Genomic DNA, 70,584 nt, shown 5'->3' with positions numbered 1-70,584 from the left:
AAATGATGCTCAAGTGCAGAAGCCTATTGGTTTGGCTATTTTAACTATTCCCCTGATTATTTGAAAGAATTTTCCTTAGGGTTATCATGTCCACCCACCTCTTTGATAGGGAAATAAACTGGTATTATATCCATCAATGTAATAGAGAACATGAATACTGTCAAAAGTCTAGACTACGGAGACCAAGGTAACTATATTGGAAAAAAGCAAAATTCACCCCAATCCCACACCTCCATGACTGTGGGAGAAGATCCTATGTTGCCAGGCTTCTGGGAACAGTGGCTGGGCCAGTTCCTCAGTAGCTTTCACTTATAGACCAAAGAGAGGGGAGTGAGCCTGCCTACTCCCTGATAGAGCCCTCATGAACTCATAAGTGGCAAAAATTGCTATTCTGTAGCTCAGTCTCTTGCAGAATATGCTACATACAGTACGTAATGAGGAAAGGAAATGAGAATGAGGAAAGACAGCCCAGGGCTCTATAAAGTAGCCTAGAATACAGCTGACAAGTCCCTTTCCAGGGTAAAAGACCATCCCTTGAAAACTTGTGATCTATTTGGGAAAAAATCTGCCTGAGACTGCTTTGTAGAGATCCATGGTACATATTAGTTATGGGGGGCATGGGGAGGGTTATAATGAAATGACTATTAATAAATGGACACACCTGTTTAGCCTTTTTGTTGCTGTTGTTTTGATACTGGGGATTGAACCCAGGGACGCTGAGCTACAGCCCCAATCCATCCTTCCTTCCTTCCTTTCTTTCTTTCTTTCTTTTTTTTTTTAAATTTTTGAGATAGGGGCTTAGCTAAGTTTCAGAGTCTTCAACTACCAATCCTCCTGCCTCAGCCTCCCAAGTTGCTAGGATTTCAGGCATGCGACATGGCACTTGGCTTAACTTTGTTAAAAAAAAATGGTTTACAAGAATTTTTGTTCATATATTAGTGTGTTTTATTATTATATTGAATACTCACATTTATAAAACATTTTTTAAGAAAAGAGATGGGATTTAAATCTGTGAAATAGAGGAACATGACCCAAAACTGCCCCTTCCTGAGTTTTCCCTTTGTGCTCATCTTGGAAACTCTTTTCTTGGCCCCAGTCCCCACTGCAACCCTTTCTCCTTCCTCTCTTCCCTTCCAAGCACACAGCCCTACAAGGGCCACACAAGCTGCTTTCACTTCAGGACTCTCCACTCTGAAATCTGGCTTCCCTCCTGGCCTCCTGAATGAGGTCTCTGCTGATGCTGGCTTTGTCTCTTCTGACACATTTCTAAGTAGGAGGAAATCAGTCCTTGAAATTCTTCTCTTCCCAGCAAGATATCAGGGGCCTGTGCCTTCTACTTTCTAACCCCTTCCTGTATCATCCTTAAAGAAAAGGGGGGATAGTAAAATACCATGTTCTGAATATCCCTTTTTGTTTTCCCCAAACTAGCCAAGTTAAGGGAACAATGAGAGTAAGTGTGGTCCAAAAAGTCCAGATACATATTATCTTGAAGGACATGGCTTTCTCTTAGGAATGCTGGAAACTAGGGCCAGTTAGTGTTATCTGTAGAAAGTTACTTTCTTGGAGGAGCCTTGGGACAGTTGCTGGTCTTACAAGCAAAACAAGCAAGCTAATGCTGATGATGTCACTGCTTCTGCAGACTAGTATATAAAAATCTCTCAGTGGCAACTGGTGCCTCACTGAGAGCACTGTGGAAAGAATATGTGTCACTCAGCAAGCTGCCACTGGAAGAGACATCATGAGAGAGAGGAGGGGCTGCTTGGCAGAACACAGTGAGGGGCAGAGGTGTTATCTATCACCTGTCCTGTCACCACTGAAATCTCCTTGGAACAGCCACTAATCTCTTGCAAACTTTCCCCAATAAATCCTATGTATCGCATATTGTCTCCAGGTACTCTTTTAGGCATTTCAGAAACCTATCTCTTGCCCTGGCACAACTGGGCCCCAGCTACAAGGGGGCCAATCTCAATCTATATGCTGAAGAGGCTAAGAATCATTCACTATGTACACCCTTGAAAAAATTTTCCCTTTTAAACTTAACTCTCCCTCATTGTACAGTGAATTATTCCTAGTTTAAATACCCTTTTGCATTACAGAGAGGGGTAGTGAAGAATTGGACTCCTGGGATCCAGTGTCACAGTTAGTAGTGAGACCTGCAGTCTATGTCACTGTGTGCATGTGCACTTATCTGTGTGGCTCATGCATGTGTCTCATGGGTGTCATGGAGGACTGAGAGTAATGGAGAGTCTCTCAGAAGGATCTGACTTGGGTGAAAAGCTGCTGTTGGAGATTTCATTCTGAGAGAAAGTTGCCCAGGTGCCCTTCTAACTGGAGGGAGTTAAGAGGCTCAATGAAAGCTCCCCTGGGCGTAGTGGTTCACTCCTGAAATCCCATCAAAGTAGGAGGCTGAGGTGTGAATATCATAAGTTCAAGGTCAGCCTCAGCAATTTACCAAGATCCTGTCTCAAAATTGTAAAAATGGCTTGGTAGAGTATCCCTGGGTTCAATTCCCAGCACCAAAACATTAAAATAAAGAATGTCATTCAAAGATTTGTGGCAAAGTGCAGAGAGGCAGAACCAAAGTGGAGCAGAAAGTCCTGGATGTTGAACAGGAAACATTAAATTCTGGAGACTCATAGTCAGAACTTTTGCTTTGTAAAAACATGAGTGGAAAAGGGGATCCTAAATTGAGGCTAAGATATAACAATCACTGGAGTCAGACATATCTAGCCATACCTAACCAACACAGGAGACTGGTCCCCGGGGAACATGCTGCATGAGCCCAGGTTACCTCCTGGGAAGGGGTGTGCATAATAAGGGGAGAGGGAGCCCGGCACCCAAATTTGGCACAGTAACAAGACCCTGGTTGTGCAAGGGGATAAGTGTGAACAGAGCATGGTGCTTGGCGCTTCTGGTGCAGTGCTTGTCTGAGCCACGGGCTGTGGAGAATCTGGCTCCCAACCTGCTGACCACAAAGCAATGTGGTACTAACCTTCTCTTGGGCTTTGCTTGTTTGGAGAACCAGCCCAAAATGGGGAGAAATGATTGAAACTAATTGAATAGTAGCTTAAACCCCTGTCCACAATTAGATTTAGGTGATAAAAAATGGGAACTTGCAGTTCTCTGTGAACTCACTAAGGTGGTAAAATAATATGAACTTCTTCAGTGGTATCAGGGAAAAAGGGGCCTGGACTATTAGCAAGTGTATGTGTCTGGGTAATGAATATGAGAGAAAATACAAAACAATCAAAACGCACAAAGAAAAGACACTTAAGGGGGGCTAGGGTTGTGGCTCAGTAGTAGAGCTCTTGCCTAGCATGTGTGAGGCACTGGGCTCGATTCTCAGCACCACATATTAAAAAAAACATAGATAAATAAAGGTCCATCAATAACAAATAAAAATATATATAAAAAGAAAAGACACTTAGGGATGTTGCAAGAGCTGAAAGAGAAGCAGTAGCATTTGTACTTGGTTGATACAAAGCCCCTCCCCTCCTGTTCCAGCTCCCTGGGAAAATCTTTTCCCGGTGATCAGGCAAAATTGTGGAATAGGGAATCTGGGAAGCAATAGATCCTGAGAGAAGCCACCTGGCACTGAAGACAGGTGTTTGAGGAGCTGCAGTGCTCCAGATAAAAGCCTCGTGGCTAGGTTCTGGCCAGATTACAGCCAGTAGAGTGTTGCCAGGTGAGACAGTACCTGGAGCAGAGAGCAAAACTGGGTTCGGAAGTGGAGCAATTAGAGGGCCCTTTAACAACCGGAAAGAGATTTAATGATGGCGAGCATAGCCGGGACTGAGATGTACATTAAAGGGAAAGAGCTTTCTTGCAGGGGCTGAAGTGGAGGTGCTGTGGCCAAAGGTGGTAGGGACAAGGACAAGAGGATGGAGTTTCTCTAAGCAGCCTGAATGGGAGCAACCTGCAGCAGAGCTGCTTACAATGGAACTGTATTTGAGAACTCAGCACAAACAATGGAGGAGAGGTCTGATTTTTCGCCCAAATTCTTTTTTCTTGTTTGTTTGTTTTCTTTGGAGGTGCTGGGGATTAAACTCAGGGTCTTGCACATGCTAGACAAGTGCTCCACCACTGAGCTACATCCCAGTCCTGCTTTCCCAGTTCTTACTGATGGTAAATCAACAGAGTGGCATTAGAAGCTTATAGGGAAATAAATAAAACCCACCAAAGAGCTAGTTTAAGGCTCCGAGATTGGTGACAAGAGTGCAGAGGTGATCTAGGGAGGTAAATGAACAGTAGCTGCATTAAGGCCTCCTGTGAGTGGTGGCTGTGAACGGAAGAGCTAGAGGACAAATGGCCCCTGGACACACTCACATCTTTGCGACATATTTCGACCAAACCCCTGCCAAAAATAATTTTATTCTGGTGTGAGGAAGATGGCCATAAATAAGCCAGCTGTCACTGCTAGAAAAACGTTCTTTCCTACAAAGGAGAACTGCAGAAAGAGAGAGATCTAGGATTTGGATGCTCAGAGAAGTCAGAAGCCAGCTCTCCAGGGCAGTGGCCAGCAAGAGCTGGGAGAGTCACCAAACCAGCAAGTGCTCCTTCTAGATGGGAAGGAAGAGAATGCACACCCTGTAGCTGCTGTTGCAGGGGGAGCAGCTTGGGGGCTGGGGATGTGGCTCAAGCAGTAGCGCGCTCGCCTGGCATGCGTGTGGCCCGGGTTCGATCCTCAGCATCACATACAAACAAAGAAAAATGTTGTGTCTGCCGAAAAGCTAAAAAATAAATAAAATCCTCTCTCTCTCTCTCTCTAAAAGAAAGAAAGAAAGAAAGAAAGAAAGAAAGAAAGAAAGAAAGAAAGAAAGAAAGAAAGAAAGAAAGAAAGAAAAAAATGGCTTGAGTCTCCCAGGTCCTCAAATGATTCTTTCCATATTTTGGCCTCTCTCTGGCCCCATGCTTCCACAGATCACCTGCAAGGCAGTCATCTCAGGAACTTGTCCCACAGATTCCTGTCACCCTTTCCCACCTCTTCTCATCACCTCATCACTCCCTGAACAGGAGTCTCTGGGGCTGGGCCAGGAACCTTCATGGTGAATAACCTCCCCAGAGGACTCTCAGGAGCTCTAGTATGCATGGCACTGCCTGATGCTGAGGGACACCAGTCAGAGCATGCTAAAGCACCAGGATAGGAGTGCAGAACAGGAAAGACCAATCCCATCTAGGCCAGGCACCAGGGCCACCTGACAGCCTATGAGGTTGGTGGAGAATGGCTGTTGCTCATGTCCTCAATGGGACTCACAGTAAAGCCAGGGGCAGATGTAGGGACAATGTTGTTAACAGAGCACTTCTTCAGGTTCCTGGGGATAGAGAAACCAGCAGCAGAGTGAGAGTTTCAGAGCCTTGTTGAGGAATTTTCCTGCTTATCTGGGATGCTTGAGTCACCTGGGTTGGCTTTGGGGTCAATGGAAACTGCCCACTGCTGAAATAATAAGAAGCCTTAGAGGTTTCCCTAAAATCAGCAAGTGCTCTGGTACTTCTTCTGCAGAGATTCAGTCTAGGGCTGGAAGAGGCCCAGAGTGGGCAACTCAGTAATGGCCGTGCGTCAAGGCCAATGCACACATAGCATGAGGTCCCTAAAAGCTGGGCCCAGGAATGGCAGCAGCAGGACACATGTTGTAAAAATGTTATTCTGCTTCTTATTCTTCTTTCCCTACAATAGCTTTCATGGAGTTTGACCTTAATACTTTTCTAATGCTTATTTCTATTTGATGTCAGCTTTCCTGGAATTTAGGGACACATGAGTGCCCTGTTTAAAAATAGCATGGCTTAGCTGGAAGCACTGGTGCAGGCCTATAATCCAAGCAATTTTGAAGGCTGAGGTAGGAGGATCTCATGTTTAAGGCCAATCTCAGAAATTTAGTGAGACCCTATCTCAAAATAAAAATTAAAAAGGACTGGGGATGTAGCTCAGTGGTAGAACACCCTTAGGTTCCCAATAAACACACACACACACACACACACACACACAAGGATGGTTTGCTTTCTGTGACTTCCAAACATGGTTTATTTTCTCATTTTATGTGGACCTTTTTTTTCCTTGGCTCCGTAATCCCAATCTTCCATTTTTTATTCTACTTCCAAAAGCCTCTCCTCTGTGTGTGGTCATGTTCTGTGTGGGTTCCATCAGGAGGCTGGACCAGGGCAGGACAACCAGGGAGTCTCAGCAGGAGGCTTCGGGCTCTGCTCCAACTCAATGAATCACACTGAACTCTGGGCTCAGAGAAAATTTTATTTGCATAGACAATTATTTCAAAATACATTTAAATTTGATTTCAATCAGGTAAAGAAGATACACAGGCATGCACCTGCCAGCTCTATTTGGAAATCCCAGCTCCCTTTGTCCCTTTACATCTGTGCACTGTCTCTTTGGGCCCTGGAAGCCTGGGAGTGCATACCCTGGGACTAGGCAATTTTACAGACTGTTTCTCCTAGTGTGATCTGGGAAATTGTTAGATTGGGGATGTCTAGGCCACACACTAGGTGAACTTAGTCAGACTCTCACAGGGTCACCAGGAAGCAGCACTTTCATCTGCTCCCACTTTAATATGTGTTCTGTTGCCCACCAACATTTAAAAGCTCTTGCTAAGTCCAGGATATCATTCTGACAGAGGGAATAGTGGGGAGGAGAAGGAAGGATGGAAAAAGATGTTTATGTTCTGCACCTGCCTTGATTCTCGGAGGAAGGACACTTTGTTTGTTTGTTTGTTTTCCTTTCTATATAGGTTATTGGAGGCAAGGCCAAGCAGCTGTCCTGAAAGCAGGGCATTAGGACCTGGAAGGAACATGTGCAGAGGATCAGATCATCAAGACCAGGAGGGAAGATGTAGAGACCAAGGCAGCAGAAAGAGTGATAAGGCCATCCCCACTACTGTTATGAACTGGCACTCGTTGACCACCAGGTGCCAACCAGGGTGCTCAGGATGTCACAGGATCTCATTTGAGTTTTACAACAGCCTTGGCATACAGAAGGGAGCCAGTGGGTTCTATTCTAGGGAACCTGGATCTGTTGGGTCTCAGCCTTTGCACAAATTGGGCTGCAAAAAACACTGAACAGAGTCCATTCAGCAGGCAGTTTCTTAAAAGAGATGAGCAGCTTACTTAACTGTGCAATTCTTGTAAGTTTGTTATTATTGAATCGAGAAATGAAAGCTGCATTCAGAGTCTTATAAGAACTGATTTCCCTTAAAGTAGCTTCTTCCCTTCCACGTTTTATATAATGATACATCAATGATCTTCCTAAGAGGTTTTTAAAAGAGAGTTTGAGGTCCATCCCCAAATTTATTCATCAGTTTCTTGTGATAAAATCTGAGATTCTGTATCTGAAAAATTTCCCAAAGCATCCCACTGTGAGTTACTGGGAGTAGGGGATGACCTTCCTAATTGAAATGGGTCAGGGGGTTGATGGGAAGCCCCATCTGGCAGAAAGCCTGCTAACTATCTTCCTTAACCTTTCCCTCCTTCTGTTTTCCTGGCGTCCTCGCCAATCCCTTCTCATTCTTGCTGTCAGGCAGTTTTTCCCAGGCTTAACTGGCTGGACAGTGGTATTTCGAACAGCAGCGCCACATGGTGGAGAAAAACTCTACAGCTCTATGGAAAAGCACAGGCTAGAGTCCAGATAGATCGCTGGAGCTGCAGGAGCTTGTCCTACAGGGAGCAGCATGTCCGTGGTTCTTGCGTGCAGACATTCCTTCCCCTGATGCGGGGAGGCGGAGCATCAGTGCCAGATCAGAAATCAAAACCTCTAGGCTGTGCAATTCTTGTAAGGGTCAATTGAAAGAGATTAAGAGCAGAAGCTTGTGCTGAGGTTAAAGCCAATGTCTATCACTGTTTTTGTCAGGGTAAAAACATGGCAATCCTCAAGGCACTGTGTGACTTTACAAGTACATGTCTTTCTGGGATGGCACTCATTGTTTTGAAAAAAGTTTATATATATATGACACATGAGTCTCTTGTCCGGTGATTCATAGGTTTGCGTTGGTGGGCCAGGATTGGGTCCTTCTGGTGTTATACTATGTTTCTTTTCATTGATTCCCGTTTAATAGAGTTTCTCAGGTATCTAACTGTCCCTGTCTGAACTTCCCCCTTTTCATTACACACACAAAAACAAAACCTTTTCTGCTATTTGTACCTAGACACCTCTTTCAGTGACATGTTGAACAACCAGCTAAATTAATACAGCTAGAAAGAAGATGTACTAAAGTGTACAGAAATTCATCAAGTTACCTGGTTACTTTCTTTTTTCCCCTTAAGTTTGTTTTTGATTGATATCACAGTTTGTACATGTGTGTGCAGTACAATGTGATGTTTCAATTAATATATACATTGGATAATGATTCTATCAGGATAATGAGCATATGTTACCTTAAGTGTTATCATTTCATTGAGTACATTGACAATCTTCTCTTCTACCTATTTTGAGATGCACAATGAATTATGGTGAGCAATATTCATCCTACTGAGCCATAGAACTCCAAAACTCATTCCTCCTTATACTCATTGACCAATCTCTCTCCATCTACTACTATTCTATTCTCAAATTTAACTTTTTTTTTTTTTTTTTTTTTTTGGCTTTTTCACATGAGTGAGCTCATGCAGTGTTTGTTTTCCTGTCTCTACCTTACTTCACTTAACATAGACATCATTGTATTAAATGAAACTTGTTAACTTCTAGGTTCACTCATGCCATTACAAATGACTGGATTTTGCCCTTTTCATGGCTGAATAATACTATATATTCACTGTATATATATATGCCTCATTTTCTTTATCCACTTGTCCCTTGATGTATATTTAGGTGTATTTCAGATCTTGGCTAGTATGAATAGTGCTGTAATAAACACGGGAGTGCAGATGTTTCTTCAACATACTGATTTCATCCCTTTGGATATATACTTAGAGTAGAATTGCTGGATCATTCTGTGCCTCTATTTTTATTTTTTTGAGAAAACTTCATAGTGTATTCCATAATTTACATTATCATAAGCAATAATCTTATTTCCTGATAGCTACTCTTAGGCCCCAATAGCACTGAGGATATTATTCTGTGGATTTGCATAGTATTTCCTGTCAGATGGTGGCTTGGCTTTGTTACTGTGCTTTCACTCTTCTAGCTACTTGGAACTCTAGAGTTTCACTGATAGCCAAGATCATGTGGGTTAGTATAATGGTTTCCTTGTTGATTTATTTCCCCCGATATGTTCAGTATTTTCCCGACTAGATTCTAAACCCACAGACTACAAGCTCCAAACCAAGATCTCATATCTGGAACAGTGGCCACGCAGATTGTAAAACATGCACTATTTGCTCAATACAAATGTTAAAGTTGATAGGCTGACTAATGAGGACAGGTGTTTAGAAGAGTGAGAAGTAAAAGGAGAATTAGGAGAGAAAAAGGAATTAAAAAATAATGTTTCTACAAGGCTGGATCTTGAGATCTTGGTTTGGAGACTGCAGTCTGTGGGCTTAGAATCTAGTCAGGAAAATACTGAACATATCAGGGAAAGTAGATGAGAGAAATGGAAGAGAGGGTCTAATCTAAGGCATCATGAAGAGAGGGTGTTGGGGGACTAATGTTTTCACAAACCATAAATGCTAATGTGAACAATAACAACTCATGAGGAGACATTTATGGCCAAAGAAATGAGATTTTCTACTGACTTAAGGATATTGAAAAGTCTAAGGGGCATCCTGTGAAAGAAAGTTGTAATTTTGGAGAGTTCAAATTGATGAATGAGTCCACAAATTAATATGTAGGCTAAACTTGAAATTCTCCCTGAATGTTATAATAAAATATTGTATTGAAGACCAAAATCACTTTTAAATCTTGCTTCATTATTCTGTGGAGTTGAATCCATTTACTGTCCACTAAAATTTCAAAGAATTTGTTTTAGCTTTGGATTATTGGATACAGTGAATAAAAGAGACTTGGTCCTGAGACCCTCTATAGAAATTTTAATGATATATTTTAGAATTTATAAATAATTAAGATTGATTGAAATAAAAAAAATGCATGTTTCATTTCATATTTTGTTTGTTTTTCAAATCCACATATACATGATAGAATAAATCTAGAGTGGTTTGTTTGTTGGTATTTGGGACTGAACCCAGAGGTGCTTTACCACTGAGCTACATCCTCAGCCCTTTTTATTTTTTATTTTGAGACAGGATCTTGCTAACTTCTTTTGTGCCTTATAGAGTTGCTGAGGCTGGCCTGAACTTATGATCTTTCTGCCTCAGTCTCCTGAGTCAGTGGTATTGCAGGTGTGTTCCTCCACTCCTGACAAATCTAGAGTGTTTTAAAACAAAACTCAGAATTTTATTCTGCTTATGTCTATTTCTTCTGGAAATGATTGCTTTTCTCTCTGAAGTAATCATTATGTGGGAAGCATTTCATGTTGTTTGAGGGAGAAGGAATCCATTGATTTTCATGTATAAATGTGAAATGGCTTTTGGCTGTGGATCAGTGATTTGGTTATGGTTGTAAAGAAGAATAAATAAGTCTAAAAACAGTAAAATCTTGGAATAGAATATACTGGTTAATTGGGTTTCTGATTAACTATGGGTTAATGAGAAGACACTTTTTATCTGAAATCTCTCTAAATTGCCTCGATCCATTTTCATGCTTTAATAAGTAGTCTAATGAACATAATTAAATCTTCTCTTATTGATTCAGCACCCCGAGATGCCTCAGGATCATTATTCTTTTTTATTTATTTATTTATTTTAGTTTTATTGATTTTATTTTTTTTAAATACACGCCAGCAGAATGCATTACAGTTCTTATTACACATATAGAGTACAATTTTTCATATCTTTGTATATAGAGTATGTTCCCACCAATTCATGCCTTTATATAGTACTTTTTTTGCATTACAATTCTTATTACACATATAGAGTACAATTTTTCATATCTTTGTATATAGAGTATGTTCCCACCAATTCATGCCTTTATATAGTACTTTTTTTGCATTACAATTCTTATTACACATATATACCACAATTTTTCATATCTGTTTATATATAAAGTATGTTGACACCCAATTCAAGTCTTCATGCGTGTACTTTGGATAATGATGTCCATCACATTCCACTGCCCTTACTAATCCCCTGCTCCCTTCTTTTCCCTCCCACCCCTCTTCCCTGTCTAGAATTCATCTAATCCTCCCATGCTCCCCCTCCCTTACCCCACTATGAGTCAGCCTCCTTATATCAGAGAAAACATTCAGCATTTGTTTTTTTTGGGATTGGCTAACTTCGGTTAGCATTATGTTCTCCAACGCCATCCATTTACCTGTAAATGCCATGATTTTATTCTCTTTTAATGCTGAGTAAAATTCCATTGTGTGTGTGTGTATGTATGTATGTATGTGTGTGTGTGTGTGTGTGTGTGTGTGTGTATATCACATTTTTTTATCCATTCATCCACTGAAGGGCATCTAGGTTGGCTCCATAGTTTAGCTATTGTGAATTGTGCTGCTATAAACATTGATGTGGCTGTGTCCCTGTAGTATGCTGTTTTTAAGTCCTTTGAGTAGAGTCCAAGGAGAGGGATAGCTGGGTCAAATGGTGGTTCCATTCCCAGATTTTAAAGGAATCTCCATACCACTTTTTATATTGGCTGTACCAATTTGCAGTCCCACCCATGTATGAGTATACCTTTTTCCGAACATCCTCTCCAATACTTATTGTTGTTTGTCTTTATAATAGCTGCCATTCTGACTGGAATGATATGATATCTTAGAATAGTTTTAATTTGCATTTCTCTGATTGTTAGAGATGATGAGCATTTTTTCATATATTTGTTGATTGATTGTATTTGTTGATTGGGTTATTTGTTTTTTTGGTGCTTAGTTTTTTGAGTTCTTTATATATCCTAGAGATTAGTGCTCTATCTGATGTGTGAGGGGTAAAAATTTGCTCCCAGGATGTGGGCTGTTTGTTCACCTCACAGATTGTTTCTTTTTCTGAGAAGAAACTTTTTAGTTTGATTCCATCCCATTTATTCATGCTTGGTCTTAATTCTTGTGCTGTAGGAATCTTATTAAGAAAGTTGGGGCCTAATCCCACATGATGAAGATCAGGACCTACTTTTTCTTCTGTTAGACGCAGAGCTTCTGGTCTAATTCCTAGGTCCTTGATCCACTTTGAGATAAGTTTTGTGCATGGTGAGAGATAAGGGTTTAATTTCATTTTGTTGCATTTGAATTTTCAGTTTTCCCAGCACCCATTTGTTGAAGATGCTATCTTTTCTCCAGTACATGTTTTTGGCACCTTTGTCTAATGTAAGATAATTGTAATTTTATGTGTTAGTCTCTGTGTCCTCTATTCTGTACCATTGATCTACCAGTCTGTTTTGGTGCCAATACCATGCTATTTTTGTTACTATTGCTCTGTAGTATAGATTAAGGTCTGGTATAACAATGCCACCAGCTTTACTCTTCCTACTAATGATTGCTTTAGCTATTCTAGGTCTCTTATTTTTCCTGATGAATTTCATGATTGCTTTTTCTATTTCAATGGGGAATGCCATTAGGATTTTGATCAGAATTGCATTAAATCTGTATAGTGCTTTTGGTAGTATGGTCATTTGATAATATAAATTCTGCCTCTCCAAGAGCAAGGTAGATCTTTCCATCTTCTAAGGTCTTCTTTGATTTCTCTCTTTAGGGGTCTGTAGTTTTCATTGTATAGATCTTTCACCTCTTTCATTAAGTTGATTCCCAAGTATCTCTCTTTTTTTTTTTTTTTTTTGAGGTTATTGTGAATGGGGTAGTTTTCCTCATTTCCTTCTCAGAGGCTTTGTCACTGATATGCAGAAATGTCTTTGATTTATGGGTGTTGATTTTATATCCTGCTACTTTGCTGAATTCATTTACTAGTTCTAGAAGTTTTCTGGTAGAGTTTTGGGGTCTTCTAGGTATAGAATCATATTGTCAGCAAATAGTGCTAATTTAAGTTCTTATTTTCCTATACATATCCCTTTGATTTCTTTTGTCTGTCTAATTGCTCTGGCCAATGTTTCAAGAACTATGTTGAATAGAAGTGGTGAAAGAGGGCATCTCTGTCTTGTTCCAGATTTTAGAGGGAATGCTTTCAATTTTTCTCCATTTAGAATAATGTTGGCCTGAGGTTTAGTGTAGACAGCCTTTACAATGTTGAGATATGTATGCTTGTAATTTGAGTTCTCTCTCTCCTTCTCTTCATTAGTGTGGCTAAGGGTCTGTCAATTTTATTTATTTTTTCAAAGAACCAACTTTTTGTTTAGTTAATTTTTTCAATTATTTATTTTGTTTTGATTTCATCTCTAATTTTAATTATTTCTTGCCTTCTGCTGCTTTTGCTGTGATTTGTACTTCTTTTTCTAGGATTTTGAGATGTAGTGTGAGGTCATTTATTTGTTGATTTTTTCTTCTTTTAAGGAATAAACTCCGTGCAATGAATTTTCCTCTTAGTACTGCTTTCATAGTGTCCCAGAGATTTCAATATGTTGTGTCTATGTTCTCATTTACCTCTAAGAATTTTTTAATTTCCTTGTTGATGTCTTTTGTGACCTATTGTTCATTTAGTAGCAAATTGTTTAGTCTCCAGGTGATGGAGACATTTTTATTTTTTATTTTGTCATCGATTTCCAATTCCATTCCATTATGAACTGATAAAATGCATGGTAGTATCTCTACTTTTTTGTATTTGCTAAGAGTTTCTTTGTGGCATAGTATATGGTCTATTTTAGAGAAGGATCCATGTGCTGCTGAGAAGAAAGTGTATCCACTTGATGCAGGTTGAAATATTCTATATATGTCAGTTAAGTCTAAGTTATTGATTGTTTTATTGAGTTCTATAGTTTCTTTATTTAACTTTTGCTTGTAAGATCTATCCAGTGGTGAGAGAGGTGTATTAAAGTCACCCAAGATTATTGTGTTGTGGTCAATTTGACTCTTGAACTTGAGAAGAGTTTGTTTGATGAACATAGCTGCACCATTGCTTGAGGCTATATATTTATCATTGTTATGTCTTGTTAGTGTATGGTTCCCTTGAGCAGTATGTAATGTCCATCTTTATCCCTTTTGATTAACCTTGACTTGAAATCTACTTTATATGATATGAGTATGGAAACCCCAGCTTGCTTCCGCAGTCCATGTGATTGGTATGATTTTCCCCAACCTTTAACCTTCAGTCTGTGTATGTCTTCTCCTATCAGATGAGTCTCCTGGAGGCAGCATATTGTTGGGTATTTTTTTTTTTTTTGTGGGGTGGAGTCCTTTTTTAATCTAATCTGCTAGCCTATGTCTTTTGATTGGTGAATTTAAACAATTAACATTTAGGGTTACTATTATTGTTTGCATTTCCAGCCATATTTGTTTATTTTTGTTATTTTAATTGAATTGGTTTTCCTCTTTGATAAGTTTTTCCTTTGATGTACTTCCTTCCTCTGCTGATTTTCATTGCTGTTTTTCATTTCCTCTTCATGAATTATTTTGCCAAGAATGTTTTATAGTGCTGTTTTCTAGCTATAAATTCTTTTAACTTTTGTTTATTTTGGAAGGTTTTTATTTCATTTTCAAATCTAAAGCTTAATTTTGCTGGATACAAGATTCTTGGTTGGCACCCATTATCTTTTAGAGCTTGATATATGTTGTTTCAGGATCTTGTAGCTTTCAGGGTCTGTGTTAAAAATCTGCTGTTATCCTAATTGGTTTTCCCTTATATGTAATCTGATTCCTTTCTCTTGTGGCTTTTAAAATTCTCTCCTTTTTCTATATGTTGGACATTTTCATTATAATGTGCCTTGGTATGGGGATCTGTTGTGATTTAGTACATTCGGCATCCTGTAGGCTTCTTGAATTTGGGTTTTTGATTCATTCTTCATGTTTGGAAGTTTTCTGATATTATTTCATTGAATAGATTATTCATTCCTTTGGTTTAGATCCCTATGCCTTCCTCTATCCAAATAACTCTTAAATTTGGTCTTTTTATGCTATCCCATATTTCTTGAATGTTCTGCTTGTGGTTTCTTATCATTTTCACTGTGTGGTCTAAGTTCTTTTCAATATGACTTATTTTATCTTCATAAATTTATTTTATCTGATGTCCTATCTTCTAAGTGGTTTTCTAAGTGGTGATGCTTTCATTTGTGTTTTTAATCTGGTTTATTATTTTTTTCATTTCAAGGATTTCTCTTTCTTTCTTTCAGAACCTTTATCTCCCTGTTGAGGTGATCTTTTGCTTCTTGGATTTGTTTACATAGCTCATTGTGGAAGTGATATTTCACTGCCTATATTTGTTATCTTATGTCTTCTTTGAAATCCCAAAACATTTTAACCATGTATATCCTGAAATCTTTTTCTGTCATCTTTTTTGCTGTAGCTGCCAATGCTTGTAATGATGTGTTGTCTTGATTTGTTTGTGGTACTTTCTTCTCTTGTATTTTCGTGTTGCTTATGTGTCTTCCTTTCCAGCTCTGTGGATCTGATGTGTTGTTGTCTATACCCTATAGGTTTGTAGAGCTCTTGTAGGGTTCCAAGAGCTCTCCTTTGTGGGGAAGGACAATGTTAACAGATCCCAATATCAACAATAAATCACCTATGAACAATTGTTTTTTTTTTTTTTTTTTTTTAAGAGTGAGGGAGAGAGAGGGAGAGAGGGAGAGAGAGAGAGAGAGAATTTTGAATTTTTAATATTTATTTTTTAGTTCTCAGCGGACACAACTTCTTTGTTTGTATGTGGTGCTGAGGATCAAACCCGGGCCGCACGCATGCCAGGCGAGCTTGCTACAGCTTGAGCCACATCCCCAGCCCCCAATTGTTGTTATTAAGACATTTACAGTTTAGTCTTAATAACCAGAAATGTTGGATTCAATTATTATTTAAAATATAATCAGTAGTTTCATAAAAAGGTTTACAGTTTCTGTGGGTGGACAATGAACTGGGGGTCAGGTGTAGGGCGATATGCTGAGGGGAAAAGATGTGAGGGATAGAGTTAATATATAGGGAATGTGAAGGAGAAATCTAATGAACAGGGTTATAGCAAGGGAATAGACAGGAAGTAATTTAGGATAGACAATTACATGGGAATACAGTAGAGTACATAAAACAAACACACATATGTATTTATTAAAATACAGGATGTAAAAATAGTAAAATTTGGAGGATGAAGGAAGAATAAAGAGAAAAAAAGGGAAAGAAAGAAAGAAAGAAAGAAAAGAAAAAGAAAAAAAGGAAAAAAAGAACTTATGCAACTCCTCTATATTATATTATTCAGGTGACTCAGTCCTCAAAGTTCTTGGTTTTACATATGTTGGGGATGTGAGGGCCAGAGGATAGAAGGGTAGAAGAGAGGGCAGGGGATGTGGCTCAAGCGGTAGCAAGCTCGCCTGGCATGCGTGCGACCAGGGTTCAATCCTCAGCACCACATACAAACAAAGATGTTGTATCCGCCGAGAACTAAAAAATAAATATTAAAAAATTCTCTCTCTCTCTCTCTCTCTCTCTCTCTCTCTCTCTCTCTCTCTCTCTCTCTCTCCCCTCCCCTCTTTAAAAAAAAAACAAAAGGGTAGAAGAGAAAGAAGAAGAAAAAAAATACTCTTAGAATGAAATGAAAAATACTCATTTTTCATTTTTCTTTCTCTTCTCATCCAGTAGGTGGGGTTGTCTCATCCAGTAAGTGTCTCTGCCCTCAGGATGGTGTAGGTAACCAGCGTGTGAAGACTGGACCTAGTGTGGAGTGTCTGGAAGTGGGGAGTGCTGCCCACCAGTCCCAGCAGAAAAATTGCACCTCACGGGTCTTTTTTTTGTGACCACTTGTCTGACTTGAGCCCCCGGTATTGTGTCTCTCTCTTGCCTGGAGATTTCCCAGATCCTGGTCTAACTCTGTCATGCTCCAGACTTTAGTCCCCTCCCCTCTCTTACTTATCAGGACTCAACTGTGGGACCTCTCACTCCCAGGCTCAGACCAAGTGAGTGGCACCCTGTTTGCACTGCACTCCTGTCCAACTGAGAGCTGTTTTTGTGTTGGGTAGTCACTGTGCCGAGTTATTGCCGCTGGGAGAGGGGGATTGGAAATCAGGTACCTGCTCAGATGGCCTTCCCATCTGATAGCCACGCCCACCAAAAATGGTGAGGAAGGATTTCCAAGATGGAGTTGGTTTGTTTCCAGCCCCGGGGTGTCTGCTGAGGTCGGGGGAGCTGGACGGTGGCCTTGTGCTATGGATAGGTAGCAGCCAGTCATCTTCGTGGGAGCGGAGCACAGTCTGGAGTTCTGCAGAGGTGCTGATAGGTGTTTCTGCTGAGCCACTTGTGAGCCGTGCGTGGGCTAGAACTGCGGGCTTTGGGTCTGAAGTCTGGAGACTTACTGGAGCCCAGAGGCTCTGATTTCTGTGTGGGTGTTAGCAGAGCTGGTGATTTCTGTGAAAATCCGCTGTATAGGGTTCCTCTCACACTCTCTGAGATGTTGTATTCCATCTAGGCCAGACCTTGTGGAGAAGCTGCCTATCTGCTTTCTTAATTTCATGCCACAGAGCAGCCAGTAACAGGACCTCCTCTATTCCGTCATCTTGGATCTCTCCAGGATAATTATTCTTAATATATAATTCTATACTGTACTGAAGCTACTGAATGTATAAGAATTTAGGATGAATCATTCACATTTTCTAAGTTTAAAAAAATTTCTGTGATCTGTGTCTTTCATTCTATGAAAATTTATCTTAATTAAGAAAATGCCTCTCACAAATCAAACAGAGTATTTGATTATTCAATTCATAATTTTTGAAATTATAAAATTTAATGCTATTTCATAACAGATGTGAAAAATGAAAATTTAAAAATAGCAAGGAGGATTTGGTCAGCTGGGACAACAACCCTGTCTCCTGATTGCAAATCCATTGGTCTTTAACCATACCATGCCACAACTTTTCATTGACTTGAGAGTCTTGTCTCCATTCCCTCATAAAAAGAGAGTTCAGTAAAATGAATCCCCCTTTTATGTAGAATCATAATGCACCAATTTAAAAAAATAAATAGAAAGGAGACCAGTAGAGTAGAAGAAGGGGATCAAAGAAAGGGAGGAGGATAGGCAAAGGAGGACTACTGGGAAATTAAATGAAGCAAATTGTGACATGCATGTCTGAATGTCAAGCGCATCTGATATTATGCAGGGCTATCAGGATTCAAGATCACTTACAAAGTTAGTTTGAGACCTCACAGGTAGAGGTAATTTGAAGGTCTGGTTCTGGGTACTAAAGACTTGGAAAGGCATTTTTCATGCAAAGGTTTCCTGATCATATAATTCTAGAAGTTGGAGAGCAGGAAGAGAATCTATCCTTATTATTCCATTTTCCTTAGCAATGGGCTGAATGTATAACCCTGCAGTGGTAAATGGCCCTGTGTGTTAATGTTTAACATATCAATACTTAGGAAAGAAAGTATCACCCTGTTTTTTCATTGAGGTTAAGGTTATAAGCATCTCCCACAAATGGTTTTAATACTTCTCTCACCATCCCTATAACTAGATAAGGGGCCATAATGAGGACACATACCAATCACATCCCTGAGCCAAAAAAGAGCTGAGCTGTTCATTTCAATTTCTCAGCCAACAGAGGTTTTGTTATTATTTTGTTATTATTTTTGATATTATTTTGTTATTATTTTTCATGTGCTTGCTCTTCTCGCTGGATAGCTTCTTTATAAAAAGAGATTGCCAACCTTACAGAAATATGCTAAAATTTCTCAAGAGAGCTTTATCTTCTTGCTATTTGTGCAACAGTCTTACCAGGATCTGTGAGAGGTAGAATCCTGTTGGTGACTAAATACTGAGAATAAATTTTTTGACCTTCTTTGAAGGTGAGGATTAGGCTGAGCTGAGGCAAAATGATACAGTAAACAGAGTTATCTCTGGTACTCCTCCTGTCTTTCCCCTGAGTCTGTTCATCAAGGTCATGTTCTATCCTCTTCAACTCCTGGGACCGCAGGTATAGTTCCCTGGGTTTAATTCCCAACACCTAAATAAATAAACAAATAAAATATTCAGCTTCTTTACCTTATGCTCTCTGAATAAAGTCTTGAGAGATGGCAGGAGGCTCATCTGATCAATAAACGAATGAGCACCTTGTATTTACTAAAATAATTTCTCTCCTTTCCATTTTCACCAAATTCATTCTGGTTTTTGCTCACTGCTATAGAGAAACTGCTTAGCCATTCTCTCCCTTGTTTGAATTCTCAGAAACATTGGGCTCTGTTGACTTCTCATTCTTCTGTTAAATAACTATTTATTACAGTAGCTCATTATTTTGGGACAAATCTCCGGCACCAGGCTGCAACAGACCAGATGAAAAATCCAAAGGGAGCTACTCATGCTAAAGTTGCATCACCAAAATGAGACTAAGCTGTTTATCAGGACTGAAGAGACAGCAGCTAAATTTTCCAATTAGTTTGATGATGAGGGTTCTCCTATGATTAGTATGATGATGAGGGTTCTCCTGCCTTATTTCTTACACACACAAAAAAGTTAAACTGAAGTGATCAAGCAGTTATATTTCTATTTTTATGTCACCTCCTTACAAGAAAAGGAACTTTAAAATCATTGATCTACTTTTGTTCTTTCAGTTTTCTTCAGACTTTGTTAAAATTTTCTGCTCGGTTCATTGAAATACTTATTTATTTATTTTTTAATGAAAAGAGTGGTACTCAATTCTAGCATTGAAAATGAAGCCAATTAAAATCTTTAAACTTGTAATTTTGTCCTTTGACAGTCCTTGAACAATCTTTCCACATACCTCATGACTTGATTTTTTCCTGTTTTTTCTCCAACCCAGAACATTAGCCACTGCTTCTCAGTCTCCTGGGTCAGCTACTTCTCTGCATAACCCTTAATCTTTACTCCCTAAAGTGCTTTCTAAGGGTCTCTTTTCACACTTTCACTCTAGTTAACCAGGCAAATTTAGTAGAGACAAGATGGCCACAGAATTTACCCTGCAAACATTTTCTCCTAGCTCAGCAAATAACCATAGAAACTCGACCTAGAGAAACCCCTTTCTCTATTTTTCTATGTTAAATCAATTTCACAGTGTAAGCTTATTTATCTTACTAACGAGGAAAGAGAATAATAATTAAAGGTAAATAATTATAAACAGTTATTCCCTATAATTTTCTGATTCAAAAGAAGTATTTTATAATGTGAAATTAAGATTAATTCAGACTATCCTCATGCTTTATAATGAAGGTGAATCAATATTGCTCTTTCTCCTCCTCCTTCTACCTTTTTCACTTCCTTCTGCTGCTTCTCTCCTTTCCCTCAGCTACTCTCTCCTTCCATTCCCTTCTTTACCTTCATGAACAATTTCAACCAAAGCCATTAAATAAGCAGGATAGATGGTTGGTTAGGGGGGGGCAGAGGTGTCTAGAATGGGGTGCCAAATTTTTTCTAAGTAGGCCAGGAGGCCTCATGCAGGGGGCTTTGGCATGGGATGCTGGGGCCCCAGTTGGGTAGGGAGGGTACCCATGTGGAAGAGGCAACCTGATATGCAGTGCTGAGTCCCAATTGCAGTGAGAAAGACGTCCACGTAGTCAAAGTATCTAGGAAGAACTTTTTCGGAACCATTTGAAAATAAGTTGCCAGAGTGGGACCCACATCCCTCTGCCTCTGTTCTTTGCTCATTTCCAATAAGTAAGGGCATTCTCCTTAGTATCACTCCACAACTACTATTCCTCAGACCCAATGCTGTTGTGCAAGGAATTTTTTTTTTTAAGCAAAGAAATATAATCTGGAATTGTGCATTGTATATTATTATCATGTCTCTTCGTTTTCTTTCAGTGTAGAACTCTCCCTTCTTGACTTTCATGATCATAATACCTTTGGAGATTAAAAGATACTTCCTTTTCAGAATGTTTCTCAATTTGCACCTGTTTAATGTTTCCTCATAATGAGATTCAGATTATGCACCTTTGTCAGGAGCATCAGAAATGCTGATGCTATGTTCTGTTTGCATCCTACCAGGTAGCACATGATTTAGATTTGTCCCTAAATTGCTGGGCATTTTCAGAGCCTGTGCAGACTGCTTCCCAGGACCTGTTTTCCCAAGACATTACTGCACCCCATGTATACATCACCAGACATAAGGAAGTGTATGACCGGAATTTAGCATGAGGGCTACAGAGCTACATGTATGCACTTGAGAAACTTCCCATAATAGACAGCACTGGGGTAGGGAGAGAAGGGGCTAGAATCTAGGTTGAGGCCAGCTCTGCTTATCCTGCTACTTTTAACTATGGAATTCAGGGCAGTCTGAGAAATTTTAAATCCAAACCTAGCCTTCAGGACAGGAAGGCGTACTGAGTCAAGGTAAAAGGATTTGTCTTTCTCTTTATTTATTTACTTATTTATTTATTTTGCTTGTTTTATGAACCCATGTCAATAGGCCTTTCTTTGTTTTCTTATTTGGGCATTGTTCCAATAAGACAGTGCTGTTGAAAATCCTCCTGGTAACTTTGTTTTCCTTTTTGTTCTAAAAAGAGAAATTACAAAAGTGGCATTTAAAAAGCCCTCAGGGCCTGCCTGTGCCTTTTGTCACAATATCATTAATTGTTGGTAAATATTTCATAAGCCAAGTTGGCACAGGAATAATTCAGTTACAGGAACAACAAGCACATGACAAGCAGTCACTTCAGAGCCAGATGTCAATGACTGGAGATGACCTGACCTGGTTAGAGCAGCCTTAAGTCCCTTCCGCATCTCAGGATGAACATGTCACTATCTCAGCTCTATCCAGACTGACCCTCACTACTCTCAATGTACCTGATTTTCCAGGATGCACCTTTACAAAACCAAGATTCATATTCAATTTATAGATAATTCCAGTTTTCAAAATGACCAGAGTTTGAGTTTGGCTGAAAAGTAAATATGAAACCACTCTGATTCTCTTTCTCCTTTCATTCTTTCTTTTCTCCTCTCTGTGCTCCCTTCCTTCCTTATTCATAGGGTACATAGATATGTGTTCCCATAAAAAGAAAGTTAATGAGAATTTCTTCTGTCCTGGAAAGTAAACAAGCTTGTTATAGAAAAGAAGCAGACTAATGGTGCTGTGTTACCATTAGTCTGCTTCTTATCTACAACAATTGGTGTCTGTGTCTTTTACTTCTCATCCCATCACTAAGAGGGTCCCACCCTATAAGTTCAAAGAAAAATAAATGGAATATATTGCCGCAGTCTGGCTAGGCACAAAATCACGAGCCACTCAAGCAGGAACAAACTTTACTTTTTGAAAACTGCCGCCAATACCCGTACGCCCCCCCCCCCCCCCAAGAATCCCAATGGACCCACATGGCGTTCTCCCGGCACCCCAGAGGAAGTTCCTCCCCCGGAATTCCCTCCTACTGCACTTCCCCAACCAATGGGAACTCTCCAGGAGTCCCATAGCAGGCCAAGGTGAACAGCAGGAGTCCAATATCCATATGAATGCAAATCTTATCATCTCAATGGCTAGCTGGCATCACCTTTCAACCAAAAATGCCATGCATCATATTACTTGGCTGTGGCTCTTAGCAATATAAGAGAAAAAAGATTTTGGTAAATAAGGTTCCATCCTGGAGAATTGAGATAACAAATAAACTGTACAAAGATGAGGAAATCATCAATAAGTAGAAAAAGTAATAATAATTATTAGAGCTACAGAACAAGCATTTCTACATATTAAGGGCATTTGGATCTAGAATGTTCTCCAAAGTCTCTTGTATTGACGATTTGCTCCCCAAAGCAGCAATGTTGAATTGAGGCTTTTGGAAAGTGATTGGATCATGAGGGCTCTGACATCAACAATGGGTTAATCCATTGATATAGTCAAACAGAAGAACGCCTGGGAAGTGGTGGAAACTGTAGGCCATGGGTGGAGTGGAGAATATAGGTCACTGGAGGCATGATCTGGAAAGGTATATCTTGTTCCTAGCCTCCTGCCCTCTGCTTCCCAGTTGCCATGAGGTGAACAATTTTCCTCTGCCACATTCTTCCGTCATGATGTCTTTGCCTGGGAATCAGCTGACCTTGGATTGAAACCTCTGAAACCAAGACCCCAAATAAATCTTTCCTCCTTTTTCTTGTCAGGTGTTTTGGTCATAGTAATAAAAAAGCTGATTAACACAAAGGGTCTATGATAATTTATGGAAAAAAATACATACCAGTGGAAATGGAAACATACCAAGGCACATTGTCAAGAAAGTTTGGAAAACCGGAGACAGCGAATATCTTGGAAATATTCTATTTCTCAGGAAACTATGAGAATGTGCTTCTTCCAAACAATAAAGTAAGTCAAGAAAGAGATACAAAAAATCTAGGAACAGAGGATCGAATCCAAGGGAGAAGCAAAAGAAATCACTAGAATGATTGCCGGGTTTCTGTTCTCGAGACTCAGGGGTCACTCCAGGTAAACTGGGCTGACTGGGCTGCGCAAAATAACCACCCAAGAGACACAAATACCTTTTTCTTTGGGGTCGCTGTGACAGCTCCTCTGACTTTAAGGGTCCACATGAAGAGAGACAGAGAGCACGCACTGACCCCTTTTATTGAGGAGAAGCTATTCAAATGAGGTAAGGGGTCAGGTTTCAGGGGGCTGAGTCTATCTTCATGATGTCCACTGTCAGAAGGTTGACTGACATCTGGGTAGGCTACACCCAAAGGCATAATAAGAGAAGGGGACACACACAAGGCACTTCCATGGAAGATTCTATCCTAAACAGGGCAAGGGGTTATATTACAAAGGAACAGGTGAGCGTAGCTTCACCCATGGGGCTGTAGCAAGACACAACCATGCACAGAGACACCGACCCTTGAACCCAAGAAGGGTGGGGAAAGCTGTCACATTTCTGTGACTGAGTGCCTCAGTACCCAGCTGGGAAATGTGACTCAGTCACGTGCAAGGTTGGTCTCCCACAAATGATGCTGCTGAGAATTCCCAGAAGAGCCATGCAACAGACTGGCACCCAGTCCAGGAGCAGCAGGTGACAGACTCCAGGAGAGTTTGCTTCATGACAGTGAGATGGAAAGATTACCTGAAGTGACCAAATGTAGTGAGAAGAGATGTAGACAATGGAGAGTTTGTTGGAATGAAAACCCCAAAGGTCAGAAATAAGTTACTAGGTCCAGAGGAAACAAAAAGTTGTGCAAGAGAGAAAACATGGGTTTATGGCACAGCTACTCTGTGAACACTACTTACATAGCCATCATGCTCACTGTAATGTAAACACTATGGTTATACTTACATAAACAAAATTACGATACAAGTGTACTTAGAGGACTGAGAAAGTGAATAATGCAGGTGCCCACATGAATAAGTCAGTGATGGCTGTGGTAGTGGTGACGGGAAAAAGATGAGATTCTCTTCCAATCTGGCAAGAAATCAACAAGTAATGTAAGAGGGCTTAAATCTCTAAATGCCCTTATGCTTATATGTCACAATAGAGATATGGGAGGACTGCCAAAGAGTGAGTAAAGGAATTCAAAGGTTACCTCTGAGAAGCAGAATATGGTGAGGAGGAAGAGGTCTTGTTGTTTTCATAACAAGTCTTATGAAACATTCTTATTCATTAAGTCATGCACAAATTAACTTACACATAAAATAAGAAAAAAAAATGCAAGGTAACCACAGGAGACTTTTCAAATGAACATAGTTCATTAAGATACCCCTGTCTCAATCTCTTGTGACAACACTGTCTTGTTTCACATCTCACCTGCCTTTCCCCACCACACACCCACACCCTAACAAGGGCACTGAGGAGAGGGAAGGAAGACACTGGGTGACTCTGGGATCTGTTCTGCTAGGATCAAGTTAGAATCCCTCTGTTTTAATCCATTTTCATTTGACTTCTTCCTGGGCAACTTAAAACTTCAGTTATAAACTTCAAAACCAAGTTGATTCAATCCTTGAATGTTCCTTTTTCCTTACTCTCCAGTGAATTCTGAACCACTGATTTCTAAATGCACCTTTTCCCACTCCTTTCTCGATATTTTCTCCTCTCAAGACTGGGTGTCCCTAGGGCCCAGCCTCTATCATGGGACTCAGACTTGTCAAATCCTTAAGGCATCAATTACAGATTCTTTGTTAACTTTTGACCTTTCTGTGTGGCCTTCACCATGGAAAAAAGGCACACATAAAAACAGTGGTTATTTTCATACAGAATATTACTCTTTACCTACCACATTCTGGAATGTTTTCCCTTTTCTTCATTAGCTCTGACTGTAATACAATCCATGACACAAATAAAGGAACTATTTAGAGGGCACAGTTGGAATGATCCTGGTAGACAGGTATGCTCACCATTCATTACATGTTCTCAGGGAGAGGATTTCTCATTTTAGATTAGTTTAAAACAAACATTTAACTTTATTGCTGTTTGTGACATAAGCAAATCTCTTATCTATAATAGAGGACATGATTATCTTATTTTCTGTTAAACAAATCAAGATGAGATATTTAATATCTTGGAAGAAAGAACTTGGATTCAAAAGGGTCTCCAAAGATTCCAAAGTTAGGATAAATAAATAATAAATCAATTATGCTTATGTTCAAAGTATTCACTTCACCAACATCAAATGGAGAAGATGCTTACTGGTTCATAGGAAGAAAACAATGAGTCTTGGCTAAGTAACAATGAGTTCATAGCAGGAAGTGACCAGAGAGTGACTGCAAAACACCAGCACTGAAAGAAAAAATGTGTAATTTGGACATCTAAATCACCAACTTTTGCAATTCAAAAGAGACTATCAAGAAAGTGAAAAGACAATCCACAGAATAGGAGAAAATTATATATATATATACACACATACATACACATACATATATACTAATGTCCAGAATATAAAAAGAAGTATTACAATTTTTTTTTAAAGAGAGAGTGAGAGAGGAGAGAGAGAGAGAGAGAGAGAGAGAGAGAGAGAGAGAGAGAGAGAATTTTCAATATTTATTTTTTAGTTCTCGGCGGACACAACATCTTTGTTGGTATGTGGTGCTGAGGATCGAACCCGGGCCGCACGCATGCCAGGCGAGCGCGCTACCGCTTGAGCCACATCCCCAGCCCAAAAGAAGTATTACAATTTAATGATTTTTAAAACAACTCAATTTTTAGTTATTTCAGCCTCCTGGATACTCCAGGATACCCTCAGGGTACATGGGTCAAACATCAAAACAATTTATGTGAAATGCCTCTCCCAAAGTCATGCATCTAGTAAGTACTAGATCCAATACTTTAAATTAGGTCATATTGACTCTTATGTAATGATTTTTCCACTGTGTCATAGTATGCAAAGTGAGAGTGACACAGATGAGAGTATAATGAAATTCATATTAAAAACAATTAATTAAATTTCTACCAGTTGCCTAGTTAGACAGGCAATTAATGACTCTCAAACATTCTGATCACTTTAAGATCATCTTGTCTAGATCATAAAGACAGCTTAAACCATGAAGAAATAGGAATTGGCTAGACATCAAAAGAAACCAGGTTGACATTCATTTGATAGACTGAAAACAACAAACTCAACTATCACCTTGTGTTTGGTTCACATAAAATAAGAAAATTTCAGGACCAGGTGGAATCTATGAGGAAATCATAACTGTTCTCTCACCCCATGAGAAACCTCCCCACAGCATCTTGGACAGGTTGAATCCCATTTAGTGAGGAGCATTTTGCCCTCTCCCCCAAACATCCTAGAACAATTTATGTCCACTTGAATTTGTCTTTCCTCAGTCCCCTCTATAGCCACACTTTCATTGTTACACTGCTTCATTCAAAGGTCTAGAATAATCAGGAAAAGGCCCAGTTCTATGGCATGTTCTATGGCAAGTCATCTGCCAACTCCCCTCATAAAAGAACCTTCCCCTTTTCAGTCTAAAATGACTTAGTATCATCCACTATCTTTTTTATCTGGACCCCCTTCAGGTCATTTATTTGCTTGTGGCTTTGTTGTGAAGGGACGGCCAGGTGTGGTCTACTTGTTCTCCTAGTCTACCTCCTCCATGCAATAGTTCTAAAATCACCTCTTCTCAATTCATTGAGCCCTCCTGGTGTTCCAGGCACTGTGCTCTCTTCTGCCATTTATACCCCAGCACCAAACTATGAAGTAGGGCCATCAACAGTGTCCCTCCACTCCCGCCCCCCCCATACTGGAAATTGAACTTAGGTTGCTAAGCTACATTCTCAGCCCTTTTTATTTTCTTGAGACAAGGATTTGTTAAGTTTCCCAGGCTGTCCTGGAATTTTTAATCCTTTTGCCTCAGCCTCCCGAGTAGTTGAGATTTCAAGCATATACCACCACTCAGCAACAGCAGTCTCTTTAAAGAAGGCATTACAATTTGAGGCTTTGGGATTAATCTGTACAGCTATGTAATCACAATCTTAACTAAGACATAGAACCTGTCTCTCACCCTAAAAGTTCCCTGTCCCTTACCTGTCACATGTGATTTAGAAAAATAAGATGATCATATACATACTACTATTTATTTATTTATTTTAGAGAGAGAGAATTTTTAATATTTATTTTTCAGTTTTTGGCGGACACAACATCTTTCTTTGTATGTGGTGCTGAGGATCGAACCCAGGCCACAAGCATGCCAGGCGAGCACGCTACTGCTTGAGTCACATCCCCAGCCCCTACATACTACTATTTAATCTGAATGTTTTTCTTAAGATGCATAGAGCATTTTAATGGAAATTAATGTAGTTTCAGAATATAAATTTTTTGTGTGTTCTGGGCATCAAACCCAGGGCCTTGTGCATGCTAACCATATGTCCTACCACTGAGCTATAGACCTAAACCTACAATATAATTTTAATGGTTGTATAGTGTTCCTTCAAATGACTATTCAAAATTTAACCAAAGAAAGGGGTGGAGGATAGAAAAAGCAAACAAGGGGCTGGGTTGTGGCTCCGTAGTAGAGTTCTTGCCTAGCATGTGTGAGGCACTGGGTTCCATTCTCAGCATTACATAAACAAATAAATGAATAAAAGTCCATCAATAACTAAAAAAAACTCAAAAAAAAAGAAAGAAAGAAAGAAAGAAAGAAAGAAAGAAAGAAAGAAAGAAAGAAAGAAAGAAAAAGCAAACAAAACCCCCTAAAATTTATTTAGTCAAAGTGATTTTGGTGTATTTATTTTCCTGCTTCCTCTTGGTGGAATTATTTTTCAGTTATATTACACTATTCTAGTTGTTATTATTTTGGTTCGTGTTTTCTTTCTTTATTACCACTATGTCCTGTTTCTACCTGTTGTTTGGCTAGATCCCAATATCCTGTCCTTGAATCTTCTTAGTTTATAATTTCTTCTTAGGTTATTAACTTTCTCCCTAACTTCATATAAACTCATTTAGATTTTGAAAGACCCCAGCCCAACAACCTCAGGCCTAGTTGCAAAACCACCGAGGCATGTCACAAACCTACGCAGGCACCAGAGGTGTTTTTCAGACAATCAGTTAGGTGTAACCGGTTGAGAAAGCACAAAGGACCAGGTCCTAAGGCATGCCTGAATGAGCAGCAACAGGAGGACCAGAGTGCTAACATGTAACTTTTATGTGGCTTTTCCAGTAACATAAAGTGAAAAACAACTTTGCCCTTTAGGTAGCCTATATGCTGGGTTTAAGATTAACTATTAAGAAACCTATTGCTTCCCCCGCGTGAAAACTGCCCCTTTACCCTATAAAAATCTCTGTATCTCCAAGCCCGGTGTGCCAGCTCACCAAAGCTCCGGCTGAGGTTCTGCTGGGCACCCACAGGCGCCTGTGTCCCAATAAACAAACCTCTTGCTTTTTGCAGCCAGTGTTTCGTGTGATTCTCCTTGGACAGGGAAATGGGGGTCTTTTCAGATTTCATCTCTACTTTACTTCTAAAACTAGATCCTGATTCCCAAGAGCTTAATGGGTATTTCCAGCAACTCAATACATCAAAAATTGAACTATTCCTTTTCCAAATCTGTTTTTTATTTTTTTTCATGTGGTCCTGGAGATTAAACCCAGTACTTGCACATTTTAGGCAAGTGCGCTACCATCAAACTACACTTCTAGCCCTGGGTTTCTCTTCCTTTTTTTCTTTTTCTTAAAATTTTTTTTGACACCAGGCATCCCCAGCCCTTTTAATTTTTTATTGTGAGACAGGTTCTCACTAAATTGCTTAGTGTCTCTCTAAATTGCTGAGGCTGGTTTTGAACTCGTGATCCTCCTGCCTCAGCATCTGAGCTGCTGGGATTACACCCGCGCCCTGCTTTCTCCTTTTTAAACTACCTATGTCAGTTGGTGCAAATGCTTCCTTTGCAATAACTCTGACTAAAAACCTCAGTTATCTTCAATTCCTCTTCTCCATTACCTCACAGATCCGATCAATTGAGTGCTATTGATTCTGCTCCAAAATGTACCAGGTGTGTCCTTCCTTTCTATTCCCATCATTACTATTTCAAATTTGAAAGCCTCACAGCCTCCAACTGACCTTCCAACTCTAGTCTGGTACCCTTTGCTCTGCTGTTCCCATCAGAGTGAATTTATTTTTATTATTTTTTTGCGGTGCTGGGAGTTGAACTAATGGACTCATACATGCTAGGCAAGCTGAGTTATATCCCCTGCCCGAGATTTCCTGATGATTCCTCATATCTGATGGAATCACATCTGATGATTCCTCCTCAGGTAAAGAAAGGATTCGCTTCCTCCGTGCAGGCATTTACAGCTGCTTCTCCTCTTTCTCTTCCACCCTCCTCTCCACCCCTTATGGCCCAGTGACATCTACCTGTAATACTTTCTACTTCCCTGCTTTACCACCAACTCTCTCCCATCAATAATCTCTAATGTTTGGCAGACTGGTGGCGCCCCACCTCGTGTGTGCCAGGTGTTTGCACTACTGCAGACAGGAATCTAAATGCGCCCTGCCCATCGGCCCTGCCTGCTTAGCCAGGTCTCCCCAACCTCAAGGGCAGCTGGGGAACAGGCGCCCACACAGGACATAAGTCCCCCAGGGCGAGGGGCTGGCTGCCCAAGAGGCTAAAGTTCTTTATATTACTTTCCGGCAGGGAAGGAAGGCCTGTGCTGGGAAAGAGAGGCCTCCACAGCTCTGGAGGACTCAGAGCACAGGGATCCGGCTCTCCAGAGCGCGGCGAGTAAGGGTGAAAAACGCAAAACTCCGCGCTCGCAGCTGGGAAAGTAGAAAGGCGACGAAAGGCGGGGAGGCGCGCGGCGAGGGCTGGAACGGTTGCGACTCCTGATTGGCCGCAACCGACTCCTGACCAGCCGGTCGACCGCTGATTGGCTGTGCGGGCTCAGGCGCTGGGCGCTGCGTGAACGCGAATAACCCTGAAGGCCTGGTCTGTGAACGGCAGTAACCCCGGCGGGAGGTGAGTGTCGGGGTGTGGGGTTCGCCGCAGCGCTCTCTAGGCGTCGGCGCAGCCCCGCCCATACCCCACCCAGGTCCCGGGCCGGAGGTAGCGGGATGGGCTGCCGCACTTCCGGCTGAGAGCGCTGCGCGCGCTTCCTCGGCGGAAGCTCGATGGCCTCCCAGCAAAGCGGCCTCCTTCCGACCTCAGCTGGGCTGTTGAGTTTAGTGGGGTATAGAGGTGAGGACGGGGGCGTTGGAGTTACAAGGACAGCGGTTCTGTGGAATCACACGGATGGCCGCGGTGGCTCAGCGAGGTGGCAGCCTGTCTTCCCCGTCCCTACGCACTCTGCCCTGTTGGTTGGAAAAGGACTGGAGGCTTCGGCCTGACGCTGGTCTTGCTACAGCGGGTGCGGCTTCTCCCACCCTCACATCCGGGGCCAGGGAGTCCTGTGGGGACTGCCTTTCCTGAGGAAGGGAGGAAGAAGGAACGAAAGTGTATGTTAAGGATAAAGGGTGACGCGGTGGTGGGAATGTAAATGGTGCAGCTACTGTGGAAAACACTGGTGAGCCCACATGAAATACAATATGACTCCTGTACTCCATCCCTAGGTATATATGCAAGTAAATATGAAGGAGTTTTCAAATATTTGTCCACAAATGTTCATATGGGCACTGTTCAAACTAGTCAAAAGGTGGAGACAACCGAAGTGTTCATCAAAAGATGAGCTGATAAACCAGCTATGGTATACACATACAATGGAATATTAATCAACAATTACAAGAAATGAAGTACTGATTTCTGCTGTAGTGTGGGTGAATGTGAAAGCATTATGCTGAGATGGAAGTCAGATGCAAAGGTCACATGTTGTAGGATTCCATTTCTGTGACACACCTAGAACAAATTCATAGAGACTGCACGTTGGTTGTTGTAGAAGGTGGAGTAGGGGTGCGGAGAAGGAGTCACCTTTCAGTGCGTATGAGATTTTCTTTAGGGAGTTGAAAATATTTTGGAATTAGAGATGATGATTGCACAATATTGTGAATGCACTAAATGCCACATAATCATGTACTTTAAAATGGTTTTCATTTATATTGTGTTAATTCCATTTCAAATGTATTTATCTCTGAAATGAACAAAGAAAACCACTGAATGGGGAGTCCTTCTGTCAATCAAAATTCTTTAAGACAGGAGGAAAAATAGCAAGGCTGGGCTGCTGTACACATTCACTTTCCTCTTTTTCTTCATTGCCTGCAGTTGTTCACAAGGTTTTTCAAAGCCTGGCCTGACCCAGGCTACTACTCCCTGTTTCCTGTGAGAAATGACCCCTTTGGTCTCTCTGAGAAGGTCCTCACCCAGAAACACCATGAGTCAGCACAGCATACACAGCTCCTTTGTAAGCCCTGGGTGGCCTGAGTGGCCTATGGTGGGCAGACAATAGGGGAGGAGCCAACATGGGTTGCCAAAAGGGGAGGGTTCTGCCTCCAAAAACCCTAGTGTGGAATCTAAACTCCTTTGAGTCTGTGATTAGGGCTTGTGACATTTCTCCCAAATCAGTGTTCAAGAATCAGCTCTTTGTTTATGACATAGGAAGTTAACTATAGGTCACATAACAGGACTCCCACTCCCTCTGACATTTCTTCCAGCTTGTAGCAGAGATAGAACTTAAATGCAGGCATGAGATATCTCCACCATTTAATTGAATACCATCTGTTTAGGTTCAGGAAGATATTTCTAGAAGAGGAAGGTGCCCTTGAGGAGCTCAGAATTTCACAGAAGGGGGACTAGGATTGTAGCTCAGTTTGTAGAGTGTTTGCCTTGCATGTGTGAGGCACTGGGTTCAAACCTCAGCACCACATAAAAACAAATAAATAAGATAAAGGTATCATGTCTATCTAAAACTAAAAAAAAAAAAAAAAAAAAAATTAAAGGCTGGGGTTGTGGCTCAAGTGGTAGCGGCGCTCACCTGGCATGCGCGTGGCCCGGGTTCGATCCTCAGCACCACATACAAAGATGTTGTGTCTGCCAAAAACTAAAAAATAAATATTAAAAAATTGTCTCTCCCTCTCTGTCTCTCTCTCTCTTAAAAAAAAAAAAGAATTTCACAGAAGGGTAGAGTGTGGTTGGAAAAGTAGAGAGGAAAGGTCAGGTCTGTTTCTATGGTAGAGAGGAGGGCTTAAAACTCGGATGTGGTTCCATGTTCAGGAGGGTCAGGAGTTAGAGCTGGGTTCTTGCAGAACAGAGGAAGCTTGTGCAGTTTGTGCTTGGGTTCAGTGCCCTGCCATTGGCAGCCAGGGAGGAGGGCCCCACCACCAGGCTTTGCCTCTGAGTATAACTGGGTATCACTTGCAGACACATGAATATAAGAGTTGGAGGGCTGTCTTTTTGGACCTCAGGATAGCCAGGAGGTGAGACCTCAGTTCTGGAGCCAGACCACAGTGCCACTATCCACTCTATCACAGCTTCTCTCCAGATCTGACCCAGCTACCTCTTTAGTTGAATTCATGCAACAACAGTACCTGCTTCTGATAGAGTGAGGTGATGTCCTGATCAGCCTGCAGTGCAGTGCCTGTCTGTAGAAATGTGGATATTGCTATTGTCATTGCATCCACCAGTCTTGTGGACTGAGAACTTTGGATTTCCTACTCAAAAGAGGTTTGGATTTGTGTTTGTGAGGTGGTGTAAACTGCTTTCACTAATGCAGTACATGGTTCCTGACTTCGAACTGATGTAATTTGGTATAGCAAAATTACCATCTTAAGACTCCAATTTTTAACAACTATCTTTTGTCATGTGGATAGAATCTGCCTTCTTTTAAGTTGAGCCTGAAACCATATAATAGTATAATTAGTGGAATATAGAATGCTTCCTTTAATCAAATACTTCAATCAGTGCTTCCTTAGAATATTTGGGTTTGAATCTCAGGCATAACTAATAGTAAAAACATTAAAATAACAGATGTTTTCTCCCTTTTTCTTTTTGAGTGGGGCAGTAATGGGGATTGAACCCACCATTGAACATACCACTGAGCTACATCCCTAGCCTTTTTATTTTTTATTTTGTGATCTTCTTGACTCAACATCCTGTGTTGCTGGAATGAATTTCAAGCACTATTGCACCCAGCTTCTCATATAATTTTTGTAATTGAGATACAATTTATATATCACAGAATCATCCTTTACATTGTATAATTCAATTCTTCTTAGTATATTTTTATCATCATGCAAGAAACCTCACAATCTAATTTGAAAATTTTCACGCCACAAACTTAAGCCTATTAACATTACTCCCCAGTTTCCTCCCCCAGATCCTAACAACTTCCAGTCCATTTTCTTTCTATTTATTTACATTTTCTGACAGTTCATATAAATTAAGGCATATCATAGGGAATATGTTCTTTTGCATCTGACTGCTTGGTCTCAGAATGCTTTCAAGATCTATCTATATAGATAGATCTATCAATCTATATAGATCTATACTTATTTTTTATGGCTGAATAATACTCCATTGTATGAAATATGCTGGATCATTGTTTGTTTTTGCAGTACTAGGTATTGAACCCAGGACATTGCACAGGCTAGCTAGGCAAGAACTCTACCAGTGAGTTATATACCATGCCCTGACAAATTGCTTTTATCCATTCATTTATGATGGACACTTGGGTTGTTTGTACTTTTGGCTGTTATTTAAAGCAACTCTGAACATTCATGGAAAATTTTTGGGTAATATAAGTTTTTATTTCTCTTAGATATACTCACAAAAGTAGAATTGCTGAGTCATATTGAACCTGTATATTTTAAACCTTTTGCCAAACTCTTTTCCAAAGAGTTTACATTTTAAAGTACATTCTCACCAGTATCATGAAAATTCTTATTTCTTCATGTCTTCACCAATAGCTGTTCTTAACTGTTTTTTCTTTAATTATAGTTATTCTAGTTAGTATGAGGTGATATCTCATTATGGTTTTAATTAGTATTTCTATGATGGCTAACAATGGCTATTTATGTGCTTTTTGCCATCTGTGTATCTTCTTTTTTTGGACTGAAGATTGAACCCAGAGGTGCTTAACCATTGAACCACATCCTTGGCCCTTTTTTAAACTTTATTTAGAGACAGGATCTTACTGAGTTGCTAAGTGCCTTGCTAAGTTGCTGAGGCTGGCTTTGAACTCACAATCTTCCTGCCTCAGCCTTCCAAGCTGCTGGGATTACAGGCATGTCCCACCACACCTGGCCACTTGTATATCTTCTTTGTAGAAATGTGTATTCAAATACTTGATCTAATGGAGGACAGGAGAATAATGGGAGGTACTGGAGAGTGGAGTTGATTAAGTTATGTTGTATGCATATACAAATATGCCACAACTCTATACAATTACTATGCATCATTACAAAAGCTAACAAAAACACTTTGTCTCCTTTAAAATTAGTTTCTTTTTTGTTGCTGTTGAATTGTAAGGACTCCTTTTCTAATTTGAGTTCTAGTCTCTTATCTAATAAAAGATTTGCTAATATTTTCTCCCATTGAGTGGGTTACATTTTCAATGTTTTGGTAGCATCTCTTGAAGGGACAGTTATTAATTCTGATGAAGTCCAAATTATCTCTTTTTGTTTTTTGTCTTTTGATGTCATATCTGAGAGACCACAGTTTAATTCAAGGTGATAGGTATCTACATCTATGTTTTCTCCTCAGAGTTTTATAGTATTAGCTGATTCATTTGGGATTAATATTTAAATATGGTATGAGTTAGTGGGCCAGCATTCCTTTGCATATAGATATCTAGTTATCCCAGCAACACTTGTTAAAAAATGTTATTTTTTCCTTGTGGAATTGTCTGCATACTCTTATAAAAAATAACTGTAGGGTTTATACCTACACTCTTAATTCCATTCTACTGATTTATGTGTTCATATGCCAGTGATATATCACATTATCTTCACTATGGACCCTCAGAAGTAATTTTGAAATCAGAAAGTATCAGTCCTCTAACTTTGAGTTTGTATAGCAAGGTGATTTTTTTGTTTTTGTTTTTGTTTTTGTTTTTTTGTGGCTATTCTCAATACCACAAATTTCCCTATGACTTTTAGAATGAGCATGTCAAATTTTCTTTTTAAAAGTCAGAATTTGATGACAACTGAATCTGTAGATCAGCTTCAGGAATATTATTATCTTAACAATACTGAGTCTTTCAGTCTATTAACATGGACTTTCTTTGTATTTATTTAGGCCTCCTTCAATTTCTTTCAATACCATTTTGTAATTTTCAGTGTACCATACTGTTGATTTCTTTTGTTGAGTTTATTTCTATTTATTTTATTCTTTCTGATGCTGTTATAGAAGTCTTTCTTTAATTTCATTTTTAGTGTGTTCATTACTTGTTTAGAGAAATACAACTGATTTTTGCATATTGCTAATGTATCTTGCAACATTACTGAATTTATTAGCTTCAGTAAAAGTTGTGTGTATTCTTTTGGATTTTCCATGTGCATGTCATAACATCTTCAAAAAGAGATAGTTTTCCTTCTTTCTGTCCAATTTAGATGGTTCTTCTTTTCCTGTTCTGACGGACTTTTTTTTTTTTCCCCAATATCCTTGTTTTCCCTCTAGGGATGAGGGAAAAAATGGTGTTCGATTTAATAGGAACAGACATCTTCTTTTCTGCTGCCCAGAATTGCTGAACAGTTAACATAAATTACCCTTAGGAAGACAGGGCAGATTACTGGGGATGTGACTCTACTGTTTTTGTTTGTTTGTTTTGGGGTTTTTCCTCTTAAAGGTGCAGGACACATACATGATGATAGGCCACAGAGACAGGTCCCAGGAGACTACATGACAGCCAATAAGCTCCAAGACACAGTGCAATCAGATTCACTTCACTTTTATTAATAACAAACACAATCTCAGGTGAGTACCACTAGCTTTGGGGTTGATATTAAAAAAAATTATTCTTCGGTTACAAATAACTACATACATAAAAAGAAGAAAAACCCACCCAGGTAAGGAAAATGTATCCTGTGTATGTTTTCATGGCAATGATAATGCATTCTCAATTTTTGTCTGACTCATTATATACCCCTTCTCCAATAGATGCGTTCAATCTCTTGAGAGAACCATGTAGGCTAATGATGGTATCCAGGACATACGTGCATGTCAATTTCATACTGGATACTGCTACTATAAAAGTCTGCAGGGCTTGAGAATTTCTCTGTTGAGGATCTCAAAGGCTTAATAAAAAGTTTTAGTCAAACCTCTAAACTGCCTAAGAGGTAGGTCAGTATTATTACTCCATCTGAACAAAAGGAAATGTGAGGCACATTATAGTTACGTGACTTGCCCGGTGCAATGATTTCAGTGTGTCCCTTAAAGTTCATGTATTGGAAACTTAATCCCTAATGTAGCAGATTCAGAGATGGGACTTCTGAGAAGGTTCTGAATGGATTAATGACCTTATCTCATTAATAGGTTTAAAAGTGAAGCTCACATAGCAAGTTGGTAAAACAGGGACAAGAGAGGCTAAGATCTTAGCCACCAGTGTAACACAGTTGCCTTACTTCATTTACCCTTCAAACTAGCTTATTTGTACTATCTATTCAGAAACTACACACAGGATATTAATAAACCAAGGAGAAACTTTCTATTTTATGTGCTACCACCATTATTTCATTTAAAGAATAATAAATACATTCAAACTACTTCCACCCACCATCATATTTGAACACTTAATAAAACAGCCATAAATTTCCAAAATGAAGCCCAGAAAGGAATCCTGCAAATACCTGTGCTGATAACCTACCAGGCAGACTCTTATTGATACTAGCCACTTTATAGTCTCTCAAGGAGTAAAGGACTACTCAAAGAGCGTGAGGGCAGATTCACCTGCAACATGGGTTAGAAAAAGGATAAGGCACAGAAATCAGTTTTCAACATGTCCACAAGGTAAGGACCATTAGAAACTCACTCTTGCTAAGAGCAGAGTTTCTCATTATCGTGTTACTTGAATTGAGGCTTCAAACCTTAAGAAGTGTTGTTCACTATACTGGCATGCTTCTACCTACTACATACCCCCGTATATGCTGCAGTCCTCAACCTGGGGTCTGTACCATTTGTGTATGAACGAACATTGAATGGATCAGTTCCATGTTACAGGACTAGAAAAGAAAGTTGAGTTTGCTGTTCATGTATCATAAAGTAGGCATCTGATGTCCAGTAGAATAAAAATCAGCCAAGAGACATTTCCAGGGGTAGGTACAAGTCAGTAGATCTGATCTACAGTGATTTTCTATAAAGTTCTTTTCTACTTTAATGAACAGCTCAAAGACAAGGCTGCCTTAGTGCAGGCTGGCCCCTGTAGCTTCTATACAACTAACACAGGAAGGAAGGTCCTGCTCTCTCACACCACTAGGCCTCAACAGTTAACAGCATTTGGTATTGTATGCTGCCAATCCTAAAGAGCAGAGTTAGGCTTCTGCACTTATGACTGAGGAACAGGGACAGGAAAGGTCCCAGGTTCTGAAAATATATACAATGTTCAACAAAGATCCTGGCATCTCAGATCCCACGTCTTAGCCCAAGCTTTCCAGCAGATCCTGGTTCCAGGGCAGGGACTCCTTTCAATATGCTGCACTTGGGAACTGCCCCCCCCCCCCTTTGTACTTCCCAGAAGACTGTTTCCGCCTCTTCTTTTTGAAAGTATTGCACCATTAGCTGCATACACCAATTAGCCCAAGTTGCTTTGCTGAACACTCTCTGTTCTGACCCAGAGGAGACTGACAACAAGCCATTTTTTACTGTGGCCAGCTCAATGGAAAAATGTGAGCATTGGCCTTGGCTATGCCTCATGAAAGGGATCCTCTTCAAGACAAAGATGTTTCTAAAGTGTCTGCCAGCTTTACTTAGAGCAGTCAGAGTGGGGTACACTCACTGTGGTGGAGAAGAGGATCTGGAGGCCACAGGAAAGTGGCAGTCAACTCTACCTGCTGAAGAGACACAGGGCTGATGCCAATGAGCATTGTGTCTACAGGAGAAAGCCGCCTGGACAGCAAGTCCTCTCTGCCCTGAATATACACAGGAGGCTGCCTGTCCAGAGACAAGAAAATGTCAGGGAACAGACATCACTGGTAAGAGAAAAAAGACGGCTGAGGTAAAGCCAGGAATCCAGAATCAGGGTGGTTAAGAGATTTATTCCTACCTATCCCCCAGACAGTCCTGCATTTGTAGACTGGTCACAGAACAAGGAGTGAAGGGGTCAAATACTATGGGAAGAAGCCTAGTTTTCACTCAATCCTAAGAGAAACTGAGACTAATGAATGAAGCTAACATCAAACTTATTTCATGAGGACACTTAATAACTTACTATGTAACTTCTGACTCCCCTGGATGTGTCATTGGAGTCCTTCCTTTGGGAAGTGATCTCTTATAGCTGCCTACAAGAGCAGTCTGTCAACTTTTCCATCTCCTGTCCATCTGTGGAATGAACAGACCACCCAGAAAATTCTTTCTTTACTTCAAGTTTCTTTTTCAGAGGTAATACTCCAAGTGAAACATTTGCATGTTTCAATTAAAGATTTTATGTCAGTTTATTTTTAAGTTTGGCCCAATTGTATCTTCAAAACTCTGAGCTGCTGTAATGTTGTATTGAACGCATCCAACCTGAAATCTAATCCCATGAAGTAAGACATCTTCTTGTTATTAACAAAAAATAAAGTCCTTCTCCAGGAGAGACCACTCTTACAACTACACAAATGCTTCTTTATTCTTAGTTATTGATTTGCTGTTGTTTCCTATCATCAAACTCCATAACTGAGTCAGGAGAGACAGGAAAAATGCTGTGTGAAGGGGCTCAGTGTCTGTGCTAGGCAGGGTCTTATCCCTGTAAAAGCTTCCTTTTTTCTCTTTTCCCATATCAACACCATCCTTATAAATCATATTCTTCATACTATCTCTCTTCCTGATGATATAACTGCTCTTCAGCTGTATGCCAAATCAAGCTATCTCTCTATTCCATCTAGCAAAGACTAGACTGAAGATAATTAGCAGAGGATGTCTCAGAAGGTTTTATTGTATGTCTAGCTTGAGTTACCTACCTTGAGTCTGAGGACATATTGAGGAAAGAGTTATCTGGGGCAGTGATCATTATGTTTAGATGCCTGAAATTATGCCTAGGCTTGGAAGGTGACACAGACCAGTGGCCAAACATCTGTTGGTTAGGAGGCTATAAAAAGGAAGAGAAAGGAAGGTGACACAAACAAAGCAAAGAACAACAGAAAGAGTAGAGAGAAGAAATAAGTTTAGCAAAGTACTATCATAATAGTTGAGTTGTTTGTTTTAAATTCTCTCTTTCTTTTTTTAGAATTTATTTTTTTAGAATTTATTAATAATTTTTTAAATGACATGTAAAAATGTATGTATTTATAGTGTGCAACATGTTTGGAAGCATATGTATTGAGAAATGTTTATATCTTACTGATTAAAATATGCACTACCTAAAAAAGTTATCAAACCTTTTGCATTTTAAAAGAATACAATACTGGAATGAGTTAAGGTCATCAACTTTAGCATCTGGTAATACTTTTCAGTAGTTATTAACAGAACATTAAACTTCTGCCCAGATGGCTTTAGAAATGAAATCTGGACAACCCACAACTCAGGCACTCTTGTAGCTTCCATCTCCAGTTCTTTTAACCCTGGCCAAGATGGCAGCCTTGGACACTTTCTTCCGGTCATAAGCCAGACCAAGGGCAGCCATGCAGTCAATGAAGAATGTAGTAAAGTTGATGTGCCAGCGATACTCACTGGCAGAGTAGTCATAGGGAAAGGAGTGGTGGTAGTTGTGGAAGCCCTCACCTGGAACAAAACCAAGGAGAGAAGTTAGGGAGCTTGGCAGATTGCTGTTTTCCATATCTCTTGCATAGCAGAGTACCATGAACTTCAGAGAAACCCACTGATAAGTGGATGAGTGGATGAACACTGTGTCTTCTACTCTGAAGCAAACAGAAGCCCTCAGACTAAGCAATGAGTCAAGAGGGCCTGGTCACCCATGGTTTCCTTGGTGAGAAGTTTCCCTTAGGGGATAAGAGAAGTTATCCTAGGAAAGGATTTTACATTGGAAAATACAGAACTTTAGTAAATGCTGGCTCGAGACCCTTGAGCTCTTTGCTTTTGTGCATGTTAGGGTGGGGAGGGGAGGGTACAGAAGAAGAACCATTGCCGTGTTTTTTACAAAACTGAGTAAAAAACACAAGTTTTACTCTGTGCTAATGGTCCCTGTAAAGGTGGAAGGTTCTAATAGAATGATGGCAACAGGGAAAACCAGAAGAAAGCAGACCTAGCCAGGGTCAGGTATTCTCCTAGCCTCTGTTGGTTCAGTGGGCTACTCTGGCTCCCAGTTCTCTGAGGTAATCATGTGTTGGAGGAGGTACCAATAAAACAGAACCATTCTGAAAACCTCTCAATTTCTGAGATTCTGAGAACTCTTGGGAAGAGCATTTCACTGTACTGTAGTGGAAAATAAAGAAACTTAGGATCCTGGACAATTTCTGTAATTGGTAAAATGTTTGGCAACTCTTGGCAGGATTCTTCTTTCTCAACAACTTCCAACACTAACAACATTGGCTCTTATCAGGCCTGGGTAAAGATCAGCCATAATAATAGAGGTTGTTGGACCCTTTGTAGATAAAAGCATCCCCAGATATAGCAGTAATGATAAGAATAGCAAGCAATCAAAGGAGGTTCTGCCAAGCAAATGACTCCAACCTGGGCATCTCAAGGTGCCTATCCCTCTGTATACCAGGCTGTCCATGGTGTGCACTGGTAGGTGGAGGGATAACACTAAGGCTAAGGGTGACCCGGGATTGCCACTTCCACCTGTGGCTTCACAGCAAGACTCTGAGTGAGCACTCATCATGCCTGTAGGTATCAGATTTAAAATGAATCACACACACACAGAGACAAGGAATGGAAAAAGGGGAGAGAGTCAGTGGGAGCAACTGGGGAAAAGAGCTGAAGAAAGACTCTAGAGGAAGGTCAGCTTTGTCAGAGAGGATGAGCATGTGACTGTTGGGGTAAGTCAAGACCAACAAGGTGAGAATGGCAGGAGAGAGTGGAGGAGAGCAATGGGTGAGGGGACATGGACAAAAGAGCAGGTTTGCAGAAGCAAATGACAAATGGGAGAAAGTAAGATATTGGCAACTAGTTTGAACAGAGGGTCACAAAGAGCTGCAGATGTGGAAGCTCACTGGAGTTCCACTTACAACACAGGACACATCTCATTCTAGACTATTCTATTTCTATGAAAATTCCAGATTTGGACAGTGTGTAGGTGATTTATTTCAAAGATGAGTCAAAGTAAGAACAGGCAAGAATTTTCCTGAAAGGAGCAGAAAGCTGTATAGAAGTAAAAAAGAGATAGGAAAAAAATTTCATAACAAAGCTAGTGAATGTGGTCTGGGTTGAGAATATATCAGGAAAAAATTAATGAGGAAAAATGAGTTATGCAGTGATGAGCTTAGGCATGTGAGCAGGGTGACTGCCAAGATGCTACTGGATAAAGAACAGCTTTGATCCATGAGCAGAAAGGGGCACAGATTCTGCAGAAGGAAAACCAACTTCAGGTCTCAGTCAAAGTCTATATTAATTTGGAAAAAAGGACATCGAACCATGAAGGCAGATGGAAGAACTCCATTTTTCTTTATCTGGCAATTGGGAATGGAACTACAGAGACAAATAAGTTCAAGAGCAGTCAAGATTGGATCAAGAAGCAGGAACTTTGATGAAGGTTACCTGCCCTATCAGAGGATTCCCTAAGCAACTTCAGGGAAGGGGGAGTTTCTAGCACACAATAGAAGATTAACAATAAAGGACAAGAGGAGACAGGGTGACAGGTGATGGTAAAGGCCTGCAACCATTGCACTGATGCCCCTCATACTGGCATCACTAAACAATAAGGCATAGCCTACACATTAAAGTGTGGCATATTCATTTAAAAAGCAAAACACTATAAATGTGGCATATGGGAAGTTTATTGAACCCAATTATACTTGTTCTTCATATTTAAATATAAAGCACTAGGCTTACAAGCCATGAAGGTGACCCTATTTTTCTATCAAGCATTTTCCACACTAAAGACTACAGATCTGCTCAGAGTTGCCAAAAAAAGGAAAACTCATTACAGGCAGCATTTAGATACTGTTTTACAACTTCACATTGAAAATAGTATTAATTTTCACCCTTTCTATTTATATAAGAGTTGTTGCCTGATTCTCATAAGGGTTTTCCAATATATTGCCCCCACCCCAGTTTTATAGTTTAAAAAAAATGAGTTTTAAAGGTGTTATAAAAGCCAGGCATGCTTGTGTATGCCAAAAATCCCAGAGACTTGGGATGCTGAGACAGGAGTATCATAAGTTTGAGGCCAGCCCCAGCAAGAGAAACCCTACCTCAAAATAAAAAAATAAAAATGTAGAGCACACTTGAGTTTAATTTCCAATAAGGGGGAAAGGTAAAGTGGTCATAAAAGCACTTTATTCAGGTTTTTCTGACTCCTAGCCAAATACCCCCCAAAGCAGACCACTGGATGCGGTTATGTTAGGCTTTGGTGACTTACCCACAGCTCCCAGGGAAACCAGGACATTCTCTCCAGAGTTAATGTTCTTGTCATAGGGGCGATTTCCATAGAGGTGGGCAGCACTGTTCACCAGCCAGGTGGCATTGACCACTACAGTGTACCGCAGGAAAGTACCAATAAACAAACTGTGTAGGAAGGTTTCACCCCAACAAAACCAGGGCACCAGTGTGGGCAGGATGAAGCACATCATCAGAACAGCGGGCTTGTAGTACCTACATTGAGAGATCCCACAGTGAGTCTGCAGAGAGAGAACTCTCACACCTACCTGGGCTGTCTGCTCTCATGGCTGAGCTGTCATTCCTCCAAACCATGAGAACAGGGTGGCAAAAGCCAGCATAAGGAAATGGAGTGAAATACTTGAGTATATAATAGTACCTTCGACTTCAGATGGGGTAATGTGAATACCTTAAATGACTTTTCTAGGACCACCCCACTAGCAAGTGAAGTGAAGACTGGATTACCTGTCTCCTGATAAGAAGTTCTTTCATCTTTAATGGGACCATAAGGCCACGTTGATCAAACAAATGAGAGTCAAATCTCAAACTCATCAGCAGAGTTTTGCTGCTTGTGCTATTGTCCATTTGCCTTAGGATCTTTAGCTTGCCACCAAGACCTTTGGCACACAGTCTATATTAGGGGCCTTGACTCCATTTGCTGCTACCACTGCCTAATTCTTTGCTCTGCTTTTCCCTCAGGAGGCACACCAAGTGTCCTTGGCCACCTGCAGGTCTCTGTCCCTCCAGAGGCCCTGACCTATACTCTACTCCCAAAAACCAAGCCATTGACACTTCAAGGGAATGGATTGCCTACCTCCCTTTAGCAGTCACATCTATGACTTATATGTCACTGACATACCTACCTCTAACTCCTTTCTATTACTGCCACTGCTTCCCCACCATGGCCCCTCTTCTTGTCTAACCTGTGTCCCTGCCTCTCATCTCTCTCTGGCTCAGTAGTTACTTTCACTTGCACAAGAGCATCCTCTCTGAAGCACACTTCTGACTGTGTCACATTGCTGATGAGGAAACCATTCTGTTTGCTGAATAAAATTTTGAGTCTGTGTCTAGTCCTTTTTCTTGCCCTGCCCTACATGTTAGGCAGAAGGACGTTCTTCAAGAACATGCTTGAGACTTTGGCCTATTCCATTCTTTCTTTTTGTGCTGTCCCTGCTCACACATACTTGTGAAAGTCTCTCTCCATGGATGGATTCTGATACTACTTCATTTATAACCCTTTTTCTCGTGTCCACGCTGAGCATGCACCCTCACGCCATACCTCTCTTAGTGCAGACCATAAATTGCCTCCTATTATGGTGGTTTGGGTACTTGCCTTATCCCTCCATCCCAACAGACAACAAATTCTTAGAAGGGGAGGTCTTAACAACCTTCATTTTTGTGTCCGTGACTATTCCAGTCAGGAAAGATTTGTTGCATTTAACTGATTTCATCAAGATAGCTCAGAGATAAAGGCCATAAGTGATTTGAACTTACAAAACCAGTAAATTCTCAACTTTATTTTGTAAGAGTTAAGAGAAAAGGTTGGGTTCCCAAATCCCAGATGCCTAGGGCCACATCCCCAGCCCCATCTTCCCTTAGCTCACCTCCTCTGGAACATCACCAGCTTCTCAGCTTTTAGGTCAGACAGGTCCAGAGATCCCCCCTTCTCTTTGATAGCTGGGTGTTTGCGCACAAGCAGCCAACCCACGTGAGAGAAGAAGAAGCCGCGGCGGGAGTTGTGAGGGTCGGCATCTGTTTCTGAGAACTTGTGGTGGGTGCGGTGATCTCGGGCCCATTCATAAACATCATTCTAGAGGGACAGAGAAGAGGAACACAGGCCTGAGGAGAGATGCCCTCCTGGGAGAAGTCCAATGCCCAGATGTCTGCAAGGGCCCAAGGCTCTCAGCCTAACCTCACAGAGTCCCCAAGAGTCTGGCTCCAGAAGAGAAATGAAGGGACCTGCCCTCTTCTGCACTCTTCCCTGGAGCCTGAGCAGAAAAGCGACTTACAGTCCCAGACACAAGAACAGCACTGCTGCTTCCTGAATGTTATATGGTGGGGAGGATGTAGGTAAATCATAATGTTCATTTATTTCCTTAAGAAAGAACATTGCAATTCTTCTATCAAAGAATGAGGGACAAGGTCCTCAAGGGGTGCCCACACAAGGGGCATGGAGAAGTATGAAGCAGGTGGCCTCAGGTCCTATTCTGTAGATAAATTTCTGGAGAGCTCTGTCCTGATGCCTTCACAAGTCATAGCTCATTTAACCTAAGAGCAGCATGAAACTCATGACCATGACCACATTTCCAGAGGCCTTCTTGCTTGTGTGGGACTCTTTCTTTTTTTCCAGAATATACTAAATTCTCCTCCTTCCCTTGACCCCATAAGCATCATCAGGTAGGGTGCTAGGGCAAAGATGATTATGCAGATATAGTTAAGACCTCAGATATGGCCAAGACAAAGGGGCTTAACAGTTTTCTAGTTTCCTCTTATGACAAACTAAGCTCCATACCACCAGCTATCCTGTGCCCATTGCTATAACTTAATAGGTATAAAAGTCCCCTCCTTTCCATCCTGTTTGTTATAAATTTGTGCTACAATTGACCTTGCTAGTTGGCTCAGCTAGCATGGCAGCCCCAGATGGGACCAGAAGGTCAGTCCATCCAACCTCTCAATGACTCAGTTTCCTCATCTGCATATTTGGGATAAAAATAGGACCTACCCCTAAGGTGTGTAAGGACTTAATGAGTTAACCTATGTGAAGTGATTATCACAGTCAGGATATAGGGATGTTTGCTCTTATTACCTGAAACAACAGTGTTCCTGAGTCAATGAGACTAATTTTAATGAAATTGTAACAAGATTCTAAGATAATGCCCTTGAAGCATAAGTTTATTATCCAGTGTCTGGCCAGAAAACAAGGCTCAATGCCTGGCTTATGAGTTGTCATCCTTTATGATTGGCCACACTGTGTGAGAACACAGGGAACTTAGAGTGTATAATGACCCTATACCTTTACAGATTTATATAGTGATCCCCGCTATTTCCCTTCCTAGTGATTCTGAAGAGTTCCGTGTGTGAAAAATCTAAGCAATGTCTCATTTGAGAGGACCTCAGAAGACTGGAAAGGTCAATGACTGCCTGCTGGGGCTTCCTCTCCAGGCACAGATCCCCTTCGTTCCACCTTGGATCAACTACGGACTGAGAGCTGAGCAGCACCAGCTTCTTACCTGGAACGCCATGGTGTTGGCAATGATCAGGAAGAGCCGCAGGGGCAGCCGTGCTTTGTAACTTCGGTGGCTCCACAGGCGATGAGCTCCTGCTGTGATGCCCAAGGCACTCACTAAATAGTATGCATAGGCTGCCAGGACAAGACAGTGCAGGAGTCACCAACAGGTAAGTCCATAAAGGCATGTCAAATTGCTCTCCTAAAGCCAGAGCCTGTGTGTGCTTTAGGCTTTGTGTGAGGATCTGCTCCCCCTGAACCATAGGGATGATTTGACATCTGAGGCCTCATAATTGAGAAAATATCAACATTTTCCATCCTTTCCATGTAGGAATGGAAACAAGCTAAGGATTCCCAGGAACTAGGGAGGCAGGACAGTAAGAGAGGAATAAATCTCTCATCACTGTGCCACTGTCATTGTCTGTGTCCAGGGGCATTATTCAAGGTTCTATGTGTTTTGACCTTAACTGACCTTATCTAAAGTTTCAGAGTCCCAGACTACTCCTACAAAGCTTAAAATCCATGGGCAAGAGTTTTCTAAAAATAGCAACCAGAGCTATCTTGGTGCTATTAAACTGGAAGAACCCAAAATTGTAGGGGATGCAGAGCTGTGGCGACCAGCTGGTATAAAAGCTTTTCAATATTGTACCAAGTAGTGCAGCCCTGAAAGAGTCAGCCCTGCACAGTTATATATGGTTCAAGCTTTACCATAGATGTGAGCATTTCATATTTACAGCACATCTTGAGAGGGATGTTACCGACACAGGCACCTTGTAAGTGAGGAAATAGATGCTTTAGAGGATACCTGTTTATCAAGCATCACTTGGCTAGGAAAACTGAAGCCATGGTCTGAAGCTAGGCTTTGTGTGTCAACAAGAAGTTCTTGTTCTATCTCAGCCTTCTGCCCCTCTAGAACTATGCCCAGTTCCCAGGTCTCTCCTTTGCAGTGTTGCTCTTTCAACCAGATTTTCACAAATCAATGCTAATTCGAAACATAGCTGAGAATGTTCAAAGCTGGTAGAGGAATACTAACATTATCCTTCCTCAGTTTCCTTTAGTTTGCAGACTAAGGAGGTGCCAGATATGATCTTTCCTGGGGAAAGGAGGGTAGGGAACCAGGGGCTGAGGCCTTGGGAGAAACTATTAGCAATGTTTCATTCTGACCTGGCAGGTACAACTATGGATCTTCAGGGATCACATTTAGTTGTGGTTCAAGACAGCACATTGTAACAAATTGTTCTAGTTCTTCTACAGACAGGGATAACAGTTTTCTAAAGAGCCTCCTCCTCTTTCTCCTGCCTACTATACCCTATCCTGCTTCTCCTTAAGATTCCTAGGAGAGCCACACAGACAGTGACTGTCTATGGAAAGTTCTGGCCACATTCCCTTTGCTCTGGGCTTGAGGACCCAGGTAACTTAGGCCCTCTGGCCAAGTGGTGATTGAGATCTTCTTCCCTGATACAGTGTCTCACTCCATCTGTACCAGAATAAACCACAGTGGAGCTAGATCCCTGCAACCACAAAAGAAGACATTGGCTTTGGGCAAAGCAGAAACATTTTGACAAGAGGCAAGGGAGCATCTAGGGTTGTTTCATGGTGCAGATGGCTCTGGCCCATTGTTTCCAAAAGAGCACATGTCATCCCATTTTAACAGGGAAATTGTAACAAGATCCCAGTCACTCTGGTGCCTGTTCTCTCCATACCTGTCAATACGTCAAATAGAAGTTTCAGTCAATTAGATTTGTTCTCCCCGCCTCCATACCCTGGGAATGACAGTGTCCACACTGATGGCTAAGCAGCATCTCATAACTCTGCCCTGAGAAGTAGAAGCTTTACCCTTCAGCCCTAAGTTTTGCCAGAGATAGTTATTCAACCCTGGCTTGAGGACTCTTCTATAGTCCTCAGAGAAAGAAGGCTCTTGAAATAGATGATCTAGGAGAAATTCTGGGATGACACACAGTGACCTAAAGAATATGACATTTCTAATCTTTACAAGGTAGTATTTTCCCCTCTTGGTACACGGAAAGAGTTCCATCCTAAGAATGGACATCATTTCAGTTGGAGAATTTTCCAAGACAAAACTCAAGGGATCAGATCTCACCACTTATAACACCTAAGAGCTCAGGTTGGGCAGTGGGGTACCATCTAATACCTGCCAACCAACTCTACACTACTACCCTCCCAAGACAACTGCTAGAAAATACCTCACACCTGCGACTGCTCCAGAAAACCTCTGATTGTCTTTTGGAGAGCGGGTCCTGACTCTCCCAACAGAGAGCAGTAATTTTGCCTCTAGGTCTCGAGAGCTTCCTACTCTCCCTTCCTAACTCAGCCTCAGGGGCAGAGGTGAATCTACTTGCAAAGTGCATTCATGGATCCAGGGGGCAGACCTGCTAACAGCCCCGAGCCATGGGATCTGGGAAAGAACTGATAAAAAGACAGCTCAGAGATGAATTGGCAATTGGAGGCTGAGGCTGCTCAAGGTTCTATTCTCTGGCCTGGCTGTCCCTTCCAAGGAAGAATGGGTAGGTGCCAGGGAAAATTAGTATTGGAAAGTGCTGGGTTCTTGTCATTACATGGCATCTGGAGAGAAGGGAAGGAGCTTGTGGGATGAGGAATGAAACATTCTGCAACCTCTGTCATTCTAAGAACATTTCTTTGGCTGACATTTGCTGTCCCCAGGAGACCTACCTGACAGCAACACATCCATGCAACTTGGGTCATATAGGAGCCTTGTTATTCTACCCCTATGATAGAAAAGGTTGGTCTAGCCAAACGGTCAAGTTAAAATAGTTTTGTGGATAACCACCTTTGGTGTTCAATGCTTTATTATGATCTCTCCTCCTGAGCAGTTTCCTTTGGCTTTATCTCCTGTCTCTGTTCAACCTGCAACCAATAAAACCAGGGTTCCCATGACTCTCAGGTAGTGGACTTGTGGGAAGCAGGACAGAGACAGGCATTCAAATAAATGACTCAAACAGAAATGTTGGGTTCTGGGACAGTAAACTCTCTTTCACTTATCTATACCCCAAAGCCCCCTTGCATCTTGTCTCAATGTTTACTTCCCAGGAAGGGACCCAGACAACTGTCTCTCTTGCATCTTTTTTTTTTTTTTTTTTTTTTTTTTAATATTTTTATTTTTTAGTTCTCGGCAGACACAACATCTTTGTTGGTATGTGGTGCTGAGGATCGAACCCGGGCCGCACGCATGCCAGGCGAGCGCACTACCGCTGAGCCACATCTCCAGCCCCTCTCTTGCATCTTAATCCTACTAGGGTCTCTATCCCCAGCCCAGTCAGTCTCTCAGGCAACCAAAGACTTATGGCTGTCAAAACCTGAATAAAGAGTGGTTGCTGCTCAGTGGAGACCCCACCTTATCAAAGACCAGTGAGAAACCTGAACTACTTGCTCAGGACAAGGGACCTTGCTTACCCCAGAGCCAAGTGTAGAACTTGGAAGTGGGAACCAGTGTGACCCCATACAGGGCTCCCAGGTGCAGCAGACACATGAGGATGATGTTTCTCCAGACATACTCAAGTTTGGGCCTAGGGCCCTCTGCATCCTGGTAGCTGGGGTCATATATGTCATCCTTTATTTCAGGACGGATGTCTTCTTCTAGGTATGTAAGTGTCTTCTCCTCCTTGGGAGGTGCTGTGATGGTGGTGGTAGTGGTATAGGAGCTAGAGATCTGTAAGGAGAGGAAGTGGAGAGAGAGGAGATTGCTTGTTGGCAGGAGGGGCACTTTACTCTCTAATGCAGCTGAGGGGGAGTGTAGAGCACATGCCCCTGCCCCAGTGCCCAGGATACACGAGTGTTGTATGTACCCCAAGAAGGAACAGGGGGGAAGTTTCCCTAAAAAATGTGCAGATAGATTGGAAGAGAAATCTGCAGGTGAAGGAGCAGGAGAGGGCGAGAGAGCGAGAGCGAGAGCGAGAGCGAGAGCGAGAGAGAGAGAGAGAGAGAGAGAGAGAGAGAGACTCTTCACCTAGTAACACAAAAATGAAATTCCACAATCAGATTTTTCTTTACTTTAAAACTTAAGAAAGGAAAAAACGTTGGCGAATCCATCCTTCACATTACAATCCACACCCCCAATCAACCGAGGTCTGCAGAACTCTGGAAATGTGGGCCAGTCCAGGAGCTCTTAACTGTCTTCCCACCAACCAATAGCCTAAAAGACCCCCAGTTCCGGCCGCGGGGCGGGGGGCCACTTCTGGGATGCTCACCTCCTGCAGCCTGTGGGTGGGCATCTGGCTCTCGGGTGCTGGGATCACGCTCCCGGGGCTGAGGCTGCGGAGCGAATTTGGCACAGCTGAGATTGAGGGTGGACTTCGGCTCAGCGATCGGTGGAGCTGCGCTCGTAATACTATGCTGTTGCACGCGGGATGGCTGTGCAGGCCCACCCGCTGTGCGCAGATCTCCCCGGGCGAAATTTAAGGGGTAGAGCTGACAGGGGATGACGGTGCCCGGTATTAACTCAGGCACCTTTTATTCGTTGAACAAGGGGCAAAGTGCTCAGAGCTGCCTGCGCAGAGCTGCCTGAACGCGGCAGCTCTGCGTGGAGATGATGGCAGGAGATGGTAAGGGACAGAAAGCAGTACCGACAAGAATCACAGCGCAGGGATGCTGCAGACTCCTACAGCGCGCCTCCCTAGCTCCTGCCTCTGCGAAATGCAAATGAGACTCCTGTAAACTCTGGCCTGTCATTGGCCAAAGGGAATTTGATGCCACCTCGTCCTGGGGTTACCATTGGCTGGGCTCAATCTGCTGTTGCCTCTGCCGACAGATCTTGGCCCCCCTCCCCTCTTTTTCTGCTTTTTCTCCTTCGCTTCTCTTTTACTGGCTGCTGGACTTCTGCTTGGCATCCCGCGGAGTCGTCCGCGAGACTTCTCTCTGGAAATGGGAGAGGACTTGGTCCGTCAGTGGGAGTTGGTTACAAATCCAGTCATGGTTCCCCGATAACGGTTGGGTATTGGGTAATTTGCACAGGGAATACTGAGGAAATCACAGTGGCACCTACTGTTCACATTACCATCCTATTCTCCCAGACACCTGGGAGGTGAAAATTGGTTTCCATCGAGATGAGCAGAGAGCGTGGGTGCAGCCCGCCTCCATCCCGCAGAAGCCGAGGAACACGGGGGTGGGGGGTGGGGTTAAAGTCATGGACAAACAATGGATCTGCCCCACCCCCCTCCCATCTAGGATGCTAACCCAAGACAGCGCACAGCTTTAGCCACGCAGGCAAAGGCACTTTTGCACTGGAGCTATCAGTCACCGGGCACACTTTACAGGGAATAGCCAGACACCAGGGGGTAATCCCTTCCCTTCCCCATGCCCTTGCCTCCAAAAGGTGTGCAGGAAAGTTCGGAGATACTTCCAATTGTCAAATTATAATTGTGGAGTCTTCTACATGGAAAAAGGCAGGTAGCACAACACAGCAGGAAGCCAAAGAATAGTATGTGGGATAAGAATAGCAATCAAATATTGAATAAACCTTGCAAATCAATTCACAAGAGTCTTTTTGTTTAATCCTCACTGCTACTCTTTGAGGTTTTACTGTATGCTTCCATTTTAAAGAAGAGAAAAGTGGGATATGTAGAGATCAAATAACTTGACCATAGTGGCAGCTGCCCATAAGTTGTGGAGTCAGGAGTTGAGCTCAGAAATGTGATACTGGTCAAATTCTGTGGTTTATCCTTTTTATCCCAGCTACTCTGGAGGTTGAGGCAGGAGAAATCAAAGTTTGAGGCCAGTCTGGGAAAGTTTGCAAACCTTGTCTCAAAAAAAAAAAAAAAAAAAAAAAACTAAATAAATTTAAAGGTAGGATGTGTGATTCAGTAGTAAGCCCTTACCTCCCATTTGTGAGGCCCTGTATTTAATCTCCAGTACCAGAAGTAGCAGTAGTATCAGTTATTGTAGTAGTAGTGAGGAGGAGGAGGAGGAGGAAGGGGGGAGGAGGAGGAAGAGGAGGAGGAGGAGGAGGAAAAGGAGGAGGAGGAGGAAAAGGAGGAGGAGGAGGAGGAGGAAGAGGAGGAGGAGGAAGAGGAGGAGGAGGTGGGGGAAATAACATTTTGGCACTCAAGCTCTTAACTTCTGCTCAGGACTCTATTACTCTGGAACCCTGCAGTGCTCTGACCTCACAGACTTTTCCATCAGGACATAATCTCTGGGTTTGTGGGAGTCCTACCAGGGGAGTTTGGAGATAGGCAGGCTGCTTCCATTTCCAGGTCTCCCTATTGCTGTCCCATCCTCTTCTGAGAAGAGGGGGTGCTAAGGAGCTCTGTGCAGGGTTCCAGAGTAATGACTGGCTTCTCAGGAAGAGAAGCACCTGGGATTGTCTGGAAGCAGGACAGAACTTGCCATCTGGTCTCAGGGACAGGCCAAGTCCCCAACCAGTGACCAAGCACCTCCATTTCATTCCTGGCTCCCTGGCCAGTGGGAAGGTGCTGAGTGAGCCTAGGTGATCTTAGAGGTGGAAGCTCACGTGGTGATGGTTCCGAAGTGCAGGGTGTGGAATCCAAGTCCACCAGTGCTGCTCCTCTTCAGGTTCTCTCAGCAATGTGTGCTCCGCTAAATTCCTTTGCCAACTGCAGGTTTACTCTGTCCTGGTCCAATCCAGACTGCTAAATGAATTACTATAGATTGGGTGACTTTTTCAACAGAAATGTATTTCCCATGATTCTGGTGGTTGAAATTATCGATTGAGGCATCAGCAGATTTGTTCATATTATAGTGATGTTTACAAAGTCGATGTGATCATATATATTTATGTGAGCTCAACAATGTAGAAAATATTATAGAAAGTAGAAAGGAACAGATGTATTAGGCTGAGATCCATATTCTGAAATTAATTGAGACTCCGGATAACTTTTAACAATTTATTCAGTGAGCTTCATTGTTCACATCTATAAAATGGAGATAATACTATTCATTTTGGAAGATTGCTTCAAATACTTAATAATACACTAAGATAAGTTTGGTATAGTGCTATGCAGTTAAGTTGCAGTTGTTACTGTTTCATTTCTGTTGACTTTTTCAACAGAAATGTATTTCACTCAGGCTGGAAGTCTAGACCAAAGCCAACAGCATCAGATTTGGTATCTGGTAAGAATCCACCTTCTTGTTCATGTTCAGAGCTGCAAACTTAGAAATCCAATTTTAGTCTTCTTTCTACATAGAAGACTAATGGTATGTTGATGAAACTCAGTCTTATGCTCAGGGTACTTTCTTATACACAAGAGATTTCCCAAGTCTTTCATTAATACTCTGTCATACTGAGCCATGGTAACAGGGAGTGTGTTCTATTGTCTGTGCTTATTGGGGTGAAAAGGCTTAAGAAGGAATACGTAGAATACAGGAGGTAGTTTGAAGTCTGCCTCTTCCTGCAGAAGCTGGACTGATCATCACCCCAGTGTTTCTTTTGCCGGAATATGGAAAGAAACTTGTCCCAGGGGTTCTAGAGAACTTATGGAAGGATGGGTCATAAGTTTCCCTCCTAGAGACTTCTGTCTCTGGGCTGCTTGTCAGAGTCTAGTAGAGCTGGTAGGCCTGAAGGAGCTGGTTGGGATGGCTATAGTGTGAAAAGGGAGCCAAAGCCAGCAGAAATGGGGTGGTTCTTCTCCCCGTGTGCCCTAGGATAACATGTGGCTAAAATTTATCTTGGTTTAGGAATGGGACCAATTCATCACGTGGGCTAACAGGCATCCTGTTGAATGGGTACTTTTGGTTCTGATGAGCCACAAATGCTGTGCTCTTATTCAAAGATTCATTTCAAATACTCTCCAGCCTCAGAGGTTTTGTTCCATTCTGCTGTGGTTCCACCTGCAAGGAATGAAACAGTGTGAATGCAGGCAGCTCTTGACATGTCTCTCAGACGCAATGTCAACAAAGTCCCTTACTATGAAATGCTATGTGAGTGGACAGCACAAGAATGGATGGCATGAGAAGATAATTTAAAAAAAATGTCCTTTAAAGAACAATTCATAAAGACTTGTACATTTTATTATTTATATCCTAAAACAGACCTTCAGGTCCTCAGGGTAGGTGTTGTAATAAAAACTTTGCAACTCCTCTCAAAAAGCAACCTGCCTAGAACTATTTCACTAGTAAGTTGCTGAAATTATAGTTAAATCCAAGAGTTGCATTCAAATTCAAGGCTCCAAAGTTTTGCTGATATGGTTAAGAAGCAGATCCCCCACCAACACACACACACCTTTTATTTATTTTGATAGGAAAAGACAAGTTCCTATAGGTTCTAGAGGAAGTGAAGAAGTACCAGACACAAAATTATCAGGAGATGTAACTTGATTACTGAATTTACTTATTGAGTAAGGTTAGATATCAGAATGCTGGACCTGCTGAGATTTCTCAAGCCACGTTGTATAACTTGTGTCCTGGGGCAATGTGGCAGATCCACACATTGGGGGAATACTCGTCACTGAGCAGGGAAAAGCAACAGAATGAGTCTCAGCTAAGTGACCAGGAATAAATAGTCCTTGAACTTGCAGATGGGGAGACTTGTCACACGATGAAGCTCTTTGAATCCATTTAAACTTCCTCTGGTCACAGGCTTCCTCCAGAATTCAAAATTGTCCAAAGGGAACCAGAAATCATCTCCTGTTTCTTGGGACCACACTATTGGCTTCCTGTTCAGAGATCCAGTTTTTCAAGTCTGGGGTCCTATTACAGTTATTCCAAAGATCATTGGGAATTAGGCTGCAGGTCCCCTTCTTCTTCCACACAGCTGATCTAATAAGGTGGTTGAGACTGGAACAGTTCCTTATCCTATTTCCCCAAACTAAACAGTCACCTGGAAGTACATCTGGTTGGCTGGTATGTAGAGCCTGGGCACTGGCCCATGTAGGAAGGCTCACTGACGGCCCCTCAACTCAAGTCTAAGCAAGAAGTTCATCTCCTGAGGAAGGAGATTCATGTGCCCAACTCAAGGGTATAATAGCTGCTTTTTCAATCCTGTTTTAGAAGTTGCATACCAGCCATTACCCTTTTTTATGGCTGTGGAGGTGAGTGAGGGAGGGGATGTGTCTATCTCTACTCACTAGGGAACAGTTCAAGGGGAGATATCAAAGAAGCCTGCGAAACCATTGGCTGAGCCTGGTAGCGAGGCAGCACTTCTCAGTTTCCATCTCTGGTCTTGATCTCCACCCCAATCCATATGGGCCCTTTGAGGTGCTTTTAGTGGAAATCAGCTCCGACATACAGTGGAGTCTAGAAGCTTCCCTCTTCCCTTAGCTCCTCTTACTACCCTTTCACCATCTCCTCCATTGGGATATAGGACATCCCTCCCTAGGCACCATCTCCTCCTCCAGATTCGCCTCTTCATCATCCTTATTTATGCACTGCCTGCACATCATCTTCCCCTTCCTCTCTCTCCCCTCTTCAAACCCGAACTCCCAGTTCTCTCACAGCCCCTATCTTGTCCCCTGAGACTTGCAGACACACACACACACACACACACACACACACACACACACACACTCATGCACACACACTCACATGCACACACACAGTAAGAGAGCCCCGACAGGATTGATGGTCATACTCCCTGCTTCCTCCCCCAAGTAGCCCCAGATTCCCTAGCAAGGCAGAAGGCAGAGCTGGGTGGGAGTTGCTGCTCTTAGACTCCCTTTCCTTGGCCCTCTGCTGGGTAGGACGGGCTATGCCTTTGTTCCCTGCTTCTTCAGTTTACAGTGGTTATTTGAGGTACCAAGACTCCACCTCCTTGATCAGAAATGGGGAAAGTCCAGAGAGGCCCTGAGTTGACAAAGCTAGGAGAAACCACACTCAATGTGGCCCCATCCCACATGGACACCGAGGAACTGCACCATCTCCAGTGTGGCACCATCATAGTCTCAATGCAAGAAGCTAAAGACAGACCGCAGAAGAAGACTTATTTTGGATAAACTGGATAAGATAAGCTTGAAGGAGAGACAAGGGAGAGAAGGGGGAATCATAGAGAAGCTGGACCACTAGTCCTTTGGTGGGGAACCAAGCACCAGGGCTCTCATTTCCAGCATCTGGATCTTGGGAGCTGAAAGAAAAGCCAGCGCAGTAGCACACTCCTGGGCAGCAATCTGGCCTGGGGTAGGCCCTGGTAACCTAGCGTAGACAGCCCTACTGACTACATCTCTTCCCCCCCTATGCTTTATCCCAGGAACTTAGTGGCTATTCAGAAACTGATCTGGCTGAACAGAGCTATCTTTTTTATGCAGGCCATGTGTGGGAACCATCAATCTTCTCACAATAACAATATCGGCTGTGCAGCCTTGAAGCCTCACAAAGAGCTTTTACACCTAGGATCTCATTGCACCCTGACAGCAATCCTATAAGAGATAGATGTTATTATTTCCATTCTGAAGATTAGGAAAATGTCATTATAAATAGTTCAGCCTTTCAAAACAGTTCCTAAGGGGTGGAGTCCACCCTGTCCCAGCTATTGCTCAGCAGGGAAAGTGCTGGAAAATGAAGGCTCTTCCTGCTTCTCTCTCCCGCCTGCCTACCATCTCCATGATATTGACTAAAGGGCTCCCAGCCCTTTGTCTTCTTGGAGGGAGGGATGGCTGTGGCCTTTTGTTGAGGGAGGAAACACTGAAGGTCTTTGTGTAGAAACAAGGGCTGCTTGTTCTTGGAGACATATTGTTATCTCAAAGGTGCACCTGGGACTGGCCTTGTGTATGAGAGGCTCTGAGGCAGGACAAGGCTGAATCTGGTCACTATGGATGGGAGGAAAGCGGAGATCCTTGACTTTTGGTAATTCTTGTCTGCCTATCTTGTCTGCCAGTTAGTGCCAATGGATGCTCTTTACTCATTGCTGGCTGTGAAGAAATGCCTGCCTCTTTCAATGAGTTTCAAACTGTCCACAGTTTGATAGAACCTTGCTGTGGAGAACAGGCTGTTCCCTGCTCTGAGTTACTCCATGATACATAAAACAATAGTTTTCAGGCTGTGCCTAACCCTGAGTTACTCTATTTACATAAACAGTAATTTGCCTCGAGTTACTCCATTTCAAGTCCAAGTGCCAATGTAGAATGACTCTACACCTTGTTTGTACAAATAAATAAACGCCTCTGTTCAGTACAACCATAAGGCACAAATTGATAAATAACTTATTTGTGCCAACTTATCAAACTAAATCAGTAGTGCCTTAACACATGGAAAACCCAAATCATACTAGAAACACCACATAAAGAAGCTTATCAATCTCTCCAGACAAAATCCCCTCACCTAAGACTCATAAAAGGAAGACCATCTCCCAAGACTGAAAGTGGTGACATACTGATCCTGCAAGTTGGTCACACAGCATGAGCCTTGTCCAGTAAAACCAGAGACAAGCCTCCAATTCTCTGTCCCTAGGCTTCTGCTCAGTGTGGTTTCTCCTGCCCTTAAGGACTATACATGACTCATTACAAGCTGACATCTCAGTCTGACGCTTCAAGATGACATTGTGAAACTGCCACTCATAGCTGTTCTTTGGATCCTTGCCTTCAATTCTACTACACCTATAGGGACTCTGCATTCTTATCTTCTCTTGCCTTTGCTCTTAGCATGACATCCTATAACCCTGCAGCCACTTTAATCCTTTCTAAGTCTTTCTTCAACCTATACATATCATTGTGTGAAGTGTGATATGTGACTATGATATGTGATATAGATGTTAGGAATGATAGAATAAAAGAACTTGTGACTGCTCAGTGAATTACAGCCAATGAAAGTGGTGTAGCTTGTGAATTCATTGTTATTCAGTAAGTTCTGTCATTGTGGAAACCCAGAAACATATTTGGTCTATGCTAATGGCATATTTGCTCATGACAATTGCATTATCAAGAGAGGATGAAGTGAGCTTGGAGATCAGGAAGAATTTGACTTTCTTGACTGAGCATTTCTAGAACTTACAAGGAAAGGAGAATTTGTATTGTCTGTGGGTGAGCTCCTATCTGCTATTTGTAATGATGGCAGAAGATAACTAGTTACAAAGAACCATGATTAGTGAAGGCACAGTGGTAGAATGGAGAGAGCAGGGGGCCATGGAGAGAATAAGGCCACTTGGTTCAAATGATGGTGATACCAGTGATTAGCCAGGGGTCTTTAGCAAGATAGGTCAAGATACTTAAATCTCCCTAGGCCTTGATTTCCTTCTCAAGAAAGGATAATAACTGCTTTAGTGAGGTTGGTGGAAAACAAAGAAGGTATATCACATGAAATCTAAGATAGGCTCTCCATAAATATCAGTGGTCATTCCATCACAAGGTACATATTAGGGAAGGACTGAACATCATCTCAGTGCTCTGAATGCTATAGATGAGATCAGGCTCTGGCCCTGCTGGTTTAAGTGGCCAGAGAAAGAGCAGGGAGCACATACCACACAGCATGGTCACAACCAATGAAAGTGGTGTAGCTTGTGAATTCATTGTTATTCAATAAGTTCTGACATTGTGGAAACCCTGCTCTGCCTCTTCTGGATGAATGACCTGAGCAAATCTTGAACATTGAGCAGACTTGTAAACATGTGACACATTGCTTCATTTTTCAGTAATTTTGTTTTGTTTTATTTCTGGATAGTTGTTTTTTATAGAAATGTTGTTTTTACATGAATTGGGTTTGTAATCATCATTTTTGAATAAAAAAATTTATAAATATTTTTAAAATTTCCTCCGTTTTCATCTTTCTTTCTTTCTTTCTTTCTTTCTTTCTTTCTTTCTTTCTTTCTTTCTTTCTCTCCTCCTCTTCCTCCTCCCCCCCTACTCCTCCTCCTCCTTCTTCTCTTTCTCTCTCCTTCTCTCCCTCCCTCCCTCCCTTCCTCTCCCTTCTCTTTTTCTTTTTTGGTATTAGGGATTCAACCCACTGAATCACATATCTAGTCAGTTATATTTTCTATTTTGACACAGGGTTTCGCTAAGTTGCTGAGGCTGACTTGGAACTTGTGATCCTCCTACTGCAGCCTCATGAGTTGCTGAGATTACAGGCATGCTCCACTGGGCATGGCTAGTTTTAATTTCTACTCAGATAATGATTGATAGATATAACCCCCAAACCAAAATGTTTTTTTCTCAATGTCTGGCTTCATAGATGATAGCTATATTCTTCTGTCTGCTTCTGCATTCAGTGTATAACAATATGTTGCTTTGCTTGGTGTAGGTGAAGTAAAATAAATATGGCCTTACACAAATATGTTATTGGGTATGAGAGAACCTCAAAACTTTTAAGGGTTACAAAGGAGTCCTGAGAATAAAACTTTTCAGAACCAATTGTGTAGAGACTGAGTCTGAGCTAGTCAAATGAGATAATTTCTTAGAATGGAGGAAAAGAATAGGTGAGACCAGGAAGAGATCCCAGATATTCACACATTCATTCATTCATTCAAACATTCATGAATTCTCACTTAGTGCCAGGCCCTAGGTCAAGTGCTAAGGGCTTTGAAATGGATGAGACACAACCACTGCCTTCAAGGATCCAAGGAGACCATCATTTAAACAACAGTGACGAGTTCGACAGTGGAAGGGGGCTCCAGGACTCTGGGGAGACGTAGGGACAAGTGGCTAGGGAGATCAAGGAACTCTTGCAGTGTCACAGACAGGTGTCCATGAAGTATGAGGAGGCCCAGAGTCATTGTCAGGGAGGCCCAGGGTTATTGCCACTTGCTTGCTTCCTTGCTGTTTGAACAATGTTGGCGCTCAGCTTGGAGGAGCCAGGGTTGGAGGAGGAAGCATTAGCCACCCAAGACCTCGGGCGATGAATAATTGAGAGCTTTGCCATAGTCAGTATCAAAGGGCAAGTAAGGGGTGAATGTCTACTGATATTTCTCTATCGTTTTACTATTACAAAATAATAAAAATAAAATGGGTACATTATTATTAAATTTTTACCTAAAATATAGTCCCTATTTTAAAAAGTCAAATGCCCTCCCTGCAGTCACCATGGAAAGTCACTGTATCATCTCAGCCACTTTCAAGACACACCCAGGTCTACATGAGCTTTAGACAGAGAAGCTTGGATTGTTTGCAGCAGAAGGTGTGTGAGGTCAACAGGACACCCTGTGTGAGCCTGAGTGTCTGCTGATGGTGACAAGAGCAGTGTGGAGGCCCTGATGGCTGATGGCAACAGAGGCAGTGCAAGAGGATCTCTTGGTGCACTTTGTGGAGAATAAATCACACCTCTGAATAACCACAGGGAGCTGCTGGCTCGCAGAGAAGCCAGGATCAGGAGCCTGCTTCTGCTGGACACTTTTGGGTCCTGGGCTGGCTCTCCCAGCTCCCCCTTCCTTCCCTCTTCTCTCTCCCCAGGCACTGGCCCATTTTGTTTCCTCCTGACCCACCTCTGCCTGCAGCTTTGGTGTCCTCTTTTTTTCTCCTTGGCCCCTGCCTCACAGCCTTTACCCTGTCCTCCTGTTTTTGACATAAGCCTAGTATTTTTCAAATACTCTCCCTGCTGGGAACTCCAGGAAAACACATTTTCTAATTTTGGTCATTGAACCCCAAGGAAAGTTTGGCAAGGTGTTTTAGGAAGTTCATGTCCTTCAAAATAGAAATGATATCATTTCTGCTTAAATTGTTTTAAAATCAACTAATGCCCTAATTACTTAGATAGTTTTCTATTCTTGTGAATCCATTCAAGAGCCTCTTTGTGAGCATTGAGTGAGCAAGACCTATAGGGAAAAAAAGATGATGCATTTCTTTGAGGTGAACAAAGTTGTCTTAACAGGATATTAGTGGACTGATTTTATTTTGCAACATTTTACCAATTAATTAGTGGTAAGGTCTGAACAGACCTAGTAACTCCAGAAAGTATTAGTTCATGGCATTGATTGATGGGCTGGTTATGGTATTTAATGTCCTGTGTGGACATTAAATACCATTATTGACCTGTGTTGCTTGGACTGCACAGGTACAGGTAAAGTCTAGGGCTTCTGTATGGTGAATTCACCTATCACCCCACCCTACTAAATTAGTCACTTCTCCTGTATCATTTTTTAAGATATTGCATAAAATGGTGGCTCTGAAACAGGGTATCCTCTATATAAGTGGTCACTAATTTTCTTGCCTGATTTCCCATATCTTCAGGGGTCTGCATCTTCTAGGACTCTGTCCTTGGCAGCCTCTAACCTCAACTCCTCTTCTGATGAGTCCTTCATTTCTAGTACTAAGCATGTTTTGGGCTCAGCTAGATATAGCAGCATAGTGAAGTTTTTGGGTCTCAGCTTAATGTGAGTCTCTGTTGATTTAGCTTTTCCAAGATGGTCAGTCTCTGGGAGATCCTGGGAAAAACAGTTCAAGGAATATGGTAAGAACAAGCACAAGTCTTCCTTTGTGACCTTTTATAGTGATGTGAACAAATAGCACTGACTCTGTAATCTAAGATATTCCCACATTCAGGTCTCTCATGTTATGCTCCAGTCAGAATCCTTAGCTCTCTAGACACAGTGAGCCCTCCTTCCTAGAGACCATAGCTAGAAACATCTCAAGTGACTTTGACTGAAGTCATGCTATTTGGAGGGTAGCATTCTTCCAGAGTATCTATGAAGAACTTCCTTAGCACCTTTGACCTCCTGGTTTGACATGCTATCTTAATAATCTCTTCAGGTAGTTCTGGAACCATGTAAGAATGGAGAAGCCCCTGCTAAGGCTACACTACCTCTGTAAGTCAATTGATGTGCATTCTCTTTCTACTTGCATTTAGAATTGAATAGAACACAGTGTTTTGGCAGCTAATCACAAGTGTATCCTCCTGCCTTGTTCTGTGGTCCTAGCTTTAATTTTCTAGGTATCTGATTTCAGTATTCCATCCCTTGAATGATTCAGGTACATCAACTCAAAATGCATGAGTATGTACAGATCTACTATTCATGCTATGCTAATATCTCAGGTCCACTAGAACCTTCAAGAAGAACATTAACCAATTTCTGAGTTCATTTTTCATTTTCCAGAGTGATCGCCATCAACCTAATGGGATTCCCCTCAGCAGAAACTCATAAAACTCTTTGATCCTGATTCTGAATTCCTAAGAAGAAACCAGCCATGTATAGTCATAGATTCTCTTGAACTTGAATCTTCTGAATTTCAGCCCTAAAGGCTTGATAATACTCATTGACTTTGTTGCTGAGGGAGGTGTGAATGTCCTCACTCTCTCAACTGTAGTCTGTGTTGGACACACTGTTGTGAAATACACTGGTTTTTATAATCCTCCAATGTGTACTGTGAGGAAGTAACCATTTCCTCATTTCCAAGTTCCAACTTTTCTCTCTCTATTGCCCATACAAAGTCACAGGAGTCATTTGCAACCCAATAGCATTAACCAGAAGACGTGCATGGAATAGTAATAAAGAAGAGATTAAAAGGAGGAAATGCCCAAGAAGAAGAATTAGAAGAAAAACAGTAACAATGAAAGAATTTTTTTTTATTAGGGGATTCCTACCAAGAAAAGGAATAGGGCTTTTTATACCCAATAAATTATTTTGACCATAACATTTGTGATTAGATTTGACTTTTCTCAAGATGGAAATTTTATGTTTTCAGTTTATGGACTTCAGTTCCACTTTTTTCCTCTCTCTGCCTATTCCTGATTTTCTTAGAAAGTTCCTCTGACATGGATACATCATGTGAAATCTCCAGTTGGAATAAAATAAAAAACCAAAATAACTGTGGCTTAAATAAATAGAAGTCTATTTCCCTCTTGCATGACAGTCTGGGCACCAGAAGCCTTGAACTAATATGACACCCCACATTCAGGGGGTCAGGCTCCTTCCACCTAGTGCTTTTCCATCCTCAAATACTGGTGCTGCTATCTCATGCTCCAGATACTGCCCTGATGTCCATATCCCAGAAGCAGGAAGTAGGAAAATAGAAAGGAAGATGTGTCCCTTCCTTTTAAGAACATGAGACAGAAATTTTGAGCAGAAAACTTCATTTCACTCCCCTCCTAGTGGCCAGAACTTTACGAAATGGTCATCATACCTAGCTGCAAGGGAGGCTGGGTAATGTGGCATTTAACTGGACAGAAATGTATTCCCAGATAAAATGATATTATTGTGAAGAAGGGAAGAAATTGTATTAGGGAATAACTAGAAGTCTGTTGCAGATAAAGTGAGAGAAATCTTGTCCACAGTTTGGCATTGGGGAAAGAGAGAGTTAAGAGAATCCGGAGAAATCAAGGCATTACCTCAAATAATCTTCCTAAGACAAAATTATTAAAAAATTGATAAAAGCTGATTTTGTTCTATCAGGAGAGGACATTATAGTGTTAGCTAAGCTGCTGTGAAACTATTGTCAGAGGGCATTGGGGAGGCATGACATTGCATTATATTTCATAAGAAAGCATAAAGAGCCTAAACTAGATGCCTAAAGCCAAGCAAGATAGAATGTGTCAAAAAATAGAGATGTTTCAACAAGCCAAGTACTGATAGGGGCTCTCAAACAGGTGTGGTGGTGGACAACTGTAATCCCAGGAGGCTCAGACAAGAAGATCACATGTTTAAGGTCAGCCTCAGCAACTCAGTGAGGCTCTAAGCAATTTAGTGAGACCCTATATCAAAGGAAGAAGGAGGAGGAGTTGGAGGAGGAGGAGGAGTTGGAGGAGTTGGAGGAGTTGGAGGAGGAGGAGGAGAGGAAGAGGAAGAGGAAGAGGAAGAGGAGGAGGAAGAAGAAGAAGAAGAAGAAGAAGAAGAAGAAGAAGAAGAAGAAGAAGAAGAAGAAGAAGAAGAAGAAGAAGAAGAAGAAGAAGAAGAAGAAGAAGAAGAAGAAGAAGAAGAAGAAGAAGAAGAAGAAGAAGAAGAAGAAGAAGAAGAAGAAGAAGAAGAAGAAGAAGAAGAAGAAGAAGAAGAAGAAGAAGAAGAAAGAAGAAGAAGAAGAAGAAGAAGAAAAGATGGCTCTCAGAGGAGCCACTGCATGGTCAATTTATAGAATTGGTAAAGGCCAAGGAACATCAACTCTTCAATATTTGGTGAACTGACGGATGAGTGAGTATTTGTACAATGGCTGTGGATGAAAGAGATTCAGGATTGTGAAGGAAGCATCCTCAATATTTCTCCTTGGAGTCATCTAGCTTGAAATGGAGCAGTTGGTTTTTGAGTGTCAAAAACTGAGGTCATACAATTATCAACACTAGAGTAGTGCAAGTGCATAAAGGAATGAGACACTTCTGGCAGAAGCATGCCAGCTCTCAGAGGTTATTTGTGGGTAGTTGAGGGAAAGAATCCCCTTCCTGGCCTAGGAGAAGGCTGCTGGAAAAGGACGCTGTGCATTAAACAGTAACTGGGGGTAGGGAAGGTGGGCAGAGCACATGAAGGCCTGCAAGGCAATCACCTGGGGAAGGAGAAGCTCAGGGCACTGTGCTGACTGCTTGTTATTGCTCTGAGGTGGAAGTTATGCCAGGAGTTCAAAAGAGAGGACAAGAATATTCAGCCTCTACCACAGCACAGGAAGGGATAAAATCAGGCTAGTACCCAAGCTCATGATGATGATGATTAATAATATTTATACCTGTCATGCTTCTTTAATAACAACAAATTTATGCCCCACCTATATCTAAAGGGGATCTGAGCCAGCATACATTAAAAAGCACAGCTATAATAAAATATAGCCCATTGGAAGTATAATAAAAAGACTTAGCAAAAGAAGGGGGAAAAGATAGTGATGAAAGATAACTTGTACAAGAAATCTTAAGATAAAAAGTACTGCACATGAAAAAAGGCATGAGGTTCCTGGCAGCTAAAGTGAAGCAGAAAACACAAGTTGCCTGCTTCTCATTGGTGAGTAAGTAAAAAGCTTACCAGTTAAAGTGAGCTATGGGAATGACAATTGATCTTGTAGGTTTTAATATAAAGGACATGGAATATCATGAGAATAAAAGCAATGTTAAAAATTAAACTTACTCTTCATTTTATTTTATTTTATTGGCGCTAGTAGTAGAACTTCAGACCTTGTACATGCTAAGCACACACTTGGTCAGTGTGCTATGCCCCAAGGTTCTCCTTGGAGTACTTCTTGTACTTACTTCCTTTTAAGTCCATATTAAGTACTATTTTTATAAGGAGAAGAAATATATGTGTATGTGTGTAGGTATCAACATATATATGTACGTGTGTGTGTGTGTGTGTGACCTTGATAAATTCCAGAAACCTGACTTGGAAATAAACTTTGCAGGGCCTTGAGGAATCAGTGCAGGAATGTTCCTAGAATAATATAATCAGTTAACTTGGTCAGCAAGGCCTTCTTTTTTTTTTTTTTTTTTTGGCGCACGTGTGTGTATGTGTGTGTGTGTGTGTGTGTGTGTGTATGTTTGCGTGTGTGTATGGTGCTGGGGATTGAACCCAGGGCCTTGTGCACTTGAGGCAAGCTTTCTTTTTCTTTTTCTTTTTTTTTTTTTGCACACTTTAAACTTCTTTATTAAGTTTGTTGCATAAAACACATACATTCTCATATTGACAATTTTTGCCATGAATAAAAGCAACAAAAATAAGGCAATAGCAAGATATGCTTCACATATAAACAATCATGTTTAAGAATAGGAAGTCTGGATCCCTGTACAACAAAAAGATTAGGAAGTAAAATATGAATAAGACTGTATTTGCAATATACCCAAAATATATGTGAAAAGACAGTACACTCATAATATAGCTTACTTAGGTGCCGTAGTCCAGCTGCAGCAAAATAACGGGGGTGGGGGGGGTGGGGGAGGTGGGGGTGACGAACAACTTGTGTAGATTGATACAGCAGGAGTAGGAGCCGTTTATTGTAGGACAACAGAGGTATTTATACATTTTGCACAGCTTACTTAATTAGCATAAACTAGATACATCAGTCAACCAATAAGGAATCTCCACACTTAATGGCTTGCTTTTGTTACTTCTCAAACCACTCCCTCTGGCATTTTGCCAGGCACCATCCAGACTTGTTTACAACTCTAACATTCCCCTGGCAAAATGCCAGGTGTTATTTTGACTTGTTTACAGACTCTAACACTTAGGTTCCTTTATGATGCATAATTCCTTAATCATCCACTTGTGAAAAAAGAATGAATATTAAAAAATGCAAAATTTGAATCATTTATCTTCACAACATCAACACTAAACTCAAATGTTAAATGTTTCCAAAGTATAAGACAATCTTAATTTTTTTTAACCCTCTGCATAGGGTCTGCAATAAAGGGTAGATCATTTATTCTACTGGCAAGGAGACTAGGTCTCAATCTGCACTTAGATGGCATGAGCAACAAAACACAGCAAACAAATATCATTGAGTAATGCCTATACATATAACACCATCTAGCTGAACCGTGTTCTACTTATATGCCAAGCCTATTAAACCACCAGCAAAATGGAAGCTTACACATAATGCAACAGAAGTACTTAACCACACATCTGTTAGAAATTTCCAAATCTCTGCTCCTAACGCAATTTTAGTACATCTATAAAGTACAGCAAGTCATTTAGGAAAATAAAAATAAAACATACCTAATCTTTGCTAGTACAAATTGTTTTAGAATATGAAGAATATTCAGATATAAAATTTGAACTAAATATGTTTTTTTTCTAAATATGATTTATATAATCAAGGTTTTCTTAAACATAGGTCTTAGGTATATTATCTATACAAACTTACAGTAGTGTTTATTCCAAATAAAGATTTTTTTCCTATTATGATATGATAATATAACCATTTTCTGAATGAACTATTAAGGCTTAAGGTGTAAACATGTTGGAAGGCAAACAATGAAGAAATTACTGTTCATTTACAAATGTGTATCATCTCATAATAGGCCCCTGAATTTTCAAATTTTCATGTCAGTATACTTTTACATCTTAAATTCCTTAGGAAAGGCACAAGTTTTATGTAAAAAAAAAAGCAGCAAAATTTTAAACCCACCAATTTATTGAAAAAGCCATTACTTTTATTAGAAAGTATTTTATTTTAATAAAATACTTTTTAAAAAAAGTATTATTTTATTATTTTTATTTTATTAGCTTCTGAAGATGTTGGCAACAAGGTCATAGTACAGACACATACTTCATACAGTGTATCTCTCTCTCCCTTCAATTATATTCCAGCAGGAGGTGGCACACCTCCTTGGCTATGGGAAGCAGAAGTATTTGATGGACTATGTAAGCTTGTCTCTTTGTACACAAACCAAGCATTTCCTCCACAAAGTATCATATTCAGAAAGCCAAAAATCACAGATACATTTAGGGATCCCATACTAGTCACAGAATGAAAATAACACATCACTCTGGCTGTTTACAGAAGAAAGTTCCTGAAGAATATTATGACCAGTAGCTATTTTAATATCTGTAAGGGCTATAGCCCAGGCCAATGTGCTCACCCACCACAAAAAAGTGGCAACCAGAGTAACAACAAAGTCAATCATGGGAAGTTTACGACTATCCCGGTATAGATTCGTGTAACCAACATAAAGCAGATGTTGTACAAGAATACAACAGCAATGCAGTACAAGAATACAAAGACTGCAAATGTAACATAGAATTGTGCAGAAGAGGAGTAATCTCCTATGAGGAAATGACTTGACCAATTTCCATTGCACACATTTACAACAGGATGTGAACGAAATGATGCTTGATTCAACCTGAATGGATAACTGAAAGTAGCTTCAACAGTATGATTTTCATTAACTTTTAAAAGAGGACAATTCACTAGAATTTCTGTTTTGCCCTTAAAACCTCCACAGGTGGCAAAGGCAAAGATGGAAGCAATCCACTGCAGGATCTTGATGAAACCGATCGGCTCCTTGAGCGGGGTTGAGGTTGATCTGGAAGGCGGACATCCTCTGAGGGAAGGAGGGAAGAAAGTCAGGACGGCTGGGTGAAGGAGGAGGGGATCGGCCGTGAGGCAAGCTTTCTACCAACTGAGTTATATCCCCAGCCAAGCAGACCCTCTTTAATAGAGAACAAGAACATATTTTAATAAATGTAGACACTGGCAAGCACAAGGCCCTGAGTTCGATACCGAGCACCAAAACAAAAACAAAAAAAAAAAAATGTAGACACTGGCACAGATTTATGTGAAAATCATCTGTTCACTGATTTTTTTAGCTCTATTTTTCTCAGAAATAATGCAATAGTTTGTTTTTTTTTAAATGTCAAGGTTTCCAATAGACAAGAACTATGTTACAATGAAATAAAACCCAATGAAAACTGGCTTAAGCCATTAGGGGATTTACCAGCTAGGTAACAAAAGTCCAAAGAAGAGCAGGGTCCAGGGCTGATGAATTCAGTAGCTCAATGGATTGTCTGTCTGCTTCTGCTATTCATTTCCACCAGCTGCATAGTGACTTTCATTCTAAGACTGACTCTTCTGGGGCTTTCTCATGCACATCTAGTATGAGAAGATTCCAGAAAGTTCCAGAACTCACTCTCTATGACTGCTGGGGCTGAAATATGTTGCATTCTTAACCCTGAACCTATAATGGTGCCAAGGGAGAGGCTTTTGAGGATTTGCTTTGGCCTGAGTTTCCTGACCAAGTCCTAGAGTCAGGGTTGGATGTAGCTTCTGGCAACAAGAGTGAGATAATCCAGGAGAGGTGTGATATTTCAAAGAATGTCATGATAGTAGGGAAGCAATAACAAAGTTCAGAGTGCAATATTGAAGATATGGACATTAAAGCCTCCTGTAACTTGGAAACATACAACTGGAAAGACCTTAGTAAGTAATGTTATTATTTTATATTCTATTATTATTACAGCTTTAATTGAACTCCATGGGAATGACAAGAAATAAAATCCACTTATGTGCTGAGTACCAAATCTAAAGTCTTGTGCATACTAGGCAAGTGCTCTATCAGTGAACTCAAGCTCAACATTTTAAAAAAAGATTTAATTGTAATGATAGCATTGATACAATTTTGCATTGTTTTTGTTATCATTCTAATAGGTGTATAATACTCCATTAAGTGGCTCAATGAGATCACAATTTACTTAACCATGTACTTTTGTAGGACATTTAGGTGGCTTGCAATTTTTGATATTATAAATGATCCAGGTAAAATACTTGTGATTTTTCCTTCTTGGGGGACTCATCTATGTCAGAGTGCAGTTCTTGATACAGATTTGCATACTGTGATCCATTTGTCATCAGAATGAAGACATTTGAAGCTCCTTTTATCATGAAGAGTTTTGAGTTTACCAACTGCTTTCACAATTCACTTTTTCACTCAGACTGGGACAATAAATCCTTCAAATAGAGTTTAGCTAACAGGACCCATGTAAACTTGTACAATCCTAACTCTTTGAATCTATATATGGAAGGAAGGTCACAGTCCAAAACTGGAAGGATTTAGGATAGTAAGTGATATTTTAGTGTAGTGAAGAATGGTAGGTAAATCCATGGTCTATGGAGTAAGGCAGATTTGAGTTTGAATGTATGTTCTACTTGTTCTATTATCTTTAGGAAAGTTAATAATGTTCTGGATCTCAGTTATCTGCATAAAAAGGAAATGATTATTCCTACTTTATAGTCTTGTTAGGATTGTGGAAGAAATACATACAAGCCTGGTGACTAATAAGTGTCATTTATGTTTGTTTTTATTATGATTGGGCAACTGTGAATTTGATCCCAGACCAAGACTGAGACACATGATATAGCATGTGTAGCAGAATTTTTTTATATGATACAATGAATCAAATTCTGACTCATTCCCTGAACCAGTGTCACCTTTTTAAATGAACAGAGCAATTCCATTTCTTCACTGAACCTTAAGGGAAAAACCAGGAGGGCCAGGCCCTGACCAGTGCAGGCACCCAGGTTTTGTAATCCTCAGAAGATGTTCCTTGTCAACACTCCCAGCAGGACATTGGTTGTTTATGAAGTGGCCCATTTTATGGCTGAAAGCACTAGTGACTGGGAAGGGCTGAATCTTAAGCAGCCTGAGTTTTGTCCCTGTAACTTCTGTCCCTTGGCTATAGTTCTGTCCTTGGAGAAGTACAGAATTGGTACATTGTGGAGGCAGGGAGAGTTGGAATTCAATCCTGGCTCCATTAGTTGTTTCCTTGGGCAAGTGACTTAAACTCTCTGAGACTATAAAACAGGAATAATAATAGCTCATGCCAAATACAGTTGTTGCCAGATTGAATGAACAGCCCCCAGGCACATAGCAATATATGCCTCCTCTGGTCATTTATTTCCCTGATATGGAGAAGGATGATGGTGGTATGGGTATGTCGAGTCCCTGTCACATTCAGTTAGGCAAGCTGGTTCTTCTCAGTAAAGTCAAACTAGGATCCTTATTACTGGAATAGAAACTAATCGTGGGTGTGGAGACATCAGGAAAGACCAACAAATGGTTTTCATATTTCTTCTACCACAGTGTACCGAAAGGTATAATGCCTTCGGTGACTGCCGCTGGTTTAGGTGAACAGTGGATTCAGTGCTTTTCCTCTGGGGC

At 41.2% G+C, this 70,584-nt stretch overlaps 1 protein-coding gene, 1 long non-coding RNA gene and 1 pseudogene across 2 annotated transcripts; 1 reads left to right on the top strand and 2 right to left on the bottom strand.

Annotated features, from left to right (window-relative positions):
• Positions 1-30,273: 30,273 nt before the first annotated feature.
• On the top strand, positions 30,274-62,584 carry LOC144254925 (uncharacterized). Its single transcript, XR_013343637.1, has 3 exons — positions 30,274-30,359; positions 46,013-46,352; positions 62,120-62,584. It is a non-coding gene; the product is annotated as an uncharacterized LOC144254925 (long non-coding RNA).
• On the bottom strand, positions 36,201-50,789 carry LOC113196153 (acyl-CoA desaturase 1). Its single transcript, XM_026407908.2, has 6 exons — positions 50,409-50,789; positions 49,615-49,870; positions 46,187-46,317; positions 44,561-44,766; positions 42,940-43,172; positions 36,201-40,181 (listed from the first exon to the last, which is right to left on the bottom strand). Exons 1-6 carry the CDS (start codon positions 50,430-50,432, stop codon positions 39,982-39,984), a joined length of 1,050 nt encoding a protein of 349 aa, XP_026263693.2. The 5' UTR covers positions 50,433-50,789; the 3' UTR covers positions 36,201-39,981.
• A 4,578-nt stretch (positions 62,585-67,162) lies between the features above and the next one.
• Positions 67,163-67,968, bottom strand: LOC113196154 (synaptophysin-like protein 1 pseudogene; annotated as a pseudogene).
• Positions 67,969-70,584: the final 2,616 nt, after the last annotated feature.

The sequence above is a fragment of the Urocitellus parryii genome, chromosome 5 (genome assembly GCF_045843805.1).
Source record: "Urocitellus parryii isolate mUroPar1 chromosome 5, mUroPar1.hap1, whole genome shotgun sequence".
Taxonomy (NCBI): domain Eukaryota; kingdom Metazoa; phylum Chordata; class Mammalia; order Rodentia; family Sciuridae; genus Urocitellus; species Urocitellus parryii.
Note: the sequence above shows the minus strand (reverse complement) of the source record. Positions and strands in the feature narration are given on the sequence as shown.

Bases quoted from the DNA above. Each gene is read 5' to 3' on its own strand.
- LOC113196153 (XM_026407908.2), bottom strand. From the start codon at position 50,432: ATGCCCACCCACAGGCTGCAGGAG. The intron at 44,767-46,186 runs GTAAGAAGCTGG...CTGTCCCTCTAG, and splicing joins CCAACACCATGGCGTTCCAG to AATGATGTTTATGAATGGGC. The intron at 40,182-42,939 runs GTAAGTCACCAA...GTTTTGTTCCAG, and splicing joins GGTTTCCCTGGGAGCTGTGG to GTGAGGGCTTCCACAACTAC.